Source organism: Humulus lupulus, chromosome 4 (genome assembly GCF_963169125.1).
Source record: "Humulus lupulus chromosome 4, drHumLupu1.1, whole genome shotgun sequence".
In the NCBI taxonomy this organism is placed as follows: Eukaryota; Viridiplantae; Streptophyta; class Magnoliopsida; order Rosales; family Cannabaceae; genus Humulus; species Humulus lupulus.
The window spans coordinates 137703098-137775186 of record NC_084796.1 but is presented as its reverse complement, the minus strand read 5'-3'; the positions used below and the strand labels follow the sequence as shown (position 1 = coordinate 137775186).

General features: G+C 36.8%; 1 protein-coding gene and 1 long non-coding RNA gene across 2 annotated transcripts; one reads left to right on the top strand and one right to left on the bottom strand.

Moving 5' to 3' along the window:
- Nucleotides 1-13147: 13147 nt before the first annotated feature.
- On the bottom strand, nt 13148-17595 carry LOC133829193 (uncharacterized). Its single transcript, XR_009891609.1, has 3 exons — nt 16009-17595; nt 14049-14089; nt 13148-13906 (listed from the first exon to the last, which is right to left on the bottom strand). It is a non-coding gene; the product is annotated as an uncharacterized LOC133829193 (long non-coding RNA).
- Nucleotides 17596-27206: 9611 nt separating this feature from the next.
- On the top strand, nt 27207-54961 carry LOC133832562 (7-dehydrocholesterol reductase-like). Its single transcript, XM_062262886.1, has 10 exons — nt 27207-27530; nt 51016-51165; nt 51721-51834; nt 52321-52447; nt 52965-53065; nt 53564-53689; nt 53793-53857; nt 54138-54219; nt 54301-54383; nt 54715-54961. The coding sequence occupies exons 1-10, from the start codon at nt 27207-27209 to the stop codon at nt 54779-54781; spliced, it is 1239 nt and encodes a 412-aa protein (XP_062118870.1). The 3' UTR covers nt 54782-54961.
- Nucleotides 54962-72089: the final 17128 nt, after the last annotated feature.

Here is a 72089-nt window from a genome sequence, read left to right as displayed (position 1 = left end):
CTTAATCAGAAAAGAGTTCCAACCAGGGCAGCAGGTACTTCTTTTCAATTCAAGACTGCGGCTGTTTCCTGGCAAACTGAAGTCAAGGTGGTCAGGGCCATTCACTGTAGTTCAAGTTTTTCCATATGGTTCTGTAGAAGTTCGGGGCAACTCAGGTGATTCCTTTAAAGTCAATGGTCAGAGATTGAAGCCCTACTTGGGTGGTAGTTTTGATCAAGCGAAGTCTATCCTCCTTCTGAAGCCTCTCTGAAGAGGGGTTCAGCGTCCGGCTAAATGACGTTAACGACAGCGCTTGTAGGAGGCACCCTATATTTTACTTGTTATTTATTTTACTTTTGTATTTGTAAACAATGGATATTTGGTTTATTTTTAGAATTTTAGAATCGTGAAAAACGTGAAAAATGAAAAAAAAACTTTAAAAAATAAAAAATTCCTTAAGGGCCGCGGCATAGCCATATGATGCCGCGGCATTGGGGGTTCTAGAGGCCCACGGATTTGGTAGTATAGGGGCGGGCCGCGGCATGGCTGAGGAGGGCCGCGGCATTAAGCCCCATTTTTCCCAGAAAGACAAGGCGGGCCGCGGCATATGTTTGAGAGGGCCGCGGCATATGTTCGAGAGGGCCGTGGCATTCCATCCTGGAAATTTTATGCGGGCCGCGACATAGTCAAGGTAATGCCGCAGCCCTAGTCCGAAAATTGGGATAAAAAGCCCTAAATCAGTCATTATCTCATTCATTCACTCTCACAATCTTACTCACACTCCAAACTTCTTTTCTCTCTAATTTTTTTGAGACTTCCATCAGTCAAGGAGACCAAAAGAAGAATTTTTGTGCCATTCAAGTAAGTGTATCTTCTCTATTCTAATGCTTTTGATTGGAGATTAGATTGCATTGTGGTGTTGTGGATTGTTCTTTGTTATTCTTGTGAGAGGATTAAGGGTTTTGCCAATTGTTGATTGTGGTCATTAGTGTTTGGGGCTGTTGATTGTGGTAATTAGTAAGTTTGGGGGGAGTGACACCAAAAAGGAAATTATACTCAAGTTCTTGAGAGCATATTTAGGGGTTTAGTTGGTTCTTTTTGAAAGATATTATGGGTCCTAAGCAAAATCCCCCTAGAGGCACCTCCTCCAAGAAAGCATCATCATCACGCACTCAACCACCACCAACACCACCTGCCCCAGCTGAGTATGACACTAATTTATTTGTCAATAAGGACGCTGCCGAGTTGTTTAAAAAAATTTATAAAAGATCGGTGGTAAGGGAAAGGGGGTTTGACCTTAATGAGGCCCCTGCTGTACAACACCCTGGTTATGAACTTATCAAAGCTGAAATAGTGCGGCGTAGATGGAATTTGTTTTGTGACTCGACCCATGTGGATTCAGCCAACTGCTCTATTATATATGAATTTTTCGCCAACTTCTCATATCAAGATGCAGAACAGAATAATTTTGTCAGGGGCAAATTGGTGCCTACAACATCCTACGCATTCAACCAATTAATGGATCTTCCCTCATTTTCTACACAAGAGGATGAACACTTGCAGTTGGCCCATTTCGAGGAGCCAGACTATGATGCGGTGGCTGCGGTCTTGAGTATGGAAGGCGCGCGTTTCAGTTATCATAATGGGAGGCCCAAAGAGTTGTTCAGGTGGAAGCTAAACCCAGTTGCGAAGGCGTGGGTTTATTTTGTGAGTGCACGTTTACTGCCGACGTCTCATCTGTCTTCTGTTGATCGAGAGCGTTGTTTGTTAGTGTATGCTATCATGACCCAAAAGAAGGTCGATGTGGGCCGCATTATTCGCTATAACATTCGCAACATCAGTAGATTCAACACTACAGCTGGTGTCCCCCATGGTACCTTCCTCTCGACTTTATGTAACACTTATGAGGTACCAACCTTTCCCACCGATCTAACCAGGAGGCCAATGGGGGCAATCAATCAGACCTTGTTTACGGCCTTCCCTCCAGCCTCTCTTACGCAGCCTGCCTCTACTCAGCCAAATAAGCGCAGCCGGGCTGATGAAACAGGGGACCCTGATCAAGCTGAGGAGGAGGAAGTAGAAGAAGCAGGTCCCAGCAACCCACCTGAAAATTTGGCAATTGGAGGACCGATTGATGAGCACACGCAGCGTACGCATGCTCGATTGGATTACATTATTCAACAAAATCAGTATTTAATCCAATCGCAGCAGGCGCAAAATCAGCACTATAATGAATATGGGCGGGCTCACATTGAGGAGTTGAATACTTTGGTCACGAGGTGGACTATGAGTTCAGCTGATGAGAATTATTTCACTCCACCGCCACAGTACACTCCATATCAGTGGCCACCTCCACCACCTCCACCGCCATACTGATGTGGCGTCAGGTAAGTTCTTTTCCCTTGTTCTTTTCTTTATCACATTGGGGACAATGTGCATCTTAATTTTGGGAGGGAGCTTATTTTGTTTTATTTTTTTGCGTTGTTTAGTTTAGTTTTCTTTAGTCTGTTGTGTTATTTTCTGTGGTTAGTGTAAATGTTAAACCATCATTCTTGTCTGTAGTTGCTTTGTCTTTGCTCATGAAAAGGAAATTGAATTCAACTGTGTGCTTGGTTCAATTGTTTTAGAGTTGAATTTAAAAAGTTTTGTGGGAAATTTTTAATATGTTTTGAAAAGACAACATTTTGGATTGTATTATATGTGTTTGACTAGGGTTGGTGGAATGACAATTTGAATCTAATAGAACTTGCATTATTTGGCTTTTGAGGCGAAATTCTTGATGACATGTGTTTAGAAAAGTGATTTAGGCAATTTTATTGGATCGATTGTGCCTTTCAAGCCGACCTTGAGTTAATTATCCTTAGTTACCCTTTTTGAGCCTTAAACTTGGTTTTTGTTCTTGATCATACTACTTGTGCCTAAATTTCTTAACTTCTTTATTTGTGTTTTCCTTTCCTTTTGTTATCATAAGCATATAATTTGTGGGAAAGAAGAAGGAAAAATAGTAAGGAATTGGTATGATTGGAATATAGTATGATTGTACAAAAAGAAGAGAGAGAGAGAAGTCTTTGAAAAAAATATATATATAATATCACTTTGTCACACTCCTTGATCATATATATATAGAAAATAATAAGTTTGGGGGAGTGTGATTTAAAAAAAAAAAGTGATAAGTCTAGAAAAAGAAAAAAAAAAAAAGAAGCAAAAATGATACAAAAAGAAAAGAAGAAAATAATGAAAAGTGTTGTAATCTCTCTCTCTAATTGTATAAAAGGGTGATTTTTGGTATGGTAAAGAGAAATTTGGTGGGTTTCAAGGTTTTTTTATGCTTATGGTAACGACTGAGCCTAAATGAGAATTTCATCTACCCTTACCTAATCCTAACACTATAACCTGTGAAAGTCCTTTTGATTTCAAAACATGTGTTGTTGACATTAGTGGAGAAGGTCAAGGAATGCAAGCATATTGCAGATGTTGGTTTGTGGAAATGTCTGGAATGAGTTGAGCATATATGATAGAATCCAAGTGTTGTAGTCATTTTCATGATATATTATTGATTTCCCTAATTGAACTGTATAAGTTGGACTTTAAGGCAATTGAGCTGAAATTCTGGTTATAAATATTGCAATTGAGATTTCATGAGTTTTGGCAAAGCAATGTAGATGGTAATGATGGTTTAGCTTGTTCGTTTGTGTTTGTTTCTTTTTGTTAGTTTAACTTGGTCTTTACTCGAGGGCGAGTAAAGGTTAAGTTTGGGGGAGTTTGTTGAGTCTAGTTTTTATTATGTTTTGGTGATGTTTTTAGTAGTCTTTTATTTTGTTTTTCCTTCATTTAGCGTGGGTTTATGCTTTGTTTGGTTGTTTTTGTGAATATCAGGAAGAATTGAGCATTGGAAGAAAATGCCAAAGAAAGGGAAGAAATAACCAAGTTTTCCATCATATTTCGATCAAGAATGGTTCTCAACACAATTTGGAAGTGTTGGTGAAATTTTGGGATGAAAACTTGAAGAATTGAGAATTCCCTTAAGAGCCACGGCATGAGCAAAGTGGAGCTGCGGCTAGGGGGGAAACAGAAGCATTGTTTTTCAGGAAGTCTTCAGGCCGCGGCATGGCTAGATAGAGCCGCGGCATAGATGGGCACCCTGCCCAAAAAGCGACGATGCGGGCCGCGGCATGGCTTCAGAGGGCCGCGGCATTCAGAGGATCTTCTGCCCAGAAATTGTGATACGGGCCGCGGCATAGTGTATGTAGAGTCGCGGCACGCCTCTTTAAAATCTGAAATCCTAGGTTTTAAATGACGAAAAAGGAGAAGAAAAGGGGACGTACGGACGAAGGGAGGAGTTCTGGTTTTGAAGGCTCAAGCTTAGAGTATTTTTACATGTTTTTCTTCCTGATGTTATCTTTAGTTTTTGTTGTGATTAGTACTATGACTATGAACTAATTTTCTGTTTAGGATGTTCAATTGAATCACTTGAATCTATGTTATGACCTAATGCAATTTTAATTTCTTTCTTCTTCAATCTTCTTCAATTCCTTATAACCTGTTCTTATAGATTGATTAATGATTGGCCATCTTTAGTCATATATATATATGTTTTTAAGTCAAAATCTGAGAAGTGAGATTTAATTCTGCTGTGGTTATATTGGACATAATTTTAATTTAGAACGAAAGTATCTGAATTAATTGTGTAACTGTTATTAAGTTGATTGAGATTAATGCTACCTTTGTGGTTCAATTTACCATAGAAATATAGGAAATTGTCACCTAAGTTGAGTTTATAATTCATAGTATGATTATAGGCTGCTGTATCAACTTGTTAATTGAATTAGGTAAAAATAAGAAGAATTCACACTTTGCATTAGGGAATAATAGGGAGGATAGTTGATGAGATTGAATATCCTAATTGTTTCTCAGTGATTAAATTAAAAGTTTTACTATTAGTTATTATTCTATTTAATTGTCGATTATTATTTCTGCACTTTACTGGTTCTTTTGCTGTATTTTACAAAAATCAAGAATTTCAATTAATCAAATAGAACAAGAAATTAATTGACTGGTAATTGATAACTCAGTCCTTGAGGACGATACTTGGTTTTACCATTTTATTACGAGTTTGCAACTGTGTGCACTTGCATAGCAAAATTAACGCAACAAACCTAGTTGGTGGGTATTGGTATTTCAAAATATAAATACTGCATATTGCAATTTATACACAAAAAAATGTGTTTTTGATCATTTTGGTGTTGGTGGGTCTGGCTTTAATGTGTTAATCGATCATTTTGCACCACCATCCATTGAGAAATAGGCAGCAACAACTTCTCTTCAACATCGAGAAAAAGGGGCAAAAATTGAAACTAGGGTTCTAAGTTTGCTGTAAATGTCAGTTTGCAAACAAATTATTCTTATTTATTTTTTGTTATTTTCTCTAAAATATCAAAATCACATTTTTAGAGTCCCATGTGTCATCCAAAATAATGTAAAAAAAGGCCACATCATCCTCCCATTACAAAGAATGAACGGAGTTGGACGGAAGTCCTAATTTACATGACTGTGAATAGATCGAGGGGATTTTTTAACGGCCTGAAAAAATCGGGGGGCATAATAATGCATGTGTAATAGTTCGGGGGGCAAAAATCCTAAATAGCTTATAGATAATTAAATATATTTTCTTGTAACTTTAGGGTACTGTAACTTCCGACTAACCCAGTTATATTATGCATTTCGAAAAATAGTATTTCTAGAAAGTTGTAGATAATTGAATTCGCTTTCTAATGGTATAAAGATGATCTAAATCAGATTCCTAAAGCTCCAGTTATGTTAATTTTACTACAGGTGAGTTTAGAGTTACGAGATTTAGAAAGTTAGAAGCTAGGATTCTTTTTTTTTTTTAATTTTTAAAACAAACTTTGACTCCTTAGACCTACCTTTGAACGATTTGACCGAGCCCTAAGCCTTTGACTGAAGAATATTCAAATATTTTCAATTAAATTAATTATTTTTATTCAAAGCCAAAGAGAAGATTTTTATTCCTAGAACTCTATAAATAGGACTTAGAACCCAGCCCTTCTCCTCACTCTTCAGCTGTGATCAGACTCCAAGGTACTAGTACTACCATAGAGTGATAAACACTTTGGTTGGGAAAAAGCTTTGCCATTCTTAAGCTTTATAAAATACTTGGGAAGTGTGGTTTAGTGTATTTTGGTATTGGAGTTAGACCAATCCATAAAGTCAACTAAGGTACTCCTATTCTTTAAGTCCAATTCTTTAAAACTCTTTAGTTTTCTTTAGTTCATTTTATTCAGATCCTAGTTTTCGTTATTGGTTCTTGATTAGGTTCTTGAAACTTAAGTTCTTTCTTGGTAAGTTTCTTCTTGATGGTTTAGTTTCCACATTCATTCTATATTCTTTAGAAATACTCACCATTTGTATTGTTGGTTTTAGGAGTATTCCAAATCCCGTCCTTGTTCTCATATCCCGGTGTTGGTAAAGGAAAATATGATAGATTTTATGTGTTTATATGTTATGTTATGTTATTATATGTTATAATATGTTATGTTATGTTTTAGGAGTGTTCCAAATCCCGTCCTTGTTCTCATATCCCGGTGTTGGTAAGGAAAATAGGATAGATTTTATGTGCTTATATGTAATGTTATGTTATGTTATAATATGTTATGTTATATCTTTATGCTATGATATGTATTTGTGTGATATGTTTTAGTTCTTGGGTATATGTTTTGTTTAGATAACAAGCATATAATTTGTTTAGATAACAAATAACTTGTTTAGATAACAAGTCCCAATAGTATATTCCTTGGGCATATGATTTGTTTAGACAACAAGCCCCATAAATTTATATGACTTGTTTAGATAACTAGCCCTGTAGAATTATGGGCATATGATTGCCTAGCTAGCAAGCCCCAAGATGTATGATGGCCATTGTAATAGATATTTTTGTAGCCATATGTTTTATAATGTATGCTTATGATATATGATATATGTTTTAGATAGTCTTTTGTTCTTTTATAGTATTTGATGTAGTCTTATGCTTATGTTTACGATGTATGTTTTGTTTTTAGTAGATTTTTCTTCTAGGCATTAGGCTCATTCCTTTATTTTAGTGTGATGCAGTAAAATGATTATGGAGGCGGAAGGATTCTTGGTAGCATGGCATGTGTGTTGAGGATGAATGGAATGGATAGGCTGCGTGTCGATCGAGGATGATGTTTATTTTAGTCTTTTGAAATATGTCTCTTTTGTAATTCCGCATTCAATTTTTTTTTAACTTGTTTTTAAAACTATGTTTTATGTTTTGTAAACAATGGGATCCCATACCATATCACATTTTATTTTACATTTTTAATAAAGACATGCTATTTCTTATATTTTGGGTTTTCAATAAAGGCATGTTATTTCTTATGTTTGTATCGAAATAGTAGCTATGTCTAGTAGTTTTAATGGTTCAAGGTCTTAGAAATAGTTGGGTCATTACACTATGTAATTTGGCTGGATGCACCGACAAAGACTATAAAGGGTGTGTAGTATGTGGTGACCATACCTATTCGAGATGGTTGTACAAATCTAAGAAAGCATGTTATATGGGGGCACAGACGATATCTCAAACTTAATCACCCTTGTCGCAAATACAAAATCTCTTTTGATGGTTGAGAAGTGCTTGACTTGCCTCTTGAACCATTGAGTGGAGAGCTCATATTTGAATAAGTTCAAGATATCAATATTCAATTTTGAAAACCAAATAGAGAAAAAAAAAAAAAAAAAGGAAATCACTAAAGCTGGCAAGGGTAGAGGACAACAGAATGACAAAGAGAAAGGAAAACGCAAGCGCAAAATGAAAGGGAAGAACACAGAGAAAGGCAAAGTGATAAACGATGACTTGAATTCATCTTCTTGGAAAAAAAAAAGCCCATCTTTTTTTACTTAGAGTATTGGAAGACTTTACTTGTCCGACATAATCTTGATATAATGCATATTGAGAAGAATGTTTGTGATAGTATAGTTGGGACACTTCTCTATATTCCAGGAAAAATAGAAGATACTCTCGCTCGTCGTTTAGACTTAAAAGAAATGGGAGTGAAATCGGAATTACATCCTAAAGTTGGTGATAATAAGCGTACTTATTTACCACCTTCATGTTTTACATTAAGTAAGGACGAGAAACGTCACTTTTGTGTAACATTGACCAATATCAAAGTTCCAGATGGGTATTCTTCGAACATATGTAATTTACATTCAATGAAAGACTTGAGATTGATTGGATTGAAATCCCATGATTGCCATGCTTTAATGCAGCAATTATTACCAATTTCCATAAGATCAGTTTTGATAAAGCATGTAAGATATGCAGTAACAAGGATGTATTTTTTCTTTAATGCTATTTGTGTTAAAATTGTTGATCCATCAAAGTTGGACAAATTGAAAGATGAAATAGGGAAAACATTATGCATGTTTGAGAGATATTTTCCTCCAACATTTTTTGATAACATGATCCATTTAACAGTGCAGCTTGTGCAAGAAGTGAAACTTTGTGGACCAGTTTACCTGCGTTAGATGTATCCTTTTGAAAGATATATGAAGATTTTCAAGGGATACGTTAGAAATCATTATCGTCCAGAGGCAAGCATTATGGAGAGCTATATAGCTGAAGAATCTGTTGAGTTTTGCTCATAATATATTGCATATGTAGAAACCATTGGAATTCCAAAACCTCGCCAAAATCCAAAAGATGAAAGTAAAGGTATATCTAGCGGTCGTCTTGAGAATGCTAATGAAAACGACATAGAACTAGCACATCGAAATGTACCAGAAAATACAACTGGGGAACAACCATATATCGAGTGAGTTATCTAATATTTTACTAATGTTATTTATTTATAATTTTTTATGTACTTAATTATATATGCTTATTTTTTTCATGTCTTCAATTAATTGAGAATTTAGCATGGTTGACTCAACAATATCCTTCAAGAAGAGATTGATGGATTCACAATGAACACCACAAAAAATTCAAGAGTTCGTTTCAAGAAAAAGTTCATCTAGACATAAAAGATCTTTCCAAAAATGTGTCAATGAACTTAATAAGGATTTCAGAGGGGGCTTCACACATTGTTTTTAAGCACGATGGGTATATAATCAATGGCCAACGCTTCAATACTAAAGCGCTTGATGATAAAAGAGTAACCCAAAATAGTGGTGTAAGTATCATATCTAGTATTGCACAATTTTCTAGTGCCAAGGATAAAAATCCGGTCTACTCAAACATGACATTTTATGGCATTATTGATGAAATATGGGAGCTAAATTATCATTCATTTGAAGTTCTTGTGTTTAAATGTAATTGGGTCAAATGTAACAAAGTTGATGAATTAAGTTTCACACTAGTTGATCTAAATAGATTGGGCTATAAGAGGGAACCATTTATTTTTGGAACACAAGCTGTAAAACGCCATAATCTAATGCTTTGTAAAACATTCACATATTCATATGTTTATAAGAGAAAATCCACTCATTATAAAAATTCCAGTGGGGTCTTGCTCAAATCATGCAAGTTGGGCCCAATAGTTTAAACAAAATAAAATAGTAGTTTCCATGCAAAGTTCTCAAAACAACCAAAAGTTCAAGTTCCACTGACAAGTTCAGAAAGCCCATGCACACATGGTGAAAGTTATTCACAACATCCAAACAAGGCATATTTACACATAAGGTCATAAAAGAATAATGCACATTCTATCTATATTACATGAATGGTCTTGCAATAAAAAACTATATGGTTGCATAATAGACATCTTTTTTAACGTAAAAGTGAAATTGTATGTGGCATGCATTCATGGGAACATTGTTTAAAAGCAGTGTTAAAAACGATAATTCCTACGCGCCTATTTCTATCGTTTTTTTTAAATAATAAAATTTTAACATGCTTGATTACCATTGTTTGTCCTCTTAAAATTACCAGGTTGATTAAATCTCTCAAGACATTATTTTATTTCATAAAATAATTTATTTAACCAATTTAAAATATAATAAGCCCATTATTTACTTTTAAATCCCATAAAATAACAAAGACTAAAAAAAAACTATGTGAAATACTTATAGTTTAACATGTTTGCTTAGAAAATAACATTATAATAAAATTATTAACTTTATAAATTTAATGTGAGAAAAATATAATTTTAGATGATTTTTACATGTATTATTTTTAAGACTTAATTTAAAAATAGAATAAATTCATAAGCGATAATTCAATAATTATTTTTAAAATATTTTATTAAAGTTTCAGCCATTATTTTATTTACTTAAATATTCACAAATAAACTAAATTTACCATTTTTCTTAACTAAAATAAAGGAAAATCATAACCATTAGAATAAACACTCATGTTATATAAAAAAATACCACTTTTAATATTTCCATAGTTTAAGGCATTAACTTATTTCAACACACACATCAAATTCATTTTATCAAAATATAACTTCACATTTTTTTACAAAAATCCCAGCAACCAATTATACCATTAAAATCACCATTTTTATTTTTTAAAAACTCATATCTTCATCAAAATATAAAAAAAAAAAAATTGTAGGTAATTATTTGCACAAAATACCATCTCAAGGCACTTTAAAATTCCCCCATTAACTTCTTAAATCATCAAAACAACTTGTAAAATTTACTTAAGCATTCAAGAACATTTTTCTCATCATTTCGACATCTTTCGTACACAAAAATCAGCAAGTACCATAATCATGAAATTCATTCTTTTCATCATATTTCACAAAATTTCATACATGTTTATTTAACAATTTTCAAACACAATCCCTAGCATGTTTCTACACCCTTTTTAATTATTTTAGATGTTACCCTTAGCATACAATGAATCATCAACCACCTTGAAACATATTCACAAGTCATGAACAAATAATCATCTTTGATCTTGTCTTAAATATACTCTTGATATATTATCATCATGCAAGTATTCAAAAGAAAAAAAACCACCATATATTCATTTAAGGTCTCACAACACCCTATCATGTTTCTAAAATTTAAATTGGCATAAGACATAAAAAAAAATAACCATCATGCTTTGAAACTTACCCTTAGGCCGAAAACCCCATAGCCCAAAATAATCAAATCCTTTCTTGTTATTTAGAAAAAAAAAATTCATCATCATTTTCCTAAAGATCAAAATTTAAAACCCTTGCATGTTTTCACATAAAAGTCTCTAAGCCAAAACATACCTATCATTAAACCATAGAACAACTTTGAACAACATATCATTAACACCACATTTCAATAATCATCTCATTTCACATATTGAATACACAACCATAAGAATCAAACCAAAACACCATAAACCCATGCCCATGCCTAGGTAAATTTTCCCATGCATCAATATATATAAAAAAATTATCCATCAATCCATGAACCAAAGAAAACGTCATAACATTAGGGTTACAGATTCAATACCTTTCTTGATTGTAAAATCAAGAACACAAATTTATCAACACCCAAATGATAATCACCCTTGAATACCTTAGGGTTTTTGAAACCATGAAGAAGAAGAACATAAAAAAAAAAACTTAAGATGATGGGGAAGAGAAACCTTAGACTTAAAATAAACAATGGATCAAAAATACTAGAAACCATACCTATGACCTTCCAAGACCTTCTTCTTCCTCTTCCTTTCTCTTCTTCCTTCTCTCTCGAAAATGGCATCCCCTTCTCTCCCTTTCTCTCTCTAGCTCGCCACTCTCTCTCTCTCTTCTCTCTGACTTTCGACAGCCACAAGAGCATAATGCTCTCTATTTTCTCTCTTCCCCTTTTTATTTTACTTCCCTCATAATACCCCAATAAAGAAAAATGGTAAGTTTCCCCTTATTATTTATTCTAATTAAGCCTAAAAATATTGTATAAATAAAAGACTTAACTAAAAGGGAATGTCAACAATCCCCTTACCCAAAATAACATTTATCATCTAATTTTAATTTATTTGATAAAAATATAAATGGAATAAATCCTCTTCCTTTCCCACTCTATGCCACACGTCCAAGTCTATCCTTCCCTTTTCTTTTATAATTTTTTTTGTAAGTAATTAAATCTAATAAAAGGAAACCACAAGTGTGTAGAAAATTCTACACATGTGCACCATGGAACCATGCACTTGCACACACTTAATAACTAAGGTGCATCACTACCTACCATGCACCTTAGTGCATTCAACCAAAACTCAAATAGTCACATTTTTAAATAAAATAAATAAATAACATTTAACAATTAAAATCACAAAATTCAACCAAACAATTCTAACAATTAATTTAAACAAACAAACAATTAAATAAAATAATTCACAACACTTTACAATTAACTAAAATAAAACACAAAAATTTAATAACTAAAAAAAAATCTGGTGCACTACACAAGGGTAACAACTATTTTATGTTGATGATTCGCTTGATTCTAGATGGTCTATAGTTTTATCAACCCAACCAAGAAACTTTAGTCAAGAAGATCAAAGTGACAATTGTGTACTAGAAGAACTTAATAATTTTACAAAAGAACTAGCAGACATCGTAAATTTTGATGATGCGGAAGTATCAGCAGGTTCATATGCACGTCAAGATGTTGGGTTGACCAAATAGTATGAGGTTTCACATCTTAACATATATACACTTCAATATTTTTTTAGTGTTTTATTTATTTTTTAATATTTCTTGAAAATTAACAAATAATTAATTTTGTCAATTTCAGGTTAAATGTCTAATCACGAAGAGGATCCCGAGCAAGCATACAATAATGATACTAAATAAAAAAAACATGAAAACGAGGGAGCACCCAAGGAAAATATACATTGAAAATGAAATCCAAAGGGGTTCAAGAAAAGGTGAAATACAATAGAAGATCACAACCTATAGGCAAAGAAGCCACACGATACTCTACTTATTTAGGAGCTTTAGCACGCAAAGAATAGATTCCAATTAATCTTCCAGATTGGCATCATGAAAATGAAGTTAAGCTGGACATTATATGGAAAGAAATTAAAGTAAGTAATTTTTTTTTAAAAAAAATTACTTTTGTTGCTTTTTTACTATATTAAAATAATAATTATTTCACAATTCTTTTTGAAGACTGCATTTGACTTGGATGATCATGTGCGGCCACAAACACTGTAAAACACCCTTAACTAGTACTTAATAAAACATTCACATTTTCAATGGTTTATAATAGAAAGCCACTTATTATAAAGGCTTCAGTGGGGTCTTGCTTAAAACATGCAAATTGGGCCCAAAAGTTTAAAAAGAAAATATCAGTTTTATGCAAAGTTCTAAAACAAACAAAAGTTTAAGTCCCATTGAAATTTTTTAAGAAAATCTCATTAAACATAATATTATTAAAAATGGCGTTTAAAGTTGATCGTTTCTCGTCCATAGGATGCCCCACGCCATACACACTAGGATGACAGAACTTCCCACATCACCATGCGTGCCACAGAGAAACCTATTTGCTACCTGAAGTGAAAGTCAGGGGGTGAGCTAAAAGTCCAGTAAGGAAGTACAAACAACAAGCAAGTAAGATACAAAAATTTACAAACACTATCATTCATCTTTATACATCATAGCATCATCATAAAATTGGCATCAATATCATAAACATAAACATAATGCCACCATCATATCATAAACATCATAACATCATAACAAAATCATAAACATCACCAAACATCATAACATAATCATGAACAATTCCTTGTGAACATGACCTGCTAACTTGTCCATGCCACCCTTTGAGGTAAACAAGAGTCTCTGGTCCTTGAATAACCTCGGCGCGTCTGCCCATGGAGTTACGTCTTCATATCCTTAGTAACTCGGGTTACGTCTTCTATATCCTTAGCAGTCCATTTTGATGTGTCGCGTTCATCGCGCTAACATCCATTCATATCATACAATATTCATATAAGCCAACATATCATTACATTATGGCATTCATAATTCATAATATTTCATTTACACAACAGTCTTACCATTCATAATATAACATTCATAAATTCTATCTAACTTCCTTACCTCAGGTCCAAGCTAAGTAAAACCACAACTTCTCAACGAGCCTATATCATAATCAAAACGGCATTCCTTAGCTTCATATAATTATTATTTTTCCCTCTCATATAACTCATGTGTGCATGGGCCATGCACACATGGTAGGAGTTACACACAACATACACATATGCTTAATTACACATAAGGTCATAAAAAGAATAATGATCATTCTACCTATATTGCATGCAAGATCTTTCTATAAAAACTACATGGTTGCATAATAGACATTATTTTGGACGTAAAAGTGAATTTGCATGTAACATTCATACGTGGGTATGCTGCGTAAATGTGGCGTTTAAAACGATAATTTCATGCGTCTTACTTCTATCGTTTTATAAATAATAGGCTTGTTGCATGTTTTGTTTACCATTGTTTATCTTCTTAAAATTACTAGGTTGATTAAATCTCCCAAGACGTTCTTTTTATCTCATAAAATAATTTTATTTAGCCATTAAAAATATATAAAAGACCCATTTATTATTTTTAAATTACAAAGAAAAGCAAAGGCATTGGAAATTATTTTAAAAAGAAAAATACCTATGATTATCATGTCTCCTTAGAAAATAACAATTTAATTTATGTTAATAGAATTACATAATTTGATGTGAGAAAAATAATAATTTTAAGTGTTGGAAAAATATATTTTGTGTGAATTATTTTTAATACTTAATTTTTATGTAACACAAATTCATATGTGAAAATTTAATAACTATTTAAAACTTTTTAAACGAAACTTTCAGCCATTATTTTAAAAATCACAAGTGAATTAAATCTAACATTTTTCTTAATCTAATTAAAGAAAATCATAACTTGTAAAATAACCACTCATATTATATTAAAAATACCACTTTTAAATTTTACCATAGTTTAGGATATTAATTTATTTCAAAATACCAATCAAATTCATTATATTGAAACACACTTTACATTTTTAAACAAAAATTCCAGCAATCAAATTTATCATTAAAATCACCATCCTTATTTTTAAAACTCATATTTCCTAAAAAAATATACAAAAAATCTGTAGGTAATTATTTGTGCAAAAACATCATTTTAATTGTGAATTAGAGCACCATTTTATTTTCACAAACACCACATATCATTAGAGTCATTCTTATGCATACATATTCTTATTTCATCAATCTTTTCACCTTTTAATCACAAAATCAGCAAGCATAAATCACCATGAATTTGATCTTTTACCTCATGCCTCATAAAATTCATACAAGATCATTCATGTTTCATTAACACAATAATTCACAAATCCTAACATGCTCTTATTATACAAATAATTCAAAGAACATGAGTAACACATATTCATATACAACCTTATAAAACCTTATTCTTTTTCTAATGAGTTCATGCATGCAACCCAACAAAATAATAATAAAACATGCATGAATAACATAACACAAATCCTCATATAGGCTTTTATATTAAACCTAACATGTTCCTATTATTTTTCATGCATACCATAATATATTAATACAAAATCTCATATACACCCTATCATATTTCTAGATTCACAATTGATTTAAAACTTATAAGAAAACAATTATGCTTGAACATCACCCCTAGGCCGAAACACCTAGGATACCCAACAATAATTTACACAAAAACCTCATCTATATACACATGAAACCTAGCATGTTTCTAACATGTAAATGTGACACAAAATAAAACAACTCAATATGCCCAAACCACATAGGCCGAAACATACATACATAAAATCATAGAATATCATCAACATCATATTTCAATAATCATCTCATTACACATATTATGAACATACAACAAAAAATCAAACCAACACCATAAACCCCTACCCATGCCTAGATCAATCTCCCATGCATCAACATATTGAAAAATATCCACAAATCTAATAACTCAAGAGAACACCATAGCATTAGGGGTAGAGATTCAATACCTCTCTTGATTGTAAAATCAAGAACACAACTTGATCGACACCCAAGTGATAATCACCCTTGAATACCCTAGGGTTTTTGAAACCCATGAAGAAGAAGAACATAAAAAAAAAAAAAAAGACTTAAGATGATGGGGAAGATAAAGCTTAATCTAAAGAAAAATAACAAGGAACCATAAGAAAACCATACCTAGGACCTCCTTCTTCTTCTTCCTTTCTCCTCCACTTTCTCTCTCTTTCATGCCTCTCTCTCTCTCTCCTTCTCTCTAATTTTGACAGCCACAAGGAAAAGAATACCAAGGCTTCCATACTCTCCTATTTATAGCCTCTAGTGACCTAACCTTAAGAAAAGGACTCAAGTGTGAAAAGCCAAATTCCTATCCCATTATTTAAGCTAAATCCCATCATTTCCTCTCCTTACACCTCACCTAAACCCTTATCCTAATGTGAACCAAATCAAAAATCAACCTTGTCATCTTTTCCTACAAAATGACAACTTATATTTCTTTTCTTTTCATAATTTAAAGGAAAAATGCTCAAGACTCACATTAGGTCTAGATTCATACTACCATTTCCTTTTCTATAATGGGAACAATAACTAAATAAATTAATAAAAGAAAAATAAAACACATTCACATACACACACACACACATTTCGGCACACACTTAAAATAAAAAAAAATAACCTATTTTAATCACATCAATTGTCACACTTATTTAAAATGTAACACTAATAGTAAAATAAACAAGTTACACAATTATTCACAAATTAAAAATAAATAATCAAACAAACAATTAACAAATTTAAATTTAAAAAGATTATACCAAACAATTCTAACAATTAAATAAAATAAAAAACAATTAAATAAAACAAACAACAACTAAATAAAATAAACAACATTTAAATAAAACAATTCACCACACTTAACACTTAAATAAAATAAAACACCAAAAAATTTAATAAACTAAAAAAAAAAAATTGGTGCACTACAATATACCCTCCTTAAAAGGAATTTCGTCCCAAAATTCTTTCTTACCAAATAATTCAGGGTATCTTGCTTTCATGTCCTCCTCCAACTCTCATGTTGCTTCTCGTTTCGTACTGTTCTTCCATAGGACCTTAACTAGTGGAATCCTTTTGGATCTCAATTTCGGATACCGTGCTAAGATGTCTTCCTCCAACTCCCACGTTGCCTCCCGTTCCGAACTATTACTCCATAGGACCTTGACTATTGGAATACTCTTAGACTGTAATTCCTTCATCCCCTTCTCTAGGTTGCAAACCAGTCGGTCCTCGTAACTCAAGTCTTTCTGGAGTGCTATCGTATCCTACTTGAGGACGTGAGATGGGCCTGACACATATCTACGCAACATCGAGATGTGAAACACATTGTGGTTTTCTGCTAGAGCTGACGATAGGGCTAATCTATATGTAACTGTTCCCACCTTGTCCAATATCGTAAAAGGACCTATAAACCGAGGAATAAGTTTTCCTTTCTTCCCAAACCGTTTCACTCCTTTCATAGGAGATATCTTTAAGAAGACTTGATCTCTGACTTTGAATTCCACTTCTCGTCGGTTGGCATCTGCATAACTCTTCTGTTAGCTCTGAGCAGCGAGCATATGCTTTCTAATTAGTGACACTACATCCTGAGCCTCTTTAACAGCTTCGGGTCCAAGAAGTTGTCTTTCTCCTACCTCATTCCAATGTAACGGCGATCGGCACTTCCTTCCATAAAGTAACTCATAGGGTGCCATACCAATCGTTGACTGGTAGCTATTGCTGTACGAGAACTCTATAAGTGGCAAATACTTACTCCACGATCCTTTGAAGTCTAGTACAGAAGCGTGCAACATATCTTCTAAAATCTGTATGGTACGCTCGAACTGACCGTCAGTCTGAGGATGAAATGTCGCACTAAGGCTTAACTTGGTACCTATGGCTTGCTGCAAGCTTTCCCAAAATCTCGATGTAAACACCGATCCTCTATCAGATATTATGGTCCTAGGGATTCCATGTAGTCGTACATTTTTCTCGAACATAAATGTCTGCGTACTGGTCAGCAGTGTACGTAGTCTCGACAGGCAGGAAGTGAGCTGACTTGGTTAGTCTTTCTACCACTACCCAAGTCGAGTCGGGCTGCTTATTTGTTCGTGGTAATCCTGTCACGAAGTCCATGGATATGTATTCCCACTTCCATTCTGGAATACTAAGAGGTTGCAATAAGCTTACGGGTCGCTGATGTTCTACTTTTACTTGTTGGCATACTAGGCATTTGGATACATATTCTGCTATGTCTTTCTTCATTCCCAGCCACCAATATAGTGCCTAAAGGTCGTGAGTCATCTTGGTCGACCCCGGGTGAACAGAGTATGGGTTTGTGTGTGCCTCTTCTAAAATCTTCATCTTAATTCCATGGTAATTCGGCACACATACCCGACCCTTATATCTCAAGAACCCATGTCCTGATATAGAGAAATTTGTGGCCTTGCCTTCTTTAACTGCAGCCATATGTGTTGCTAATGTGTCATCATGCCCTTGCTCGATCCGTATAATTTCTAATAGATTTGACTGGATGGACAAGTTAGCCAGTTGACCAATGACTAGTTCTATTTTGACATTAATTAGCTCTTGCTGAAGCGACTTTTCTACTTTGGATAATGTTTCTAGATTTCCGTAGCTCTTCTGACTTAGCGCATCTGCAACTACATTTGCCTTTCCTGGGTGGTATATGATTTCACATTCATAATCCTCTACTAGTTCTAACCACCTGTGCTGCCTCATATTGAGCCTATTCTGTGTGGAGAAATACTTTATGCTCTTGTGGTTCGTATAAATCTTACCCCGTACTCCATAAAGATAGTAGCGCCAAATTTTCAATGCGAAGACATTGCTGCCAACTCCATATCGTGCGTTGGATACCGTTGCTCATATTCTTTCAGCTGCCTTGAGGCATAGGCTATCAGTTTGTCATTTTTCATCAGCACACAACCTGAACCTTGCTTCGACGCATCACAGTATACTACAAACTTGTCGTTGGGTGTCTTTACACAAAGTACTGGTGTTGAGCATAGCTTATACTTGAGCAACTGGATGCTCTCTTAACATCTATTTGTCCAGTTGAACTTTATAGAAAAGCCTTCTACAAATCTCCGGTAATAGCCTGCTAGCCCGAGAAAAATTCTAACTTCTGACGCATTCTTAGGTCTTGGCCAATCCTTCACAGCCTCTACCTTAGCTGGGTCTACAGCAACACCATCCTTGGATTCTATATGGCCGAGGAACGCTACTTGTGATAGCCAAAATTTGCACTTCTTGACCTTGGCGTAAATTTGATGCTCCTTTAGTCGTAGCATAGTCAATCTTAAATGTTCCTCGTGCTCGACTTCATCCTTGGAGTACACCAAAATATCGTCAATGAACACTACCATGAATTTTTCCAAGTAATCCTTGAATACCGGATTCATTAAGTCCATAAATACGACTGGAGCATTGGTAAGACCAAAAGACATAACTAGAAACTTGTAATTTCCATATCGAGTTCTAAACGATGTCTTTGGTATATCCTATTCCCGTACCTTGAGCTGGTGATAGCCGGACCATAAATCAATCTTAGAAAACATAGTCGCTCCACAGAGTTGATCAAATAAGTCATCAATCCGGGGTCGTAGGTACTTATTCTTAATCGTCACCTTGTTCAGCTCACGATAATCTATACACATTTACATGCTTTCATCCTTCTTCTTCACCAATAGAACTGGTGCTCCCAATGGCGAATGGCTTGGTCTGATGAAACCCAAGTCTAAGAGTTCTTGCAACTGCATCTTCAACTACTTCAGTTCGGCTGGTTCCATCTAGTATGGTGACTTTGAGATAGGCTTGGTTCCCAATACTAGTTTGATTGTGAAGTCAATTTCCCGAGTTGGCAGCAGCCCTGGTAAGTCGTTAGGAAATATTTCTGAAAATTCCTTTATAATGCAGACGTCTCCAACCTTTAGTGGTGTTTCCTTTGCTACATATGTGACGCTTGCTAAGAATGTGTGACATCCTTTCTCTGTCATCCTTTGAGCTTTGAGAGATGAGATACGTGGTGTTCGTAGTCTTGAAATCTTCCCCATAAAACATAGTTTCTGACCGTCAGGAGTTTCGAATGTCACTTGCCTACCCTAGGCGATATATCGCCCCTACCTATGTCCTGAGCTTTTGTGCTTTCGTTCGTGCGAAGTCAACGTGTTTTCCGTATCTCCTGTAGGCGATATATCATCCCCTATAGCTACGATATATCAGCATACATTGATATATCAAACACGTTTTTGCACTCTTTCAGCATATATTGAATTTTTTTAAACAGCTTTCACTGAGTAAAATGTTATCCTAACAGCTGCTGAAAGGTTCTAGTGCTTCTAGATTTATCCTTTATTAAATTATTCATCCAAAATGCTTAAATCCTTAATAAACATGCTTGTGACAAGTGTCACATTCTTATTAATTCTATCTAAACCTTAGGTTATAATAAATAATATTTCTAGGACCAGCTATATTAATCAAATCGTATGTTATAATTAATATTTCTAAATAATAGGTTAGACTTATAAAATCTGTAACTGTTTCTGTGAGTTTCCAAATAAATCCCAGCTTGAACTAATAACCACGAAAACTAAAATACTACAAGATATTACTATACTACTACTACTACCACTATCTAGCTAAGTAAAATTTTGAGACACTACAAGAAATTATCAGATGTAAGGAATCGGCTGAGCATTCAGTTCCAGATGCAAGATTTGGGAGAAGCAAGTTATGTTCTAGGTATCCAGATCATTAGGGATAGAGAGAGCAAACTCTTAGCTCTATCTCAAGCAGCTTACATTGATAAAGTGCTTGAATGTTTCTCAATGTCAAATTCCAAGAAATGACATCTACCGTCCCGCCATGGAGTTCATCTTTCATAGAAGCAATCTCCCTAGAATCCTGAAGAGGAAGATGCAATGAGTAAATTTCCTTATGCATCTGCAGTTGGAAGTCTGATGTATACTATGTTGTGTACTACACCAGATATCGGCTATGCAGTGGGAGTAGTGAGCAGATATCAGTCAAACCCAAGAACAGGACATTCAATAGCAGTTAAGCATATTCTGAAGTACTTAAGGCGGACTAGGGATTATATATTAGTCTACAAGGGTGGTGTTCTGAACCCTGTAGGCTACATCGTTTCAGATTTTTTATACTGATGTCGATGACAGGAAGTCTACTTCTGGAATGGTGTTTACTCTTGGGGGTGGAGCTGTGATATGGAGAAGCGTAAAGCAGTCTGAGAACTTAGATTCCACCATGGAGGCTGAGTACATAGTTGCGTCTGAAGCAGCAAAGGATATAGTCTGGCTAAAGAAGTTTTATTCAAATTTTGGTGTTATTCCAGATATGGATAAATCGCTTGAATTATTTTGTGACAATACAGGAGCGATAGCCAACTCGAAAAAACCTCGAAGGCACAAGAGAAGTAAGCATATAGAAAGGAAGTATCACATAATTCGAGAATATGTGGACAGGGAGATGTGAAGGTTATGAAGATTGCATTTGGATACAATCTTCCGGATCCGTGTACAAAGACACTACCAGAAGCTACATTTGATAAGCATATCAAGGAAATGAGATTCGTAGAATTAAGGCATTAGTTTCAATTATTGCAAGTGGAAGTTTGTTGGGGTTTTATTCCCTAATTAAAACCCAATTTTTTTGTAATCTCATTTTATTACCAATAAAAGAATAGAAATCATGTTGTTGAATTGGTCAATCACTTTTTTCACATGTTTTATTTTCATGATTATTTGCTTAATTTAAACTTCTACTGAATCCCGAGCATATAGTTAATCATAGTTATAGTGACGTAATCACAGTGGCATATAAATATGATTATATGTTCAAAATAAGTTAGTCCTGAGATTATTCAGTGCACGGGATGTACATTGACTTGGCAATCTATGATATGATCTACTTACACATTGCAGTGTTATGTTTTTTCTAGAAAATTATCAAAGTAGATAAGATCAGATGTATTTGTTAATCGCACAGGACCGATATTGACAGTAGATAGGATAAGTAAACATACCATTATTATATATTCTAGTCATATCATATAGTTAACGATAGGACAATTCAATCTCAATTATGAGTGGTTAGTATTCTAACTGATTGTATTATTTGAGTTCTTTGACTTGTTCGTTACCGGCTTACCCTACGGACTAGCCCATACTTACATCTTGGGAACTCTGCAGTATAATTGAGTGAGAGTGTTAATCATAGATATGAACATCTATAGCTTCTGATGAAGAATTACAACGATGGTTTCCTTTTAGTTCAAGGTGCTAAATGATAGAGATCTCACTTCGGTAATTAATATTAGTTTATTGAAATATCATTTACAAGGAACTAAGTGTTCTAAGGATAAAATACAATGAGAGGTAAAATGGTATTTTAGTCCCATCTCATTGTAGACCGTCTATAGAGGATTGAGTGATAATTGTGGCTGTAACAATGGATAACTAATAATGTATCTATATTGGTTATAGAGTGTTCTATGAATTCAAGAGTGCAATTCCGAGTCTTTAGTGGAGTCACGAGGAATTAATAAGTTAATAAATTTATTTGTTAAATTTATGATAACTTATTGGAGCTTTATTTCATAGGCCCATGGTCCCCACTGTACCTTGGATAAAATCATCTAGATAGTCTCAATTAATTGATTTAATTATTAATTAGAATTATCAAAGTTGACTAGGTCAATTTTAGATAGTTTCACAGAGTTTTACAATTTAGAGAATAAAAGAGACTTTAGGGAAAATTTATTAATTAAGAAAAATTGGTGTCTAAATTAATAAATAAGTTTATATCAAGGTTCAAATTATAAATAATTAATTTGATACAGGATTTAAATAATTATTTAATTCATTAATCAATAGAAAATAATACATGCCTTGATTCTAAGTCCAATGGCCTTATAATTAAATGGTAAAGTTCACAGGCCTAAAGCCCATGATAATTTTGACATAATGGCTGATATTACCTAATATTTTATTGATTTTTTAATTAAAGTAAATGACCTAATTGAGCCTATAAAAGGAATGCTAAGTGAGAGTTGAAATAAGATTTTTAAATCACTTATTTTTTAGAAGATCTATTCTTGATGCTCTAGGTTTTAGATTCTCTCTACAGCATAAGTCGTTTTGTAAGCCTCAATATTCTCTTCTATTCATATTCTCTTTGTATCTATCTCATGTGTTAAGAACTTCCCACTCTAGTCTAGGTGATTCTAAGGATATTTTGGAAGACTGTGAAGAAATTTGAAGATCGGTTCAGTTTCTTGGTGATACCCTGCGCAGAAAGGATTCAAGGGTTAGAGAAATTGAAGGAATGACTAATACATTCCGATGTGTACAATGTAAATGTTCTTATCATTATCTCTGTTTAAATTCAATTGTAGAAACATGCTCTAGGTTGGCTTATATTAATGTGTTTAATATATGATTTACATGAAAATAAAGAAGATCATGTATATGCTTTCCCAACACTCCCTTGCGGCAATCTTTTCTCTCCATAAGCTAAGCACACTCATCCTCCATTGAAGAAGGGAGAAGCTCAAGAGAACATTTGTGTAGAGTAAGTTTCGAAACCCCATTCATCTTGCCTTCCATTTTCTTCTTTAAACCTGAAACTGTAAGGGTGTATTATGCATACATGTGATCTAATAGCCATGCATGGCATTGATCATATGTTCTAGGGTTAAAGAGAAGCTTGAACTAGTTTGATCTCAAAGATTGAGCACTTTGGTGATCATGTAAAAGCAACGTAAGAGATCTTGGTATTTTGCATATTTTTATCCCTCATCCAAGTCTTTCTACCCTAAATGTTTCTCAAAAATCTGCATGTGGGACTTTGGGGCTCGGTTTGAGAGTGTAGATCACAAGGGGGAGTTTTGAGAAGCTAAGGAAAACACATCTCCAAGCTAGAACTATCAAAAGGTAGAAATTTATGGTTGTTCTTGAGTTTTGTGATTTATGTATGTATATCTGGTTGTATAGGTTATTTAAATGGTTTTTGGAGTTCATTTTATGCTTAAGGTTAAGATTGTGTTAGAAATGCTTGTTGATGTTAAGTTTGTGTAAAAATGCATGCTGGACAAATTCGTGGTCTGGATTCCAACGGGTCATATCGCACTCTACTGCCTGTTTATGAAATAAATTGTGTAGTTTCATATTCTTTGTGAGTACTTGAGGTTAGGCTTTGGAAAATCGTAAAAATATATTTTTAAACCCAAGTTATGCACTTTTTGGCATTTTGATGTAAATCTAGAAAATATCTGGGCAGCATGCACTACCCAGACGTTTTTTACTTTTGAACGGTTTTTGCTAGTCTAAAAGCTATGAAATTTTGTAGGATCTTATTTTATACATGTATAAAGGTCACTGTAAAATTTTAGAGGAAAATTTATTATGGTTTAGGAGAAACAAATTTTCAAAGTTTTCCTTACAATCTGGAAAAAAAAAACTTCTAGGCAACAAGCACTGCCAAAATTGCTTCAAATATTTGAATGGATTTTATTACTCCAAAAATTATAAAACTTTAAGGAAGCTAACTTAGACATGTATAAAGATCCCTATAAGATTTCAGAAATAACTGGACTACGATGTAAGAGAAATAAATTTTCCAGTTACCTTAAAATCTAGGAAAAACTTCTAGGCAGCAAACATTGCCCAAATTGCTTTCAATATTTGAATGGGTTTTTCTATCCCAAAAATTATGAAATTTTGAAGGGAAATATTTAAGATGTGTATAAGGACCCTGTAAAATTTTAGAGAAAACTATGTCATGGTTTAAGAGAAATGATTTTTGTAAATTTGCCCTAAAAATTAAAAAGTGGCAATTTTGAACCTTAACGAAAAGTGATTTTTGGGAGGTTAGTTCTCATAACCTAAAACAAGTTTTGACGCGAGGCTTTCATCAAGTTCTCGTCCATATGACACAGAATACGTGAACGATAGTTAAAGGGTTTCTGCAAAAAACTCAATTTAGGGAAAAAAAATTAAAGATAAGACTTTACCACTTTAAATTTAAATAGTAGGAGTAAAGTTTTGGAAATGAAAAGAAATAGTTCCTTGCAAAGATAACCAAGGATTTTGTGATTTAACCAATTCCTAAACAGCTTATGTTAATTAAAGTTCATTTTTTTACCATTTTTTAAGCTAAGGGTCCAATTGCCCTTCTTTTAAAGAATAACATAAAAAAAGATCATAGGTTATGGATAAAAATGGTAAAAATGGGAGTTTGGGTTTTGTAGAACCTTTAAGAAAAAGGGGTAACGTTGTCAGATATTAATTGTAAAGGTTCAAAAAGTGGTATTTTGGTAAATGATAGAAAACGGTAAACTTTTGTAAGAGGACGACAAGTTGTTATTTTTCTATAGATAAGAGTTGTTTAAAACTCCTATTTTTCTAAATAACAAAATACGAGTTATCTATTAAGAGAGTTCTTTATTTAAAGAATATTAAAATGCACAGCGCGGAGAGCGTGTTGCGGTGAAGCCAATTTTCATATGATACTGTAAATACTGAAATGAAATCTGGCCTTATACACTGTGAAGTGTATAAGAGGCTATAGTATAAAGTCTCTAAGACTTTATTTCATGTAGCTATCGTAAAATATTAGCTATAAGAATATGCCACAGTTTAATCCGAGTACATTGTATTAATTACACTAACCGCAAAAGGGCAAAACGAATAGCGTTGTTAAAGATCAAGTTGGGAACTTTGCTAAAGATCAAGTTGGGAACTCTCTGACTTGTTTCGGCACCCCTGCTCTTGCTTTGGGTGCCCCTTCCCTATATCAATTTCAGCAAGCCACATTTTTAGAGCTTGGGGGCTCGGGGGAAGATTCCACCACCCCGTTGGTGGAATTGGAGGTCCTGAGGGCACGGGATTGGTCCCGGAGTTTGTTTATGGGATTGAATCGTAATGAGGATATTATTTATGGTTGTGACTAGGTTACCGCTAGGGCTCGGGACAAGATCATGCTCGAGGGTCATTTTTATTTATCCCCTGCTTGGACCAGAGGTAAGAAAATTGCACCCAGTGTGTGATTAGGGATTGGCCCGGTTATTAAACATGGTTATGACCATGTTTGGACTGTTTTATTAGACATGCTAATTGTGTTGTGCATACTCGTAATGTATAATGTATGCTTAACTATTTTACTTGATTTGATTGAAAGAGTTGACTTATATATCAAGGGCAGAATAGCGCGCTGAGCATAGGCCGATATAGTTAGGCCTATGTAGGAGCATGGTATATGCATGCCCGACCCTACGATCACATAGAAAATAAAGCGCCAGGTATGCTTGGCCAACTCTAAGGCTGGTTATACAGAGGATAGGGCAATGGACCACAGGGTAACGCTACAGTCACTTATCCTAGGGCAACGGGCCCCAGTGTGGCTATATAGTTACTTATTTGGATCGAATGCATGCATGAGTAGGGTTATTAGTGCTAGGTATGTGAATTATGATTTGGTAATATCTTATTAACTAATTATGAGCATGTTTAAGTTTTCTTGTTGAGCCTTGGCTCACAGGTGCTATGTGGTGATGGTAAGGAGAAAGGGAAGCTGGACCAGCCATGAGTTAGAGAGCTTCGGTGGCAGCGTGTACATATGCATCTTGCTCGACCACAACGATCAGGGATTCATGAAGGAAGTAGGGTTAAACCCTAATTTTGCCGCTTAGGCCAGCTTGTGTTGTAACCACCCTTTTGGATTGTAAATGACATTTTAAATGTTTATTTTGGGATACCATGTATGAACTTAAACTTTTAATGAAAGTAAATATTCCTTTGACCAAAAATTTTAACCCTAATCTGTTAATTACTTTTAGTTACACATTTATGTCCAAATGACTTGATTAGCAAGTCTAGCACTATTTAAAAGACACAGTGTAATGGTCTTAGCTATCGAGGGCATTACAACTTAGTATTAGAGCTGCCAAGGTCTAAGGGTTCCTAAAGACTGGTTGGGCATGTACACTCGCCACTAAAGACACGCTCGACTCAGAGTTTGGTAACTATTTATGTGATTATGCGTTTAATTGCTTAAATAGGATATAAATGCCTTATCTGTCTACCTTATTAGGTAGCATAAGATGTTATGATAGGGTATGGCCCTTGACTGCTGTGTGAATGATTGTTTGTTCGGTCTTGGACCACAGGGTGACAAGAGGTATTGTTATTACTACCTAATAGGTCGAGTTGTTAACTGCAAAGAGAGAGATAAATTTGGAAGTATTCTTCCAGGACAGTCAGATCCATTAGCTAGCCAAGAAATACAGACCAAGAATGATAATCAGGGTCAGACCCCTTCGCCAACTCCAAAGAACTGGCAGCAAGGGCTTGCTGATATGCAAGCTAGATTACAGAGACAGAAAGAAGAAATATGCCTACTTAGACAGCAACAAGTTCCAGTAGGGAATGTTCCGCCAATGGTACCACCTTAGTTTGTACCGGAAATAGTATAGCCGCCAGAGGCTGGGAACAGATGGGAATCTCTTTATGAAAGGTTCAGGAAACAGCACCCTCTAGTTTTTTAGGGTAATGCAGATCCAGAAAATACCGAGCTATGGATGAGCATGATTACCGCTATCCTGGACTTTATGAGGGTAGAGGGTAATGATAGAGAGGCTTGTCCCACTTATATGTTTTGGGAGGATTCCCGAATTCGGTGGGAAGTGATATATCAGACGAGGAACGTGAAAATAATGGATTAGGAAGAACTCAGAACTTTATCCAATGAAAAGTATTACAATGATGTCGTTAGCGCTGCAAAGGCAGAGGAATTCAGTAAGTCGCTACAGGGAAATATGTCAGTGATAGAGTATGCACTTAAGCTTGATAGACTAGCCAAGTTTGCTTCGGACTTGGTGCCCAATGATGGGACAAGGAAGGAAAGGTTCCTATAGGGGCTACAACCTATGATAGCCCAAGATGTTTGAATTACTACCGTGCCTGGGGTGACGACATATGCCCAGGTGGTAGAGAAAGCCCTTACTAAAAAGGGCGCATAGAACAAAATCTAGCGTGACAACGCAGCCAGGAGAGACACCAGGAGGATGGGACCTCAATTTGTGGGTTCTAGTAGGGGCGGAGGTCCTAGGGACCAAAAAAAGAAGGCTTCATACACATTTTTAGGTCCAAGCCCCGACAGGAGGCCACGTAGTATACAGATAGGCCGCCAGGGCAGTAATAAGGTCTGGAGGGCTTACCTTGAGTGCACTAGGTGCAGAAGGTGCCATGTGGGAGAGTGTAGGGAAAAGGCCTGCTCACTATGCAAGGTAGTGGGACATTTGACGGAAGGTTGCCTGAGAGTGAAGAAATATGAACCAAAGAAAGTAGACAGCTTGACTGCAACTCGAGTGTTCACGTTGACACAGGCAAAGGCTAAGGGTAGTCCCTCGGTAGTGGCAGGTCGGCTTTCTAGTCTTGAAACCTCTTATACTATATTGATTGATTATGGTTCTACACATTCCTTTGTTTCTAGTAAGATAATTTATAAACTGTGTAGACCATGTGATTATTATATTGTGGGGTTTGGAACCTTACTGCCCACTGGGGAGCTAGTAATTTACATGAGATATATTAGATCACTACCAGTGACAGTGGATGGCAAAGAGTTGTCAGTTGATTTGATTGGAGTAGTTATGAATAACTTCGACATAATTTTGGGCATGGATTGACTAGTAAAGTATGGAGCAACCATAGACTGCAAAAAGAAGATGGTAACCTTTGAGCCTGAGGGTGGGGATTCGTTTTTATTTTTTGGCACTGTGCATGGACCCCGTGTACCTATAATATCAGTGTTGAGAGCTAGAGACCTATTGTGAGGTGGTTGCATAGGATTCCTAGTCAGTGTCGTGGAAACCACTCAGGTCATGCCAGGGGATCAAAAGAGACCAGACTAGTCTTTGAGTTTTTGGATGTGTTTCCAGAGAATTTGTCAGGGCTGCCACCACACAGAGAGATATAGTTTGTTATTGAACTGGCACCAGGGGCAGAACTGGTGTCCAGGGCATCGTACAGAATGGCCCAGCAGAATTGAAATAACTAAAGGTGCAGTTACAAGAGATATTAGACTTGGTATTATCATACTCAGTTTCTCTCCATGGGGTGCACCAACCTTATTTGTAAAGAAGAAGGATGATTCTTGTAACGCCCTGGATAGCCAAGACCGTTACACTGTGTGTTTACAAAGGTGCAAGACTTGCTAATCAAGTCATTTAGTTAGAAATGTGTTAGTGAAACTGTAGTTGAACTATGGTTAAAAGATTTTGCTCACAAAAGCTACATTTTATATAAAATAAATATTCCTTTACATGGGATTCCAGAAGTAATAATGTTAAAAGATAGTTTACAAAATTTCAAGACAAAAGTACAGCCACTAGCCATTCTAAGGGCAAAATAGATATTTAAGCTTTTCCCGTCCTGTACCACTCCTCGGCCGTGGCGGCCGATTAGCTGACTATGTACATTAAGCCTCAAAGCTCTCCCACTAGGACTGGTCCGCTTTACCCTTGCCTTTACCTATACCATGTAGTACCCGTGAGCCAAGGCCCAGCAAGAAAACACAATAACAGAACATAATCATCCAACAACCAATCGGATAACTCATACAGTATAATCATATACTCAACAATCCAAATATTCACAATAATCAAGTATTCAGCATACCAAGTTCATCATTTCACATTACCAACCAATTCACATATGTTAACCAGGGTCAACGCCCTTAGTTCGCTCCCTCTATTTATTCCACTGATTCAAGCCCGCTTAAACCGAGCTCAATGAATATCAAGCTGTCCTCAGCTACCAGTGGCCGAGCCGTGCCCTGTGTGCCAATATTGATTACAACACTCTTAGGCCATTTATCACATGTCCCATGGAATAATACCATCTATGACATCATACAGATATAGGGAGATCTTAGTCCCAACACAATCACATAATCGGGTGCAGTTTTCTTTACTTTGGATTCTGGTAGCTTTGATCAATGATGACACCCCTCAAGTACGATCCCTTCCGAGCCTTAGCGTACACCTAATCATAGCCATAGATCAGAATCTTCACCAAACTTCAATCCCAAAACCTAACCTCTGGACCAATCCCGAGCCCTCGGGAAGCCTTAATTCCACTAAATGGGGTAGTGGAATCAAACCCCGAGCCCCCGGACAAAAACCCTAGGAAATAACCCAAAAATCCCCTTCTGGGAACAGGGTAGCACTACAGCACCCTAAAGTGGGCACTACAGCGCTACAAACAAAGCCAAAAAGCCCTCTGACCACAAGGCCTAGCGTTGTAGCGCCCAAAGGCTAGCGCTACAGCGTTAGTCACAGCATAGCCAACCCTGTTTTCCTCTTCCTTCGATTTTCCCTGAGCCAAACCTCTACAAAATCCTTCCAAACCTCAACCATATCCCAAAGCAAGCCTGCCAACATCTATAACACATCCCATAATACCCAACCATATGAAAATCAATCGAATTCACCACAAGACAAAGAATTCACCATGATTGAGCTTGAAGCTCAAAAACTCAACAGAAAACAACAGAAACTTCAGCACTTTAGAGCTAGAATTTCATACCTTCAATGGAGACTCTCAACCTAGATTACCTTTAGTATCCTTTCAGCCTCAAGCCCTTCACTTCCTCAAGCTTATCCCCCTTGATTCCATCCAAAACTCAAGTTTAGAAAACCATCTCAGCCAAAACCAGAAACTCAAGAGAAGAACCTTGAAACTTACCTCAGTTGGATGCCTAATCCCTGCTGAACTCTCAAACTTGATCAAGGTCCCAAGTGCAAAGCCTTAGCCTAAAGCTCCTCTGAATTTTAACTCCAAAAGGCCCCAAGAATTGAAGAAGAAATCCCAAACCGTGAGAGAGAAGAGACTTCTATTTATTTTTCCTTCTATCCTTTCTTTTCCTTTCTTAGCTTCCTCTAAATTCTAGACATTCCACTAAGTGCAAAAAGGCTGAGTAATACTTATCTCTTATTTAATACCAAATGACCAATTTGCCCTCCCATAAATCCTAAGCCTTTAAGTCATTCTAAGGGAATTTTGGTCATTACTCCCAATTCCCACTAATTCCTCGAATGTCTCTAATATTTACCGCTTACATTCCGACACCTAACTAATCACCAATTATATTCCTGAATATCAAATAATCTCCAATATATTTTCTAAATTCCCAAAAATACCCCCAAACTCACCCTGAGCCGGGTATAAATCCCCGCCATGACTTTTTTGCTAAACCGCTCACTAGGATCGCCTCGTGTCACAAGCTACAAATATATCCACATAATAATGTGGTCTCAACAATTTATCACAGATATTTACATTGATACCCTCAACGGGCCAAAATTACGAATATGCTCTTATAACCTAATCTGGGCCTATATGCATACTAATAAACATAGCCATGCATCACAGATATCAAAATAATCATATAAACATGCTTTTAATCATTTAAATCACATAAAATCCAATTATGCCTTCCCGACACACTAATCAAGGCCCTTAAGCCCTATTAGTAATTTTGGGTCGTTACAACTATCCCCTCATAATGAGAATTTCGTCCTCGAAATCTACTTGAATAATTCGGGATACTGATCCTGCCTCGCTGACTCAAGCTCCCAGGTCACTTCTCCGACCTTACTATGCCTCCACAATACTTTAACTAAAGGAATCATCTTATTCCGTAGTACTTTATTCTTCCAATCCAAAATCTGAACCAGTTGCTCCTCATAAGCTAAATCTATCTGCAATTCCAAGTCTTCATACCTAAATACACGTGTCGCATCTGAGACGTACTTCTGAAGAATAGAAACATGGAATATGCCATGGACTCCTGACAACGATAGTGGCAAGGCTAACCTGTAAGCCACCTGACCGATCCTTTCCAGGATCTCAAAAGGGTTTGATAAACCTAGGGCTTAGCTTGCCTTTCTTTCCAAATCTCCTCACCCCTCGCAATGGTGAAACTCGGAGAAACACATGGTCCCCAATTTGGAACTCCACATCCCTACGCTTGGGATCAGTGTAGCACTTCTATCTACTCTGTGAGGCGAGCATCCTAGCTCACATTTTCTCAATAGCTTCATTTGTCTTCTGAACCATATCCGGCCCCAAATACTTCCTCTCACCCATTTCATCCCAATGAATGGGTGATCTACATTTCCTCCCATATAACATCTCGTAGGGAGCCACTCCAATCGTTGATTGGTAACTATTGTTGTATGAAAACTCAATCAACGGAAGATAATTACTCCAAGATCCCTCGAAGTCAATCACACGCGCTTTGAGCATATCCTTTAATACCTGAATCGTCCTCTCAGACTGTCCATCAGTCTGAGGATGGAAGGCTGTGCTGAACTTCAATTGAGTTCCCATATCCTTCTGCAAACTACCCCAAAACTTGGAGGTAAAGATAGGATCCTGGTCTGACACTATAGACTTAGGAACCCCATGGAGACGTACGATCTCCCTCACATACAACTCTGCATACTGATCCACAGTATATGTCGACCTTACTGGAATAAAATGGGTTGACTTGGTGTATCTGTCCACTATCACCCACACTTAGCCATGAAGCCCTACCGTTCTGGGTAAACCTCCCACAAAATCCATCGTAATATCCTCCCATTTCCACTCAGGAATACCCAAAGGCTGAAGCAACCCTGCTGGTTGCTGATGCTCAACCTTCACCTGTTGACAGGTTAAACATCTGGCTACGTACTCCACCACATCCTTCTTCATCCCTGGCCACCAATATAACATCCGTAGATCCTGGTACATCTTCGTGGTACCCGGATAAAGTGAGTACAGCGTCGTATGTGACTCATCCAATATCTTTCGTCTGATCCCCTCATCACCTGGAACACAAATCCGTCCTTGATACCGAAGCAAACCAGCCTCAGAAATAGAATAGTCCTTAGCTACTCCCGCTAAGACATTCTCCGTAACCTCCTGTAACTAAGCGTCTACCAATTGACCTTATTTAATCCGCTCTAGCAGGGTCGACTGCAGAGTAATATTGGTTAATCGGCCCACCACCAATTCTATCCCCGCTTTGACCATCTCATCAGCTAACTCTCTTGAGATCTGGGTAGAACTATATAACTGACCTGGGCCTCTCCGGCTCAATGCATTCGCCACTACATTGGCTTTCCCCGGATGGTAAAGAATATCATAGTCATAGTCTTTCACAAACTTTAGCCAACGTCTCTGTCTCATGTTCAGGTCCTTCTGTGTGAACAAGTACTTCAAGCTCTTGTGATTGGTGTATATCTTGCACTTCTCCCCATATAGGTAATGCCACCAAACTTTCAGTGCGTATACCACCGCTTCCAACTCCAAATCATGGGTAGGATACCACTGTTCATACTCCTTCAGCTGCCGTGTCGCATAAGAATTCACTTTCACGTTCTGCATCAACACACAGCCTAAACCCAACCTCAATGCATCGCAGTAGACAACAAACTTCCCTTCCCCCGAAGGAAGACTCAACATATGCGCGGTAATAAGTCATCGCTTCAATTCTTGGAAAATGTTCTCACACTTGTCTGACCAGATAAACTTCAAATTCTTTCGTGTGAATTCTGTCATCGGTGTCGTTAACTTCGAGATGCCTTTCACAAACCGTCTGTAGTAACCCCCTAGAATAAGAAAACTTTGCACCTCCGAGGCATTCCTTGGCCTTGACCAATCCCTAACTGCCTCCACCTTATATGGATCCACCTTAATCCCATCTACACCAACAATATGTCCAAGGAATGTCACTTCTGATAGCCAAAATTCACATTTCTTAAACTTGGCATACAACTGGTGCTCCCTCAACCTCTGTAGAACCTGTCGAAGATGAAACTCATGCTCTTTCTCTGAACTGGAGTACACTAAGATATCGTCGATGAAGACAATAACGAACTGATCCAGAAAATCCTTGAACACGTTGTTCATTAGATCCATAAAGGCTGCTGGGGCATTGGTCAAACCAAACGACGTGACCAGGAACTCATAATGCCCATACCTCGTTTGAAAGGCCATCTTCGATATGTCCTCGTCCTTGATCCTCATCTGGTGATAACTAGATCGAAGATCAATCTTTGAGAACACCGTCTTACCCTGCATCTGATCGAACAAGTCGTCAATCCTTGGTAGGGGATACTTATTCTTGATAGTTAACTTGTTCAATTCCCTGTAGTTTATACACATTCTCAGAGTCCCATCCTTTTTCTTCATGAACAAAACTGGAGCACCCCATGGCGAGTAGCTAGGTCTGATGAACCCCAAATCCAGAAGCTCTTGCAACTGTATCTTCAATTCCTTCAATTCTGTCGACGCCATTCTATATGGTGCCCTCGACACTGGTTCTATCCCTGGCGCCAACTCAATGGAAAACTGAATCTCTCTGTGCGATGGTAGTCCAGGTAAGTCCTCAGGAAACACAGCCAAGAACTCGCAAACCAATCTGGTCTCCTCCGGTCTTGTTGGCGAAACCCTAGTGGTATCTACCACACTAGCCAAAAAACCTATACATCCTCCCTGTAACAGATCTCTGGCTCTCAGCGCTGATATCATGGGTATGCGGGGTCCATGCACCGCTCCCACAAAGACAAAGGGATCCTCGCCCTCCAGCTCAAAGGTCACCATCTTCTTTCTGCAGTCAATAGTAACTCCATATCTAACCAGCCAATCCATGCCTAATATCATATCAAAGTCCTCCATACCCAACTCAATCAAGTCTACTGACAATTCCCTACCATCAACCATCACTGACAGTGCTCTAATCCACCTCCTAGAAACTACCAGTTCTCCTGTAGGCAAAATAGTCCCAAATTCCTAAGAATAACACTCACTAAGTCTACACAGTCTATCAATTACCTCACTAGAAATAAATGAATGTGTAGCACCAGAGTCAATCAATACATTAAAAGGAGAGCCAGCACTAGAAAGCTGACCTGTCACTACCGAGAGACTAGCCTCGGCCTCCGCCTGCGTCAGGGTGAACACTTGAGCTGGAGTCAAGATGTCCACCTTCCCTGCATCTCCTTTCTTCACTGCTGGGCAGTCCTTCTTAAGGTGTCCCACCACCTTGCACACATAATAGGCCTTAGCCCGACATTTTCCCAGATGGCATCTTCTGCACCTCGTGCACTCAGGATAGCTCCTCCATGAGTCACCGCCTCCCTGATGGCCACCTTGAGTACCCCAACCTCTCCTATCAGGACCAGGAGCAGTCGAAGCATCAGGGATCTTCCTTTTCAGATCAGTGGGGCCTCCGCCCCTACCAGAACCAGAATATGGAGGCACCGCCTTGCGGCCCTCCCGCCTTCCTGCACTCTCCCTCCATATCTTATTCTCCGCTTCCTCAGCGGTAAGAACCTTCTCAATAGCTTGGGCATAAGTTCTCCCCCCAAGAATTGTTGTAATCCTCACATCTCGGGCTATCATAGCATTAAGCCCTCTGATAAATCTATCCTGCCTAGGTGCATCAGTAGGCACAAGTTTTGGTGCGAACTTTGCAAGTCTGTCAAACTTCAGGGAATATTTTGTAACTATCATGCTACCCTGAACCAACCCCACAAACTCATTTACCTTCGCTATCCTGATGGCAACATTATATTACTTCTGACTGAATAGATCCTTGAATCCTTCCCAACTCAGTGTAGTAACATCTTTGGTCTGTGATGCCACTTCCCACCAGGTACGGGCATCCTCTCTCAGCATGTATGTGGCACAGGCCACTCTATCATGTCCTTTTACCCTCATGAAATCCAAGATAGTAGTAATCATGGTCATCCACTGTTCGGCCTTTAGTGGGTCAGGTCCTCCCTAAAAATCGGGGGCTGTTGTTTCCTGAACCACTCATACAATGGCTCCCATCTGTTCCCAACCTCTACTGGTTGTACAACTGGTACCACTACAGGTGGCACCATAGGGGTAGCACTCCCTGATGGAGCCTGCTGTCGTAGAATTTGGATCTGCTCATCCTGGCTCTCTAGTCATCCTTGCATGTCTGCCATAAGTTGCTACCAGTTCTCAGGGACTGGCGGAAGGGTCTGGCCCTGGTCATCATCTCTAGATTTCCTTGGATGCATAGTTATCCAAGTTAATCTGCAATCAACAACTTGGCAGTCAGACTATGATGACAGGGTAATAATCCTTCCCTGATCCACCATTAGAACTCAAATATTCACAAACAATCAAGATATAATAGTTCATCCAAGTATTCATCCATATATTCATTCACATGCATAGCAATGCTAATAAGCACGCCTCAATATCATCACACAATAATCAAGGGCCACGCCCTATCAGTATCTCACGCTTCCTATTATCATACAGATATCAGCATTCATAATCCTACCTAATCATTTAAGCATATAATCATGTATACACAATAACCAAACCCTGAGTCGAGCTTGTCTTTAACGTCGAATGTACACGTCCAGCCAGTCTTCAGGAACCCTTAAACCTAGGTCGCTCTGATACCAAGTTGTAACGCCCTGGATAGCCAAGACTGTTACACTGTGTATTTATAAAGGTGCAAGACTTGCTAATCAAGTCATTTAGTTAGAAATGTGTTACTGAAACTGTCGTTGAACTAGGGTTAAAAGATTTTGGCCATAAAAGCTACATTTTATATCAAATAAATATTCCTTTACATAAGATCCCATAAGTAATAATATTAAAAGACAGTTTACAAAATTTCAAGACAAAAGTACAGCCACAAGCCACTCTAAGGGAAAAATAGACATTTAGGCTTTTCCTGTCCTGTACCACTCCTCGGTCGTGGCGGCCGATTAGCTGACTATGTACATTAAGCCTCAAAGCTCTCCCACTCAGGACTGGTCTGCTTTACCCTTGCCATTACCTGCACCACGTAGCACCCGTGAGCCAAGGCCCAGCAAGAAAACACAATAACATAACATAATCATCAAACAAACAATCGGATAACTCATATAGTATAATCATATACTCAACAATCCAAATATTCACAATAATCAAGTATTCAGCATACCAAGTTCATCATTTCACATTAACAACCAATTCACATATGTTAACCAGGGTCAACGCCCTTAGGTCGCACCCTCTATTTATTCCACTAACTCCGGTCCGCTTAAACCGAGCTCAGTGAATATCAAGTTGTCCTCAGCTACAAGTAGCCGAGCCGCGCCCTGTGCGCAAATATTGATTACAACACTCTTAGGTCGTTTATCACATGTCCCATGGCATAATACCATCTATGACATCATACAGATGTAGGAAGCTCTTAGTCCCAACACAATCACATAACCGGGTGCAGTTTTCTTACCTTTGGATTCCGGTAGCTTTGATCAATGATGACACCCCTCAAGCATGATCCCTTCTAAGCGCTAGCGTACACCTAGTCACAACCATAGATCAGAATTGTCACCAAACTTCAATCCCAAAACCTAACCTTAGAACCAATTCCGAACCCTCGGGAAGCCCTAATTCCACTAAACGGGGTGGTGGAATGAAACCCCTAGTCCCCGGGCAAAAACCCTAGGAAATAACCCAAAAATCCCCTTATGGGAATAGGGTAGCGCTACAACGCCCTAAAGTGGGTGCTACAACGCTACAAACAGAGCAAAAAAGCCCTCTGACCACAAGGCCTAGCGTTGTAGCGCCCAAAGGCTAGCGCTACAGCGCTAGTCACAGCACAGCCAACCCTGTTTTCCTCTTCCTTCGATTTTCCCCGAGCCAAACCTCTACAAAATCCTTCCAAACCTCAACCATATCCCAAAGAAATCCTACCAACATATATAACACACCCGATAAGACCCAACCATATGAAAATCAATCACATGCACCCCAAGTCAAAGAATTCACCATGATTGAGCTTGAAGCTCAAAAACTCAACAGAAAACAACAGAAACTTCAGCACTTTAGAGCTAGAATTTCATACCTTCAATGGAGACTCTCAACCTATATTATCTCCAGTGTCCTTTTAGCCTCAAGCCCTTCACTTCCTCAAGCTTATCCCCCATGATTCCATCCAAACTCATGTTTAGAAAACCATCTCAGCCAAAACTAGAAACTCAAGAGAAGAACCTTGAAACTTACCTCAGTTGGATGCCTAATCCCTGCTGAACTCTCAAACTTGATCAAGGTCCCAAGTGCAAAGCCTTAGCCTAAAGCTCCTCTGAATTGTAGCTCTAAAAGGCCCCAAGAATTGAAGAAGAAATCCCAAACCGTGAGAGAAAAGAGACTTCTACTTCTTTTTCCTTATTTCCTTTCTTTTGCTTTCTTAGCTTCCTCTAAATTCTAAACATTCCACTAAGTGCAAAAAGGCTGAGTAATACTTATCTCTTATTTAATACCAAATGACCAATTTGCCCTCCCATAAATCTTAAGCCTTTAAGTCATTCGAAGGGCATTTTGGTCATTACTCCCAATTCCCGCTAATTCCTCGAATGTCTCTAATATTTACCGCTTACATTCCGACACCTAACTAATCACCAATTATATTCCTGAATATCAAATAATCTCCAATATATTTTCTAAATTCCCAAAAATACCCCCAGACTCACCCTGAGCCGGGTATAGATCCCCGCCGTGACTTTTTCGCTAAACAGCTCACTAGGATCGCCTCGAGTCACAAGCTACAAATATATCCACATAATAATGTGGTCTCAACAATTTATCACAGATATTTACATTTATGCCCTCAACAGTCCAAAATTACGTATATGCCCATATAACCTAATCAGGGCCTACATGCATACTAATACACATAGTCATGCATTACAGATATCCAAATAATCATATAAACATGCTTTTAATCATTTAAATCACATAAAATCTAGGTATGCCCTCTCGGCACACTAATCAAGGCCCTTAAGCCCTATTAGTAATTTTGGGTCGTTACAATTCTCAAAGGGTGTTTATTGATTACATAGAACGGAATAGGCTAACCATTAAGAATAAGTATCCTCTACTAAGGATAAATGACATGTTTGATTAGTTTCATGGCAAGACTGTATTCTCAAAGATTGATCTTTGATTTGGTTATCACTAGCTGAGGATCAAGGAGGAATATATACCGAAGACAGTCTTTCGCACTATATATGGGCATTATGAGTTCCCGGTCATGTCATTTGGTATGACTAATGCCCTAGCAACTTGTATGGACCTGATGAACAGGGTGTTCAGAGATTATTTGGATCAGTTTGTGATCGTCTTCATCGACAATAGTCTAGTAGATTCTCAATCGGAGGAAAAGCATGAGCAGCATCTCATGTTGATTTTATAGAGGCTAAGGGAACACAGGTTGTATTTGAAGTTCAAGAAGTGTGAGTTCTAGTTACCACAAATGGCTGTCCTTGGTCACATTATCAGTAGAGATGAGATCAAGGTGGAACCAGCTAAGATTGAGGCAGTCAATGATTGGGCAAGGCCAAGGAATGCTTCAGAGATAAGAAGTTTCCTTGGATTGGCAGGTTATTACAGGTGCTTTGTGGAAGGGTTCTCAAGGATGGCTACCTCATTGATGGAGCTGACACGCAAGAACTTAAAGTTTGCGTGGTTAGATAGATGTGAGAATAGCTTCCAGGAGTTGAAGCATCGATTGATTACAACTCCAGTACTGAGTCTTCCAATAGATCAGGAGAAGTTTGTGATTTACTGTGATGCCTCAAGACAGGGTTTGGACTGTGTTCTTATGCAGGCAGGGAAGGTGATTGCCTATGCATCACGTCAGTTGAAAGAATATGAACACGGATACCCTACGCATGATCTGGAGTTAGCAGCAGTGGTCTTTGCACTTAAGGTATGGAAGCATTACCTATATGGGGAGAAGTGTGAGATATACACTGACCACAAAAACCTAAAGTATTTCTTCACACAAAATGATTCGAACATGAGATAAAGGTGTTGGTTAGAGCTGGTGAAGGATTATGACTGTGAAATCCTATATCATCCAGGGAAAGCCAACGTGGTGGCAGATGCCTTAAGTCGGAATGGTTTGGGAAAATTATGCAGTTCAAGGCAAATATCCAAGGAATTGGCAGAGGATATGACCAGAGCAGGGATAGAGTTAGTGGTGGGTGGCTAGTTTGCCAACATCACCCTACAGCCTACTCTTTTAGAGAGAATAAAGGAATGTCAGTTGAATAATCCACAGTTGATGAAGATTAGATGGGATATTCTAGTTGGAGTGGCTAAGTACTATATAGTGACAGATCTTGGTTTACTGAGGTACAAGGGTCGGATATGTGTTCCCACGGATGTTGTTATCAAACGGGAGATTCTGGACAAATCTCATACTACCCCCTTACTCTTTGCATCCAGGCACCACGAAGATGTATTAGGATCTGAAGACATTATATTGGTTGCCTGGGATGAAGACAGATGTAACTGAATATATGGCTAAGTGTCTCACATGTTAGCAGGTCAAGACTGAGCATCAGAGACCAGTGGGGCTATTACAGCCTTTGAATATCCCAGAGTGGAAATGAGAGGACATCACTATGGAGTTTGTGATTGGCTTGCCTACGACAGTTGGTAAACATGATTATATGTAGGTTATTGTGGATCGATACACCAAATAAACTCACTATCTAGCAGTGAGGACAAATTATACAATTGACCAGTATGAATATCTCTATGTGACAGAGATAGTGCATCTTCATGGGGATCCAAAGTCGATTGTGTCAGATCAGGACTCCACATTTACTTCCAAGTTCTGGGGAAGTTTGCAGAATGCTATGGGTAAATAGTTAAAATTGTAACATCATGTGTTTTGAACACACGTTAGTAGCCGGTTTAGGCCAATGAAAGATTTTGTGAAACATTATTTTTATATAATATTATATGAATTTGAGACAATTCTTGATTTGTTATAATGTGGTTAATGATCTAGTCTTTTTGCAAAGAAAAACATGTTCTTGGACCAAGGCGTAAACCCTAATGGGAGAAAAGTCTCAAATAAAATAAAATAGGAAAAATATTATGGGATAATAATATTTTTAGGCAATTGGGGAATTTATTGTTAAGCCAATATATTTTAAGAAATTGGTTGATGATTGAATTCTAATTAATTATGCTTAAGGATGAAAAAATGTTTGCTTTGGCCTTGAAGTGCATTTTGGTCAATATGAGATAAATTGACAATTATTTTTAATAGTGTGACAAATATTATTTTTTTTCACAAAATATTTAAATTAATTCGTGTGTGAAAATTTAAAAACTATAGGTGAAAAATAAGGAAAATGAAAGGTATAAAAGAACCATAGGGTTCTTGAGCTATTTTCTTTAGGAGGCAATTAGGGAAAGGCAAAACGGTAAAATCAAGAGGGAAAAGAGAGAGAGAGAGAGGGGAGACGACATAGCCTAGGGAAAAGGGTCCCTAGGGATTTTTTGTTCTAGCATACAAATTCCTTTATCCAAAGTCCAAGTATAGGAAAGGCATTTTGCTTTCCATACAAGCAACTCTCTTCTAATCATCAGTCTCTCTCTCTCTCTCTCTCTCTTACTCACTCAACCGAACCCCCCCCCCCCCACCTCTATATTCACTTCATTTGTGAATTTTTTTTCATTTTCTAAGAAACTAGAAACTCTCCATAGAGCTACTCTCCTTTCTTTGAGAAGAAGAACTTCAAGAGGAAAATACCAAGCTTCAAAGTAAGTTTAATCATTCTTTGTGATTCTTTTTCTTTCTCCTTCTTCTCCAACCCGAAATGATAGGGTTCTTGTGCATGCATGGGATCTAAAAACCATGCATGACCATGTTCTTGTGTTCTAGGGTCCAAAGGAGTACATACAAGCTAGATCTCAAAGCTTGAACATCTTTTATGATCAAAGCAAGACAAGGTAAGGAACTTTGTAAAGCTTGCATATTCTTATCCATCACCTATTTTTTTCTACTCTAACCTCTTTTTAAAATTTTTACGATGGGCTTGGGGCTCGATTTCGGGGGTTTAGAACACCAAGGGAAAAGTTTGAAGTGCTAAGTAAATCATATCCAAGCTGGGGCTTCAAGAGGTAAAACCTTATGTTTACTTCCATAAGTTCTTTATCTATTCTTATAGATCTCGTTGTATAGGGTATTTTAATAGTTTTTTAGCATATTTTTATGTTTAGGTTTTAATTTCTGTGGTATGATGATTTGCATGCATGCTTGTGGCTTAGGTTTATGCTAGAAATGTTGGTAATATTGTTGCGAGTAAAATTGCATGCTGCCAAAAATCGTAGTCTGATTTCCAACGAGTCTGACCATACTTTGTTGCCTCTTTTTGTAAAATTTTATTGTGTATTTGTGTAGGACTTTGAGATTACTTAATCTCAGGCTTTGGAAAATCCCAAAAAGGTATTTTTCAGATCAAGTTATGCACTTTTTGGCATTGTGATGCAAATTTGGAAAAAAAATACTAGGCAACATGCACTGCCCAGATTTCTTTAACTATTTGAGTGGGTTATACTATCCTAAAAATTATGAAATTTTATATGATCGTGTTTTATATATGTATAAAGGTTCCTGTAAAATTTTAGAGAAAAATAAGATACGGTTGAAGAGAAATAAAGTTTTTAAAGTTTGCCCTAAAATCTGGAAAATGTAAAATACTAACCATAACAAAATGAGGTTTTGGGGAGGTTGGTTCTCCCAACCTAAAATAAGTTTTAATGTGAGGTTTTCGCATAGTTCCTGTCCTTATAGCAGTGAATAAGTGAAAAAAAATTCCGGCACTTTGGCCAAAAACTCAAGGTATGGTAAAGGTTTGAAAATTGACTTTTATCACTTAATTAAAAGTTAAAAGTTAAAAATGTGAAATATAGAAATTGTCCTTTTTATGAAATTAATTAAGGACATGGGATATTAAATCAAGCTAAATAAGTTTGAGATAAATAAAGTATGATTTTTACCATTTTAATAAATTGAGGGTCCAATTTCCCTTCTTTTCAAAAATACCATAAAAGAGGTTTTATGCTATCTTTTAAACTTGGTAGAAATAGAAGGTTATGCTAACAAGAATCTTTATAAACAAAGGGTAACTCTTTAAAAAATAAAATTAAATTAAGAGGCGAAAAGGAGTATTTTTGTATTGTAAAAGAAAATGGTGAATTTCCTGAAAGAGGGAAAAATTATGGAATTTTTCTAAAAAGAGATTTTTGTTAACTCTTTTGATTCTGAACAAGAGTACATAATTATCAAATAAAATAGTTTCTTCATGAAGAAATATTAAATCACATGGTATGGAGAGCATGTTACTTTGAGGCTGGTTCCTATGATATTTTAAAGGCCAAAACGAAAATCCGACCTTTATACATTATGAAGTGTGTAGGAGACTACTGTATAGAGTCTATGAGTATTGATTGAGTGCAACTATTATAGAATATTAGCTATAAGTATATGCCATAGTTTAATCCAAATACACTGTATTAATTACAGTAACTGCGAATGGGAAAACAATTAGCGATATTAAGGATTCAACTAGAAGCTAAGGAATCAAGGTAAGTTAGCCTTTCCCTTTCTTGGCTATAACATGAATATACTAGTGTGCTTGTAGTAGTAGATTACACTAGTTTTGTTTGGGTCATCAAGACCAGGGTATGCTTGATACCCACCTTTGCAATGATTATGCATTCTACAGCGTAATGGTAAGTGGGCTCGGGTTGGAGCCAGAACCTTAGTTTAATACCATCCGGGTTGGAGCTAGGACATGGTAAAATATCGTCTGGGTTGGAGCCAAGACATAGTCCAGGGTGGAGCCAGGACGAAGGTAAGACATAGTCTGGGTTGGAGCCAGTACAAAAAAAATGATCAGTCTGGGATGGAGCCTGGGCAGCGAGAATATAGTCCGGGTTGGAGCCAGAATATTAAGAGTGAATCTGGGTTGGAGCCAGGATCCTTTGTGTTTGTTTGAATTTATTAAATTTTATATATATATTTATATATCTTGAATATTCTGGGATTTTCTAAGTGCAGGTTTTATGATATGTGTGAAATTGGTTGTTAGATACAACAAAAGTATTAGTTTCTGATATGGCTATTATTTGAGAAAATTGTGTGATAGGATTGGAACTTATCCAATGCCCTAGGGAGCGGTAGTGGTAACTACCTTAGGTCAACCCATTATCGGAGTTTAGTATACTTCTGTTGTAAGGCTATTCTTACTAAGCTTTGTTGCATACCTAGTTATTCATGTTGTGGGTAAGAGCAAGATGGAACGGTGAGCATCGGAGTCTACTTAAAGATATGTACATGTGGCCCGACCTGGGGATGGTTTTGATGGATCACCATTTTGAAAAGATAAAGTTGAAAACTCGATATGACTTTTGGGATTATTACTATATTATAATTCTTTAGATAATTACTTGTATTTTAGTTTGCTAAACTAAAAGTGTGCACACATGATCTTTTAAAAAAAAAAATTTATATGAATTTTCGATAAGATTAACTAAAGTAAAAGTATTTAATTTTTCGCATAATTTTGGTCTTGTATGTTATCGGGTTGTTACATAAATTTAGTACAGCTTATCATCCTCAAATAGATGGTCAGTCTGAGAGGATGATTCAGTTACTAGAAGACATGCTTCGAGCATGCGTTTTGGACTTTGAAGGGTCCTGGAGTAAGTATTTTCCTTTGATAGAGTTTTCCTACAATAACTGCTATCATTCAACCATTGGAGTGGCTTCTTATGAGATGTCATATGGTAGGAAATGTAGATTGCTCATTCACTGGGATGATATGGGTGAAAGGAAATACTTGGGTCCGAAAGCAATTCAGAGAACCAATGAGGCTATCTAAAAGATTAGAGCTTGGATGCTCGCATCACAGAATAGACAAAAAAGCTATTCAGTTCCAAAGCGTAGGAACGTGGAGCTCCAAGTGAGAGACTATGTCTTCCTTAGAGTTTCACCATTGAAAGGGGTGAAGAGGTTTGGGAAGACGGGAAAGTTGAGCCATAGATTGTAGGACTTTTTGAGATCTTGGAGAGGATTGGTCAGGTGGCCTATAGGCTAGCCTTACCTCCGACATTTTCAATAATGCGCAATGTGTTTCATATTTCGATGCTTCAAGAAGTATGTATCAGATGAGGCTCACGTGTTGAGTTACGAAGATTTGGAGCTACAAGCAGATATATCCTATGAGGAACAACCAGTCCATATGTTAGATAGGAAGGACATGGTCTTGAGGAATAAAAAAATACCTTTGTTTAAGGTATTATGGAGAAACAACAAGGTCGAGGAGGCGATCTGGGAATTGGAGTCAAATATGCGGGATCAGTATCTCAAGCAGTTTAGGTAAAATTTCGAGGATGAAATTCCTATAAGGATGGGATAATTGTAACATCCCGAATTTGCTAATCAGGCTTAGTGCCTTGATTAGTGTGCCGGGAGGGCATAAATGGATATATTGTGCACGTTTATGATTATATGCATGATTACATGAGTTATATTATGATATAATTGTTTATGCATGTTTAAGTGTATTAAATATGCATGTTGGCCCATTTCTTATTAGAAGGGTATTTTTGTAATTTTGACCCGTTGAGGATACATTTGTAAATGTATATCATTTGTGATTTAGACCACATTCATATGTGGATTTATTTAGGTTACTCGGCACGAGACGATCCTAGTGAGCAAGTTAGCGAAAATGTCACAACAGGATTAAATACCTGGCTCAGGGTGAGCCTAGGGGAATTTTAGTTATTTAGCACATTACCGGGATTTATAGAGTAATGGGAATCGTTTCGTGATCATTTGGGAATATTGGAATTAATTGGGAAATTAGAGTGATATTTGAGATTGGTTGGAATCTTGGGAAAAGACCAAAATACCCTTGGTTTAAACAAAGGAACATTGGCTTGGGTGAGGGTAAACTGGTCATTTTGACCTTTGGGTTGAGTCATGTTAGCCAAGTCTGAGCCCTCTAGCTTATTCATGTGTCTCTCCCTCTCTTTGCCTCTCTTGGTTACCTATTTGGAGGGGTTTTGGGAGTTAAAACAACATGTGAAGAGTAGGAGCTAGCAAGGAAAATCATTGTGGAATTTGGGCTCTCTTGGGAAGATTGGGAGATAGCAAGGATCAGTAGAGGCGGTGGATATTTTGAAATTCCATAGACAAGGTAAATTTCTGAAGTTTTTCTTGAGTTTCTTGTGTTCTTGAGGAGTTCTTAAGCTTTGAAGCTCAAGAATTGGGTTTTGAGTTTTAGTGAGAGTTTGGGTGAGATTTTGGTGTTACTATGTTGCTTAAGTTGTATTATGTTGATTTTAGGACTCATTTTTGTGGCACTTGGGGTGAGTTTTGATGAGTTGAGCTCGGAAAAAACGCAGGTGGAAACCCATAAATTCTGGGTTTTTGATGTGGCGCCCCTGCCCTGGGTTTGGGCGCCCCTGCGCTATGTAGGGGAGGGCTTTGGGGCTGTCTGACTTGCTTGGGCGCTCTTCCCTTGTTCTGGGTGCCCATGCGCTCTGCATGAGAGTTCCTAGGAACTCTCTAACTTGTTTTAGCGCCCCTGCCCTATATCAATTTTGGAAAGCCACATTTTTAGAGCTTGGGAAGAACTTGGGGGCTCGTGGGATGATTCCACCACCCCGTTTGTTGAATTGGAGGTCCTGAGAGCATGCGATGCTCGAGGGTCATTTTTATTTATCTAGTGCTTAGACTAGAGGTAAGAAAACTTCATCCAGTATATGATTAGGGCATGGCCCAATTATTAAACATTGTTATGACCGTATTTGGACTGTTTTATTAGACATCTTAATTGTGTTGTGCACACTTGTAATGTATAATGCATGCTTAACTATTTTACTAGATTGAAAGGCTTGACTTATAAGTCAAGGGAGGCAATAGCGTGTTGAGCGCATGACAAAAGGCTTGACTCATAAGTCAAGGGCGGCAATAGGGCATTGAGCGTAGGCCGATAAGGTTAGGCATATCTAGGAGCGTGGTATACGCTTGACCGACCCTATGGTCGCGTAGAAAGTAAAGCACCAAGTACTCTTAGCCAGCTTTAAGGCTAGTTATACAGAGGATAGGGCAATGGACCCCAGGGTGACTCTACAGTCACTTATCCTAGGGAAATGGGCCCCAGTGTGACTCTATAGTCATTTATCTGGATTGAATGCATGCATAAGTAGGGTTATTACTGGTAGGCATGTTAATTATGATTCTATAATATCTTATTAATTGCTTATGAACATGTTTAAGTTTTCTTGTTGAGTCTTGGCTCACGGGTGCTATGTGGTGCAGGTAAGGGGAAAGGGAAGTTGGACCAGCCATGAGTTGGAGAGATTTTGTGGCGGCGTGTACATATGCAGCTTGCTCGACCACCATGGTCGAGGATTCATAGAGGAACTAGGGTTAAACCTTAATTTTTCTACTTAGGCCGGCTTGTGTTGTAACCACCCTTTTGAATTGTAAATGACTTTTAAAATGTTTATTTTGTGATCCCATGTATGAACTTTATCTTTTAATGAAAGTAAATATTCCTTTGACCAACAATTTTAACCCTAATCCGTTAATTACTTTTAGTTACACGTTTATGTCCAAATTACTTTATTAGCAAGTCCAGCACAATTTAAAATACACACTATAATGGTCTTGGCTATCTAGGACATTACAGGTTGCATGAATGGTGGCACAAGTATCACACCACCATCCTTGTACCTCTCCTTGTCTTGCATTAATTTCACTAAAGGTTGCAATGATCTCAACATCAAATACATTAGCCTTGGTCTCCTTATTTAGATTTGCAATGATCTCATCATCAAATGCATTGACATTATTATCTTCACTTATTTGCAATGATCTCTAATGGTTGCAATAGTCTCATCACTACATGCATAAACGATGTCAATTTCCTTTAGAGTTATCATGCATTCCTAATTTAACGCATTATTCTCAATTAGGGTTACAATGTATTCTTCTTTGATTGCATTAAATTAAATTAAAGTCACAAAAATCTCATCATCAATGAAAGTAACCTAATTAAATTAATTTAAGAGTGCAATGATCTCAATATCAATTGTTCATTAACACTCACTATTGTACTCTTAATATAAACAATAAATTCAAACTCATAAAAATATGACGCAAACATATTTTTATTCAAATTCTTGAAATCTACACATTTAGAAACAAGGAATTTGATGGTACCATTTGTAGAGTCCAAGAACTTTACTTAGCTAGTTAGATAGTAGTATTATAGTATTTATAGTATTATCTTTATAACTGTGGATTTTTGGTTCAGACCGGGAATTATTTGGACACTCATAGTAGTACTTGTAGATTTTCTAAGTTTAACCTATAGTTTAAGAATATTAATGTTAACCTAAGGTTTGATTAATATGGCTGATATTAAGGATAATATTTATTATACTATAAGGTTTAGATAAGAACCAATAGGATTTTAAGCACATGCTATGAATGGGTGATTAAGGATTAAGTATTTTGAAGATTAAATTTAATAAGGGTAAAGTTTGAATGCTCTAAGGTTAGTCAGCAGCTTTGAATACATTTAAGGGCTTAGTCAAGGCTGTTTACTCAATTTGAATTAAGCTAAAAATGTGTAATTTCATGTTTAAATAATCAGCGAATGCCGATATATCGCAGCTATAGGGGGCGATATATCGCAGCACGTAGATACGGAAAACACGAAATGATGCACGACTGCCTCGGGCATACTGGCCCAGGCGATATATCGCCTACAGGGGGCAATATATCGCCTCCTTCAGCTTATTTTGAAAGTATTTGAATTTGTTTTCCATTCAGCCATTCAACCTCTTGATAAGTCCAGCAACTTTTTGAACGAGTCTTCAGCCTTTGCTGAACGATTATTCAAATTATTTTCACCTAAAAAGCCATTATTTTTATTCAAGTTAAATCAAGATCCTTTCATTCCTAAACTCTATAAATAGGACCTAGTACCCATCCATTATTCATCTTTTGCTCTAAGTTCAGAGGCTGCAAGTTGCTAGGTGAGTGTGAGAGTGTAAACACTTGGGTGGGGAAATCATAAGCTTATCAAACACTTGGGGAAGTAAGGTTTTATAGTATTTCAGTTTGAGGTGTAGATTGGTCTTACAAGTCTTCAAGGTAACCCAAAACTCTAGTTCAATTCTGTACTTTTCTTTCAAGTTCTCATAGTCTTCTACTCAGCCTCTAACCTTAATTTTTATTTTGGTTAGGAAATCTAAGTTCTTGAGCAAAAAGGTTTTGGTAAGTATGTTTCTCAAAGGTTTAGTCCTTCCATTCCTTTCATTTCTTTTTCTTCAAATCTACTCACCCTGTTATATATGGTTTTAGGAGTGTTCCAAAAGTCCCAACTCTGTCCTCACATCCCGGTAACTTTGGTAAGGAAAATAGGATAGAAATTCATATGTTATATGTGTTACATGTTATCTTATGTTTCTTATGTTATGATAAGTGTTATGATATGTATGTTTGTAGGCTTGGGCATATGACCCATATGACTAACAAGACCCCAAATAGATTATGGGCATATGACCTACTTAGCTAGTAGGACCCCACTAATCTCATGGGCATATGACTTGTTTAGTCTATGGGACCCCAAGTAACACTACAACAATATTGAGTATATATTACATTAAAGAATAGCATATTTTTAAAAATGCTATTATTAATGGGGGATTAAAATTAACACGGAACTGATGAATAGTGGGGATTAAAATTTTTGGCGCCATATGACTAAAATCCCAGGCGGCAAAATGAATTTATGCCAAAATTCCCTTTCTCTCAGATTTTCTCAAGCCTTTCTCTCAGCCTCAATCTCTCACTCACGAAGTCTCTCCGCCCTCACCGCCCTCAACTCATCTCTGCCTCCGCCCTCACGAAGTCTCTCCGCCCTCACCGAAGTCTCTCCGCCCTCACCGCCCTCAACTCATCTCTGCCTCCGCCCTCACGAAGTCTCTCCGCCCTCACCGAAGTCTCTCCGCCCTCACCGAAGTCTCTGCCTCACGAAGACAACTTTCCAGAGTCGCGTCTCTCTGCCTCTCCGTCTGGACAGTTGTTGTGTTCACCGATCGCCTCAGCGACGAGGAGTCTCTTTCACTCTCTTCCGATCGTGGCTGGTATTGCTCTACTATTAGTCAATCGACGAGGATTTCTCCGACCTCGAACTTTTGCAGTTCTTTCGTATCCAAGGTCTCGACAAGTCCGGCAATCGGATTTTTCGCATCGTCGGAAAGTACTTTCCCGGTAAAATCCGAATCTCTCTACTCAAAGTTTTTTTTTTTTGGTTCATAACTTGATTTTGAGACGAGGGTTATGTTTGTTTTATTGGTAGTGTTATTTTTAAACCCTCTATTTAGTTAATATCGGTATTTTTGTTGATTTTGCTCGTATTGTTTTGAAATTGGAGGAAAAATTTGTAGCAGATATTTGATGTTAGTTCTCTTTCACATGCTAATTCCTAGTTTTGTATTTTGGTAGGGTTCTGTGTGTGATTACGCAAACCTTTTCGTACGACATTGAAGCCTCTAGTTAAGGAAAATTTACATATATGCTATATATATTTTGTATATAGACAAATGATATTTATAATGGATAAAATTATTTACAAAGGTACGACACTAAAATTAATAATTACAAAATTTACAGTTTCGATTTAGCATAAAATATAACACTCATTGATTTTTTTTGCTAAATTTAGCATAAAATTTACAGATTGCACTGAAGATAGTATAAGTCTCTCCATGTATATACAACCTTTGACTTTCTTTTTTTGCTATACATTTTGTTATAGTTTTATGTAATTTATTTTTTTTATTATTATTTTTTAACGATTGCAATTGATGTATTTGTTTATTAGATGAATTATTGTTTTCTAGATTATTGTATAAACTACAAACCTCATAATTATAATATACGTGTGCTTAACAAGTTTAACTTATGAATACTAAACATGTAACTCTAAAACATAATATAATTAGAAATGTGTTTTAAGGGCCATAGCCTCCAACTCTAGCTCGTACCACAAGCTGGATATTTTTGAGACTCTTTCTTTCTGTTTTAAGGGCCATGTGGCACCGTCTTCCACTGATTCTGGCTCGTCTGGGAACATCATAATTGATTTCTATTGGGTAAGTGTGATTCTTCTGGGATTTCTGCTTTTCTTGTTTATTAAATTTGGGATGTGGTAAATTAGAAAAAAACTGTAATGAGATAAGGTTGTGAAGGTACATGTAAATTTAGGATTGTCGACTAGGTTTTTGGAGTGTGACATTCTTTGTAAGGATAATTCACCTATCAGTTGTTCTTAAGTCTTATTCAAGGGCTTTGTGCTATCACATGTAAATACTATTAGAAATCACAATAGTTCTCTGCTTGATTTCTTCTTCTTTTTTATTTATCTAGTTTTTTAACTTAAATAATCATAATAATAAAATTAGCACAAGTCTTGGCACCACTTGTCAACTGTCAAAAGGACTTTGAGTGGATTTTTGGTGGTGGTGGTTGTTACTTGTTTCTGTTAGTTTTTTGTTGTTGTCATTTTTACTATTTCAATTTTGCTAGAGAGTATGTGCTTTGTAGCACCTTAAACTCTGCTGGGTTACTAAGTGTATGCGGTCATTATTGAAATTTTCCCAAACCATAACTTTTGAATATCCTTTCGAATTTCGATTGTCTTTTTGCAGGGTATGGAACTCTATCCTCGCATTGGTAAAAACTTCGACATTAAAGTTTTTACAAATTGCAGATTTGGAATGATGTCTTGGGCAGTTCTAGCTGTAACCTATTGCATAAAGCAGGTAGCGTCTATGGGATAGTTGTGAATTATGCCTAATTATGTCAGTAATTCAGCATCACTTTGTTTATGTCCATGGTGTTGGTTGATGTGCCAGTTGCAATATGAATTGCATTTTAGGTTTGAAACTTGGCTCGCTTACAATTTGAAATATGTGGCAGCAGTGTAGCCATTTGATTGTGTGAACTTAGACTGTTAAAATTTTATTAACGAATCTGAGTTGCTTTGCCACAAAATCTGTACAATCCATTTCCAGCGGCCAATCATTTTCCCTCTTGTTCAAGGATTGTTTCTCTGTATAATTCATTTGAACAAAAAGAACACTTAATCTTACTTTACTGTGTGCCCGTGCAGCTGGCCTGGTGGTTATTTCTTACCTCTAAATCAGACCCGACCTTCCTGTTTTACACTTCTACAACAGATTGCTTTGTGGACACACTCTTTAGCTCTTTTGCTAGTATTTAACGTCTATCTTTTTTCTTTTTACCAGTATGAAGTGAACGGCAAAGTGGCTGATTCAATGCTTGTTAATACCATATTGATGCTGGTGTATGTTACTAAGTTTTTTTGGTGGGAAGCTGGATACTGGAGCACAATGGATATTGCACATGATCGAGGTTCTACATCCTTTTATTTTAACTTTCCATCCTTGTTGTCCATTATTTTATTAAACATCATTTTGGCAATAATCTTCTGGATGGTTTGATATTTTGGAACATGTACAAATTTAGATGTCTTATTATTTTTTTGAATGCATACTAAGCATAACTTATATTTATGAATTAAGTGAGATAGAAATAAGATAACTCGTCTTCTATGAAGTCATCATCATTAAAGTCTCTTACTTTCGTTACCATTCGAAGATTATAGTTACTTCCCCTTTAACCTTTTCCATCTATTGCTGTATTTGATCCCAATTACTTGGATTGGCTACCATGACGTTGCAAATTCTTGGCCTTAATTTTAGCAGATAAATTGTTTCTACTACCTAATTTTTCACTGTGATTAGAAGAGACCAAATAATTATTAAACAAATGTTCTTGTAGTGCTGAATTTATCTATTGCTTCTTTCCCGTTCTTTTGGTTTGTTCATACTTTCTCTCATTTGGATCATTGTACCTATCATTTTGACAGCTGGTTTTTATATTTGCTGGGGATGCCTTGTATGGGTGCCTTCTATATATACTTCTCCTGGCATGTACCTGGTTAATCATCCTGTACACCTTGGAACTCAGGTATAAAGTTTTCTATTCTAAGTTTATTTGGTCAATAAAATGTAATATTACTGCTTTCGTTCAGGAACAGTTCCAAAATGTTTTTCAACCTTTTCAAAATGTGAACACTTTTCTGCATTACTAGAGAGTAGGAAACTATAGCAATGGCTATGTAGATACCTTGGTGGGATTCAAACTTTAGACCTTATGGAAGCAAACCACATGTCTTCCCATTTGAGCTAACTCCCCTTGGTATACACCAGTAATATTATTATTAGCTTGTAAAAGCTGTATATTGGCAATTTGATTCTAGATTTGAGTTAGAAGCTGCAAATCTATTCTACCAGCCAAATGCAAAAGTTGAATGCTTGTAACTTTGTTTGTAAGCTGCCAAGCCCATGAGATGAGCGTAGACTTGATTTTTTTTGCAACCAACCATACTTTCTTTTCTGTCCTATTTCCCCATTGTCCCTGTTAAATTAATTCTTAATTTTAGTTGTCTACTTTGCTTTGTCACAGTTGGCACTCTACGTCCTAGTAGCAGGCATTGTTTTCATATACATCAACTACGACTGTGATAGGCAAAGGCATGAGTTTCGCAGAACAAATGGCAAAGCTTTGGTTTGGGGTAAAGCTCCATCAAAGGTATATGGTTCTCTGAAACTCATTATTTGGTTCTCATTATACATACAATTTTCTGTATATCTGCTGCTAAATCCTGCATAATTCTTCCCTTTCTGTTTCACAGATAACTGCCACTTACACTACCACAACTGGGGAAACAAAAAGCAGCATTCTTTTAACTTCGGGATGGTACGTTTTCAGGCTCTGCCATGTAAATATGAACTAACTGGATTTTTTTTTCTTCTTGGTTATGAATGCGGGGGGTGAGCATGCTGTTGTTGGCCTACTTGCTCCAACAGGATGTTGGAAACCTTGAAATGGGTACACTATGTATATAAAATGAGCATTCTAACCATGTGGATGGTTTGGTTTTCTGATAGAGGGTGCTTTCTTCTTCTATTTCTATGAGCCATTGTCCTAATTTGTCAAATGCTAAAATTCTAAAAACAAAGTTCTCTGGTTCACGCAGGTGGGGATTAGCTCGACATTTCCACTATGTCCCAGAAATATTAGCTGCATTTTTCTGGACTGTTCCAGCTCTTTTTAACCACGTAAGTAATTTTCCTTCTGGGGTTTAGATTTGTTTATGTTGTTAGAAGTTGTGTTTGAATTGAATCACTTTTGTCCTGCAGGCTTTACCCTACTTTTATGTGGTGTTTCTTACAATCCTTCTCCTCGACCGGGCGAAAAGGGATGATGATCGGTGCCGATCCAAGTAAGCAAACACAATCTCATCATTTGTTTATGAAAAATTATGTCCCTTAAAAATTGCAAAGGTAAACCTTCCAAATTTAATTTTTCAAATAGATCCCAAAGTTGAGGTAATTCATTAGTTAAAACTTACCTTACGAGTGCTACTAGTTTATTTGCTTGTATGGGAGAGACAAACTCTGATCATGTTAGTGGTTTCTGGTCCAACAGGTGTAGACAATTTACAAACCGATGCCAGTGTAGAGAAAAATAAATAAGTAGACGAAATGAATAATGGTTTGCGTGTTTTCATACAGATAAAGGCATAAAATCTTGACATGTGATTGTTATTGTAGGTATGGAAAATACTGGAAATCGTACTGCGAGAAGGTTCGGTACAGGGTCATCCCCGGAATTTACTGAGAAAATGTTGCACAAGTGTTTGTTCTATGTTGAGAATGGCATGTATATTCAGCCTTTCCAAATTAAATGATGGCAGGCTGGTATCATGTTGTTGTTATTGTTGTTTTTGTAATGGTCAACTTTATGGATGTTGTATTTCTCTCATCTTCAATGACCAAAAACTTTTCTTGTTTAGGAAAATTACTATAAAGTTTTGTTTCTATTTTTCATTTTTGAAGTAAAAATTGTTCAAGATTATAAAACTTTATTATGTTATGCTTTCAAACTTAAGTTAGAACTAAGATCTCATGAAGTAGACACATTTATGGTTTGAATTAGTTATTGTTTAATGTAACACTTATGGTTTATCAATCTATTGAGAATTACATTTTATGATTAATTTTGAATTTTTTTATCAAAATACAATAATGAAAATCTTTTAATTAAAAAAAAACCATATAAGTATACTTATCAAAATAAAATTTAAAATTTTATTACTATATGTTATGATTTAAAAGCATATTATAAGCGTAAAAAATCGTTATGGTTTATATAATATAACAAACTAAAAATGTTATCAAAATAATCAAATGTAACAGTTGAAAAGTGTTATGAAAAAAATACAAGATTAAACTTCAAATTTATAATAAAAAACTCTATCTAAATGTTATTATTTGAATATTATAGCACCTAAAAATGTGTTATTGAATAGTTTAAGATAACACCGAACATAACATTCAAAAAATGTTATAGAAAAGACTGGACTTTTAATAACATGGGCTACGTTAGCATTTTCAGAAGTGCTATCAATAGTCCCAGATAGCACTTTTTAAGTGTTATGAATACTGTTTTTTCTTGTAGTGTAATAATGGCCATTATAGTATGTGTATGATATAAGTATAATGTTATGTTATGTTTTTATGTTTCTTATGAAATTTATGTATATGAACTATGTGTTAGATTTTTCCTTGCTGGGCATTAGGCTCATTCCTTTTTGTTTATATGTGCAGGAAAATAGCTATAGTGGCGGTAAGGTTCGTGGATGCTTGGGGAATGTGTATCGGTGGTGAATGGAATCAAGGAGTCGAGAGTTCGATTTTCGAGGATGTAGTCTTGTTTTCTTATGGTCTTTATATGTATTTTCCGCACTTATTATGTAATCCCTTTTTATTAGAAATCATGTTATATTTTGTTTTTCAAACAATGGGATCCCATATCCTACTTGATATTTTATGAAAGTAACTCTTATTTCTACAAGTTTCTAATAAAGTTATGGTATTTTCGCAAATGTAAGTTTTATTAAGGATTTGTATGTATAGTTTCGTTAATGGTCCAAAAGTCTAGAGTAGTGGGTCATTACACCATTTGTCTTATGTATGTAACACCATATAGTAGTCTCATCATTTGTTGATGAAGACTTTGAATTCATAATCGCATTCATGTATCACATATCCATGTAGAATTTTCTTTGGTCTACCATTCATAATTGAGAATGGTAGAAGATAAACAAATTTCCATCATCGTTGATTATGCAAAAACACAAAAAAGTAATTAGAAATAGAGATTTCGATTGTTGGGAATTTATGGCTTACAGACTATTTATTAACAATGAATATTAGGAATAAACCCAATAATACAAACCCTAAAGATTAATCAAGAATCTCATGCATAGTCTGAAAGAAAATCTTGAAAATTCAAATATTAAAGCAAGATCTAGAAAATGATATAAAGAGAGTGAAATTACTCCTTCTGCATAAATGGAATCCTTGCATAAATTATAATATAATTATTAAAGGTGAAAATACAAAATATAATGGGAAGTTCAAAAATGAAATTAAAATAGTCTATCTCAGATAGTTAGGGTTTTAAAGAGATACAACCTTTGAATTTAACAATTGAATATTCAAACTTGGGGAACATCAAAAGGCTTATACACGAAGAGTATCGCTTCACCAAGATGGAATGAGATGTGGGATTTGACAAGATTTTGAAACTCACACATGTCAAGAAATTCTTGGTGAGTTTCTTGGAGAAAACTTATAATCTTTGAGAGCTAGAGAGAAAGGGGGGTTAGAGAGAGAAAGAGTTGAAAAGTGTGATCAAAACTTTACAACTCTAATAACCCTTATTTATACTGTAGGCACCATCATTAGGCCAACCCAATAGTATTACGCCACTTAAGCACTTTAATTTGAGTATTTTTAACCTTTCCCTAAAGTCTCTAGGCAACATGTCGCCAGTCATAGGCGACATATCGCCTATTGTGTTTTTCAACATAAGGCTTTTAAGCCTTCTAGCGACATGTCTCCACATAGCTTGCGACATGTCACCTCTCCACTGGCTAGGGTACCCAAAATCACCCTTAAACACCTCCAAATGACTCCAAACTAATAAGTTTGTATCACTTTAGACCAATCAAAGCCAATTATTAATTCCTACAATAAAAACACATATTTTCACTTCAACTTAAGCAAAAACCATTAAGTGTTTTACAACACATTGTGCAAACAACTTAACCATTATATTTAACCAATCTCAATACTAAAAACCATTTATTAAAGATTCCTTACTTTAATATGTTGTTGACTATTTTATTTATTATATATTATCTTAATATTCTCGTACCCATACAAGACCATACTCTCATTAATGAATATTGAATTTTATGATATTTATAATAATTAGTCATGCAATAATTCAAACATTCAATTACAAAAAAAAATGTAATTTTATTTAACTTCCATCATAAAATGTCTTTACATATGCTTTTAGGGTATAAACCCTAACTGATTAATGGCACATCAATGCTAAATCAACAATCTATTTAAAAAAAATGAACTGAATGCAAATGAAAGAGCACATTTGCAATTGTTGCTGTAGTTCGAGGGGAATTTTTCACGAAAAAAGTTTTTTTTGCTATAATAATTGGTCGTGGTTTTTGCGAGCAGCTCACTTGGGGCTGCTCGAGGATCGATTACTGCTACTTGACATTTCATTTTTCTGTATGCAAAGATACGTTCAGGTCTATTCCCCAAATTGCAAATGGTCATGGGCTTTGCATCTGTTTAAGCTCATTTGGGGCTGCTCGAGGTATCTTGGAGAATCTTTGACATTTATCACACTTTTTAACCAACTCCATAGAATCCTCAATCATAGTAGGCTAGAAATACCCTGGTCGTATAATATTTTTTGATAAACTTTGCCCCCAACATGATCTCCACAGAACCCTTCATGTACTTCTCGCATCATTTCCTTAGATTTTTCGTTGGAAATATATCTCAGCAAGGGCATTGAATATCCTCATCAATACAGAATGCCATCGAGCAAGACGAATCGATCTGATTGCCTTTGTTGTGCTCTCGACTTATTTTTTTCTGTTGGTAACAATCCCTATTTGAAATATTGAATGATGGGGATCATCCAAGTGTCGGTTGCTTGTATCACTAGGGAGGATTCTTCTACTTGGATGTTGGGAGCTAATAAATGTTCGACCGACACTATGCTCAGCGTGTCGGCATCTTTGGCGCCTGATAATTTGGCTAAGGCGTCGGCATTGGAGTTCTGGTCGCGAGGTACTTGTTGTAATGTATACTTTTCAAATTGAGCTAGCAAGTCTTTTGCTTTGTTCAGATACGCAACCATCTTAAGTCCCATGGCCTGATATTCTCCAATTATTTGATTGACAACTAGTTGAGAGTCACTGTATATATCAAGTGCCTTTACATTCACATCCTTCGCTAGTCTCAATCCTGGGAGCAGTGCTTCGTACTCAGCTTCATTATTTGAAGCATTAAAATTGAATCTAACTGCACAGTGAAACCTATGCCCTTCAGGGGTCATTAGAATCAACCATGTCCCCGAGTTATGTTCATTTGATGATCCGTCCACGAACAGCCTCCAGGTGGGAGCATTATCTTGGGCTTCGGGCTCTATAGTCTGCTTGATGGCTGGGAGTCCAGTGAATTCAGGTACAAAGTTTGCTAAGGCCTGTCCCTTTATGGCTGCTCATGGTAAATAAGAGATTTCGAACTGTCCTAGCTCAACTGCCCATTTTAATAGTCAACCAGCGGCTTCTGGTTTTTGCAAGACTTGCCGTAGTGGCTGGTCAATAAAACCTACTATGGGGTGAGCTTAAAAGTAGGGTCGCAGTTTTCTGGATGCCAGTATCAAGTAGTAAGCCAATTTCTCTATAGCTAGATAATGTAATTTTGCACCCACTAGCCTTTTACTTATATATTACATTGCCTTTTGAATGTTGTCTTCTTCCCTTATCAAAACAGCACTGCTAGCATACTCTGTTATTGCTAGGTAGATGTATAAAGTTTCTCCTTCTACCAGGTTGGACAAAATGGGCGGTCATGACATATGGCCCTTGAGTGCCTGAAGAGCCTATTCGCATTCTTATGTCCATTCAAAAAATTTGTTTCCTCTGAAAAGTTTAAAAAATGGGACGCATTTGTCCGTTGATTTAGATATAAATCTACTCAGACCCGAAATTCTCCCTATTAGGCTTTCTACATCTTTAATTTTGGTTGGTGACTGCATATCGATCAATGCTCGAATTTTTTTAAGAATTGCCTCGATTCCTCGTGAGTTTACTATGAACCCAAAAAATTTCCTGATCCGACCCCAAAAGAACACTTAAGGGGATTAAGCTTCATTTGATATTTATTCAACATAATGAAGCTGTTTGGGAAAAGTGAGATAACGCCACCACAAGAAATAGAATCTGCACAAAATTTGGATTGACAGAGACATAAAAAAGATTGAGAACATGCAAACCCAAGTAGAACAATGGTGTTCTCAACTTTGATGAAGCTTCAAAACCCTAGGCAAGATCACCACTTTGAGCAAACCCTTGAGAAAACCAAACACAAACCAAGTCTTATACACGTTACAAAATGTTGTCCTAATACTCCCTTTTCCAGCAACAATTGATGCTTGAGGTCTTCTCTTTAGGAAATGAGGATTGAGATTGAACAAGCATTCAACTCTCAAAGTCAAGCACTTTCTTAGAGAGTTCTTGGAGAAAACTTAGAGATTCTTGGAGCTAGAAAAAGAGAGAGGATAGAGAGATATTGGAGAGAGTGATCAAGTCTCCCAAAACACTATTTTTTACCCTTATATAGAGTAGGCACCCTCATTATGTCTAACCAATAGAAACAGACTTGAAAAACATGTCATTTAGAGCATTTACGATATTTCACATAATACAGCAGGTGACGCGTTGCCTGCATGCAGGCGATGCATCTCCTATTAGGGTTTCTGGAAACCCTAGCTTTCAGGCAATGTCTTGCCTCTTGGGTGGCAACGTATCGCCACCCTCTCTAACTTTGGACACTTCCAAAGGTCCCAAAATTGCTCTAAATGCCACCAAACTTTTTGGGAACCCTTAGATACTCTCATGTATCACTTTGGACCCAAATTTATATTTTATGAGTGCCTACAATTTGTAATGACCCTCTAATCTAGACTATTTGGACCATTAACGAAACTATACATAAATCTTACATTTTTACGAAAATACCATAATTTATTGAGTAACTTGCAAAATAAGAGTTATTTACAAATAAACAGAATGCTAAGAAGGATTTGGGATCCCATTGTCTTTAAAAACAAAACATGATTTAAATGAAAAGAATTACATAAGAAAATGCGGAAAATACATATAAAACCATAAAAATTAAAAGGAGACAACATCCTCGAATCGAATAACGCTCGGCCCCTTGACTCCATTCATCATCGATACACATCCTCTAAGCGTCACGAATCTTACCGCCTCTAAAGCTTATTTTCCTGCACATAAAACAGAAAGGAATGAGCCTAATGCCCAGCAAGGAAAAATCTAACACATAGTCATAAACATAAACATAATTTCATAATAACGTAAAGACATATCATAACACATAATTCACTTATTATAATGGCCATTATTACTTGGGGTCCCATAGACTAAACAAGCTTATGCCCATGAGATTAGTGGGGTCCTACCAGCTAAATAGGCATATGCCCACAATCTTTTTGGGGTCTTGTTAGTCAAATAGGGCATAAGCCCAAGCCTACAACAAACACATGCATAACAAATTCATAACACATTCATAACATATCATAACATAACACATACGATAACATAAACATAAACATATAGATTCTAGCCTATTTTCCTTACCAAAGTTACCGGGATAAAATGGACTGAGTTGGGACTTTTTGGAACACTCCTAAAACCATAATGAACAAGAGTGAGTCTAAAGAAAGGAGATGAAATGAAAGAGAATAGGAAGACTAAACCATTAAAAGAAAATATGCTTACCACAACTTAAGTGCTTAAGAACTTGGATTCCCTAACCAAAATAAGAATGAGGTTAGGAAATTGAGTAGAAGACTAAGAGAAAGGAAACATAATACAGAAAGGAACTAGAGTTTTGGTTACCTCAAAGATTTGCAAGATCAATCTAACCTCCACCGAAATACTATAGAACTCACTTCCCAAAGTGTTTGATAAGCTTATGATGTTTAAGCTTATAGTTTTTCCCCAAACCAAGTGTTTACACTCTCACACTCACTTAACACTAGCAGCTTCTGAACTTAGAGCAAATGGTGAATAATGGCTGGGTACTAGGTCCTATTTATAGAGTTTGGGAATGAAAATATCTTGATTTTACTTGAATAAAAATAATGGCTTTTTAGGTGAAAATCATTTGAATAATCGTTCAGCAGAGGCTGAAGACTCGTTCAAAAGATGTTGGACTGTTGAAGGAGTTTGAATGGCTGAAAGGAAATGAATTCAAAAACATTTGAAAACATACTGGAGGAGGCGATATATCGCCCCCTGTAGGCGATATATCGCCTGGGCCAGTATGCCCGAGGCGACCGTGCATCGTTTCGTGTTTTCCGTATTTACGTGCTGCGATATATCGCCCCCTATAGCTGCGATATATCGGCACATGCTGAATAATTAAACACGAAATTACACATTTTTAGCTAAGTTTGAATGGAGTAAACAGCCTTGACTAAGCCTTTAACGTATTCAAAGCTGCTGACTGACCCTATACCATTCAAACTTTACCCTTATTTAATTTAATCCTCCAAACTACTTAATCCTTAATTACCATTCATAACATGTGCTTAAAATCCTATTGGTTGATGTCTAAACCTTATAATATAATAAATATAATCCTTAATATCAGTCACATTAATCAAACCTTAGGTTATACTTAATATTCTTAAACTATAGGTTAAACTTAGAAAATCTATAAGTACTACTACGAGTGTCCAAATAATTCCCGGTCTGAACCAAAAATCCATGGTAACAAAGATAACACTAAACATACTATAATACTACTAACAATTAGCTAAGTAAAGTTCTTGGACTCTACACAATTGAAGCTCAAATTAACATCTTCATTATGTGAATTCTATTAAGTGTTTATACCTTGCTTGTATTTTAACACTTATCATTTATATTTAACAAATCATAACGGAAACATTTCTGGAAGTCCTTGACGTGCTCACCAGCTTTTTTCAACTTGACCAGCATGTCATCAACGTAAACCTCTATGTTATTACTGATCTAGTCTTTGAACATGTGGTTTACTAGTCATTGGTAAGTCGCACCATTTTTTTCGAACTGAAGGGCATGACTTTGTAATAGTAAAGCCATGTATCTGTTCGAAAGTTGGTATGTTCCTCATTAGGTGGATGCATACTATTTTGATTATAGTCGGAGTATGCATCCATGAATGATAAAATTTCATGCCCCAATGTAGCATCGACCAGCTGATCGATCCTTGGAAGTGGGAAACAACCTTTCGGGCAAGTTTTATTAAGGTTTGTGAAATCCACACAAGTCCTCCATTTACCATTTGGATTAGGAACAAGTATGGGATTAGAGACCCAAGACAAATAAAACGCTACCCTAATGAATCCATTTTCCTTTAGCTTCTCGACTTCTTCTTTTAAGGCTTTAGACCAGTCTTTGTCGAGCAGCCTTCTTTTTTGTTGAACTGGTGAGTGGTTCTTCTCTACGTTCAGGACATGGATAATAACTGTTGGGTCGATTCCCACCATGTCTTTATGCGACCAGGAAAAAACCTTCTAGTTCTTCTTCAAAAACTCAACCATCTTTTCTTTGATTATTGTCTCTAAGTTTTTACCGACATTCACAACTCTGGTCAAATCTTTTCTTCTAGTTGGACCTCCTTGAGGTCATCCATGGGTTCAATACCTTCCTAAAATACCCAAAGCGAGGATCTAAGTCTCTATCCTCACTTTGGGCAACACCCTATTTGGTGACTTGTTCACTTGATTGGGCATGTGATTCATTTACCACTAGCAACCTTTTTTCTGCTCCTCTCTCCGATCCACACCTTTTTGCTTTTGTGATCAAAGAGTTATAATACTCTCTGGCTCTTTGTTGGTTTCCCAACACGCACCCAACTCCTACATCTGTTGGAAACTTCATGGCTAGATGTCAGATTGAAGTTACCGTTCGTAGCTTTACCAAGATGGGTCTTCCAATCATGACATTATATGCAGACGGATAAAAGTAGTGAGTAATGTCCTGTATGCAGGTGTTGTTCCTAAAGTGACCGGGAGTCTGATCGACCCTATTGGTACTAATCCCTCACTAGAGAAACCGTAGATGGTTTGGTTGCATGGTTCTAAATCTAACTCTGATAGTTTCATTCTTTCCAGTGAAGATTTATATAGAATGTTCACCGAGCTTCCAGTATCTACCAACACTCGTTTCACCATCATGTTGGTGATTTGTGTTAGGAAAACTTATACAGGATCTTTATTTATTTTCATGTAGATCTAATATTAAACAAGTTAATATGAGATAACCTAGAACATATTTCTAAAATTGAATTCAAAGAGAAATAATGATAAAAAATACTTACATTATACGCAGCGGAATGAATGAGTCATTCCTTCAGTTTCTCTAACCTTTGTATCCTTTCTGTCACTGAGTATTACCAAGAAACTGAACCGATGTTCAATTTTCTTCACGACCTTCCAAAGTATCCTTAGGATCACCTAGACTAGAGTGGTAAATTCTCAACACATGAGATAGATACATAGAGAAGAAGAGAAAAGAACAATACGACTTAGAAAATGACTGATGTTTAGAGAGAATCTAAAACCTATCAGAAAACCAATGTCTGTCATCTAATTTCAACTCTCACTTAGCATTCCTTTTATAGACTCATTTAGGTGATTTATTTAATTAAAAAATCAATAAAATAATAGCCAATTAACAGCCCTAGGTCGAAATTATCATGGGCATTAGGCTCGTGAAATTTCCCATTTGATTATAAGCCCGTTGGACTTAAAATCAAGGCTTGTATTCTTTTCTATTGATTTAATTAATTAAATAATTATTTAAATCCTTTATCAAAATAATTATTTATAATTTGAACATTGATTTAAACTTATTTATTAATTTAGATACCAATTTATCTTAATTAATAAATATGTCCATATTTCTCTTTTCTTCTCTAAATAATATAACTCTGTGAAATTATCCAAAATTGACCTGGTCAACTTTAATAATTCTAATTGATAATTAAATCAATTAATTGAGACTATCTAGATGATTTTATCCAAGGTACAATGGGGACCATGGGCCTATGAAATCAAGCTCCAATAAGTTATCATAAATCTAACAAATAAATTGACTAAGTTATTAATTCCTCGTGACTCCACTAAAGACTCGAAATTGCACTCTTGAATTCATAGAACGCTCTATAAGCATTATAGATACGTTATTAATTATCCATTGTTACAACCATAATTGTCACTCAATCCTCTACAGACAGTCTACAATGAGATGGGACTAAAATACCGTTTTACCCATCATTGTATTTTATCCTTAAAACACTTAGTTCCTTGTAAATGATATTTCAATAAACTAATATTAATTACTAAAATGAGATCTCTATCATTTTGCACCTTGAACCAAACTAAAAGGAAACCATTGTTTCACTTCTACATCAGAAGCTATAGATGTTCACATCTATGATTAACACTCCCACTCAATTATAATACCGAGTTCCCAAGATGTAAGTATGGGCTAGTACGTAGGGTAAGCTGGTAACGAACAAGTTAAAGAACTCAAATAAAACAATCAGTTAGAATACTAACCACTCAGAATTGAGATTGAATTGACCTGTGGTCAACTATATGATATGACTAGAATAGATAATAACGGTATGTTTACTTATCCTATCAACTGTTAATATCGATCTTATCCGATGTAACAAATTAATCCAATCTTATCTACTTTGCTAATGTTCTGGAAAGAACATAACACTACAATGTGTAAGTAGATCATATCGTAGATTGGCAAGTCAGTGTAAATCTTGTGCACTGACTAATCTTAGGACTAACTTATTTTGAACATATAATCATATTTATATTCCACTGTGATTACGTCACTATAAATATGACTAGCTATATGCTCGGGATTTAATAGAAGTTTATATTAAACAAATAATCATGAAAATAAAACATGTGAGCAAAGTGATTGACCAAGTCAAAAAATGATTTCTATTCTTTTATTGATAATAAATGAGATTACAAAGAAATTGGGTTTTAATTAGGACATAAAACCCCAACAATTTGAACATCCATAACCAAGGGATCTAAGTGGGGAATCAAACATGTTGTGAGTCCAGCTCGGAGAAATTTATACTCTCTTCCTCTGTTCGAGCTTTTTTGGGAGTTTACTCCTCGACAGTTAGCATTTCTATATCTTACTTGTGACATAGGGTCATGGCATATCTTTCTCTTGCCTTACCACTGTCGCCAGATAAATATGGTCCCCCACAGATAGTTTGCAAAGTACCAGTGACCGGAGCTAGCTGTAGCGAAGGAGAGTGTTGTAGTAATGTGCTTGCTTGTTGCCTCCGTTAGCCCCTTGCTAGGGGTTTCCCCCTATTCGCACATATCTTCTCAGATATCCCTGTCATATAAGGAACTCGATCTTGTCTTTCAGCTAGTTACATTCGTTTGTATCATGGTCATAGTTGTTTTGGAAACGACAAAACTTGGTTGTGTCCCGCTTGGATATGTCCTTTCTGATCGAGGCTGGTTACTTGAAAGGGACTCTGGTGTAAGTGGCCTGATACACGCATGCTCTGCTATAGGCCAGGGCCATGTAGTTAGTGAACCTCGACTCTATTTGTTCTGCTTAAGGTGCTTGTTATCAGACGTCGTCTGCTCAGAATTTTCCCTTTTTCCTCCATTCTTATTATTATTTTTGTCATTATTATTGTTGGATTTGCTAAACCCACTAGCAGCCTTGGTCGACTCTTCTTTTTTGCCCTAGTCGGCCTTTGGAGACTTTTTTTCATTGGCAATAGCCTCCTTCAACTTGATGTATTTGTCTGCTCTAAAAATTCTTGAGTACTTTTGCCTCCATTTTTCCTTAGGTTGCTCCAAATGGGAGATTGGCGTTGCACCCCAGCGGTGATGGCCATCATCTTTCCCTCGTCTCCAACCGATTTGGCCTGAGCCACTGCTCACATAAACCTCTAGATGTACTCCTTTAGAGGTTCTCCTTCCTTTTTTCTTATATTGACCAGCTGATTGGCCTTTGTTGGATGTATCTGACCAGCATAAAATTGTTCGTAGAATTCCTTGATGAACATCTCCCATGAAACTATGCTGGCTGGAGGAAATTTGAAGTACCATTCCTGGGCAGCATCAGATAAAGTAGCAGGAAAGATCCTACATCAAGCATCTTCGGACACCTTTTGGATGTCCATTTGTATCTCAAACTTATTCACGTGAGATACTGGGTCTTCTCATTCAGTGAAGTTGGGTAGTACTGGCATTTTGAATTTGCTTGGGATCTCTGCCATAGCAATTCTGTTGATGAACAGGGTGCCATTTCTCCAGTCATAATAAATATGGGAAGTTTTATTCCTGACCAGCTGTTGTGCATCCTGATTCAGAGCATCTATTTGAGCCTGAACAACAACTAGTATAGCAGGGGCAGGAGCGACCGCAACAGGTGGGACATGCTCATCGTTCTTTTCCCTTCGGTCATTGAGTATGTCCCTTAAGTCCTTATCCCTCCGTCTCTTCTCGCTTGCACCTAGTCGGTCAAAGACGTTGGCTTCTTTGGGCTTCCAACATTCTGGCTTGCTTGTCGGTTTTCCATTGGATGAGGGTTTTGCTACCCGTACCTTTACTTCGATTGTCGACCAGTGGTTCTCCTATTATAACTGAAGTCCCCTTCGTTGTAATTATGGACGTCTCTGTACTGCGATTTGTGAGTACGCGACATGTTGTATGCATTATCCCCCTCTCTTCTCCCTAGGCCGTCTCGATAAACAAGAGGAGGCATGCACTGGTCGTTGGGTCCCTAGACATTGCTCTATCGTGGGGGATCCCGGACCACAGAACCTAAGTCTGTCTGCCTCCTGCTTTCTGAGGGACCCTGTCCCCTTCCCGGAAGGTTTTTCTCGTCTATTGCGAGACATCTTCTAGGACATTGTTCGTCCCTATTTTTTCTGTGCTACTGTATACTACCTCGACCAGCATGAGAGGGTTGACACTACTCATTATCTCTAGCAGGATTATGAGGTTGTCTTTCCTACTGGGCAGCTGGATGTTGTTCCGACTACTGTGGACTTCTCGGGTCTTGTTGGTTTGGAGGACATTGGTGATGCTCTGATCATATGTTTTGAGGAGGATGAGGATTTGGCGTTAGGTCTGGCTGGGAGTTTTGTGCAGGTGGCAGTCCTCAAGCCAACTGAATGGCCACCTCTAAAGCCACTGTCTCGTCTCTTTGTCGACGATCCATGTCTGCCTGTATTTCGCTCAATTCTTGACGTTTTCGGTCGAGCTCCCTCTGTTGTATCACCCTCATTTCAGCCACGTTCTCTTGGTTAGCTCTTAAGGTGGCTAACTCATCTTGCAACACTCCCAAGGTCGTTCTCAAGGTTCCAACGTCCATCTCCTCCTCTTCCAACTCCACTTGTGGCTTATCCTCTGTCACGCCTGGTAGAGGAGGTGGAATTTGTGGATTTTCCAATGTTTTTCCAGCATGACCCGTCCTCCTAGTGTTCTTAGCCATCGTGTTAGATCTTAGTTTCCTTGAGTTTAACTCTCAATGAAAGCACCAAAATGTTGACCCTGAATTTGATCAACGACATGGAGTCACAAAAATGATATCAATAAGAGAATTGAATTCAAGAATGTAAACGAAACCAAGATTTTATAATGGTTCAGCCCCAGAGATTGGTAATAGCCTACGTCCACTTAGTGTGTTTATTAATGTAGAAGAACTCCAAAACTTGCAATCAACAAATAAGGGTTCACCGAGTTTCACAAGTCTTGGAGATAGATAGAAATGTTGTGTATAAAATCATTGTTTCTCTCTGAATACAAATTCTTGTGTGTATCTCAAATGAATCCTATGAGTCCTATTTATAGGCTTATGGATGTATATATGGGCCTATGGGTCGTCCTCTCCTTGCATTACAAGCATAGTAAAACATAAATGACATCAATTACATTTGAATTAATAAATATCCCTGAAATATCTAACTTATAACCGTTTCTGAGCATTTGTCTCGGTCCCACGAGCAGATCTGGTCGCATGCTTCGGTCTATCTTCTCTTCCGCTTTTCAACATATTCATTTCTTCTAGCGAGCAACTCAATTTCTTCTGATACTCTAGTCGTAGGTCGACCAATCCTTTATTAATAATCAATCGTGTGATGTTCATGTGCCTCTTTAACATGCCACGTCATCATGCAAATATTTAGGAAAGCATAATCTTAAATAAATCTCCTTTTAGAAATATTAACTAATACTATCAATATAAACTAATGGATCAAGATCCAACGGCTAATAATAAAGTAACCATCTATGGGTAAAAAAAAAAAACCATTGAGAAATAGTCCACATGTTAAATATATATTTTACTAGATAGTTAAGAGTTAAATAAATTATATAAGGACCCTAGAGCGAGTTTATTAAATCATTGGGTCACAAGTGAATTTATTTAAGAGGCCTGCAACATGATTTAATGTGTTTGGACTCCCATAAAATCAAGAATTATCTTTAGACTATGTTTGATTTTTAATCATTTTTATTATATAGATTGTTATTTAATAGAAATTACTAGCATATAGTTTGGTCATGGGAAGTTTAGCATTGAATTATATTCCCTAGAGTTGTGTAAGATGTGGCGTAAAATTATTTCAGCACATTTTAGTGCTTGTGCTCCATAGTTTCGACCAAGACTAAGTGAGAGGGAACCAAGGCTATTTCAAATTTCAAAAGTTAATGGGTGGTTATGGGAGGTTAAGGGTTGATGAGAGGGAGTTTCCTACTCATTTTTTACAGCCATTTTTGAAATCCACGAATAGCACGTTTACTAAACTATAATCATAATTGGAATAAATCAATAGAGAAATGAATGGGAATATAATATGGAACAATCAGAATTAGTAATTGTACTATGTTGCTTACTAAAATTAACTGGAAAGGGAATCATAATCATTTTATCTCGTTTACCTAATCAGGAAACGTAATCGGAATGCTTAAATTGACTAAATTGTCATTTTTTTTTTTAAAAATATTTAAGGGGTAAACATGTCTTTTTATTTTTAAATATAACAAAATAAATCAATGTTTTAAAGGTAATTCCATTCCTTGAGAAAATGAAAGGGGAAGGAATCCATTTCTTTTCTCCATAATTTATATGGGTCCCACTAACTTCTTCCATTACTAAGTTTAGTAAAGAAATAAATGGGAATCATTACCGCACAAATGATTCCCATTACCTTTAAGTAAACATGCCATAAGAGAGGAAGATACAAAAGTTGAGAGAAAGGAAAGGAGAAAAGGAAGAAAGCCTTGGCTCTCTAAGGTTTCGGCCAAGTAGTGATCAATGCAAGGTGAGTGTTGAATCCAAATCTTTGTCTTCTCTTTGATGATTTTGGTCATGATGATAATTCTAGAGACCTTTGTGTTGTTGTATAATTTAGTTCAAGCAAGAAGATGAGAACACACCAAGTTTCAGCCTAGGCTACTATAGAATCAACGGTGAATTTTGTTTGTCCTCTTTGATTTTCAAGTTTTGGTATGTTCTTAGAGGTTTTGTGCCTGTTTTTAGAGCCTTAGAAACTCTAGGAAATGAGTGGAAAGCTCTCTATCTCTTGGTCATTTTCGAAATTTATGAATGTTTTGTTTTGTATAAAATTCTGGGCTGTTTTGGTTAGGTTCAGATCTGAGTTTGAGGTTTAATATGATGGAATATTGATGGTTAATTTGTTTATTAAGGTCCTAGAGGTGTAGATCTAAGTTTGGGAGAGATCTAAGGGGGTGCTTACCATTTTTTTTTTTTTGGTGGTTACCACTTAATTTCAGCACCACCACTGCCAACATTGGTGGTTGGCTAGCGATGTGGTGCAAGGGCACATAGCATTGGGTGGTTAGGACCCCAAAATACTTGAGGATATGATAGTGAGGCCGACTAGCAATGGAAGCACCAGCCCTTGGGCTTTTGTGTTATGGCCGAGAGGTGGCAATTATGGAAGATAACCAACACCAAGGGTGGTTGTGATGATAATGTTGATGATATGATGATGTTTTGGGACATTAATGATGATGTTGGTGATGTGAGAAGGACTTGTGTGAGTCTAATGGGTGTAGGCCGAAAATCACTTAAGCCAACTAGGTGCTTGGGACACGTTGCATGCACCATGCATGGCTATGTATGTATTCCCAAGGGACCAAAATGATAATTTGGACCAAAGGCCTTGTAAGTTTGACTTAGGGCTCGGGTTTAGTAACCCCAAGGCCCCGAGAATTATTTTGGGAATTTAAATAATTTTAAGAAGTAAAGTTTAATAATTTAACTAGCATAGGGCCCAGGAAATTATTACTTGAAATTCGAGTTATGGTTTAGGCTCGGGATTTTATTTTTAAGTTCAAGTTTGTCAAGTTAAGGTTCCGAAAAATATTTTCATGGTGTAGAAAATATTTTAAGTTTACAAAATTACCATTTTGAGCTTAGGGCTTGGGACTCATGATTTGGGCTCGAGGCTCGGGAAATTGAATTTTGAGAAATACTTGGAGTTAGAACTCGAAATTTCAAACATAGTTCAAGATTAAATTATTATTTAGAATAATCATTTTCTAAGTTGAGTTCAGGTTTCCGAGAGGGGTATTTTGGTCATTCTACCCCGAGGGCTTGGGTTTGGGCTAGGAGTCGAAAGTCAAAAGTTTAGGATTTTGTTTCTTAAATCCCTATGCTTAATTTAAGATTTTAGTAAGTCATAAGCTAGGTTATATTGTCCCAATATGTTTATAGGATATAAAAGCGATCAGAAACACTCACCATGGCACTTTTCACAAAAAGCTAAGTGTTATCCCAAAAATTTGAAAAGAATGACGTGGCGGTGAAATGGACACGTGGCATGAGTTAGTAGGTTGATCTAGCTTAGTAATGGCCTAATACATTAGTTAAGGAATGGGACAGAGGGTCAAGCCAAATACGCCCAATCGAAGAGAGTATTTAGACTGGGGGTTGCTTGGCTCAGACCTCAGTTTAAAGACCCATATAATTAAATTGGTGCCAAGACCAAGAAAGTGAAGGGGAGGTATGAATTTTAGTTCAAGATATAAAAACAGTAGGTCCGATCGGACCTAGGCTTAGGAGACCTCTTGTTAAGCTTGGTTCGAATAAGTTCAAAAAGAATAAGGCTCAAGTTTTACTCAAGGGGAAAGCCACATAGTGGTCGATCGGGTATGATATGGAAGAAGTGAACTTGGGCTTGAATGAAGTGAGGAGTAGAAATGGTGGTGTCCGATCGGACATGATGCGTGTGGATACTTTGGACCATTTTGGTCCAAAGGGATGACTATGACCGATCGAACATACACATAGGAGGTACCTTGGACCATTCAGGTCAAGGAGAAGTAGATGGTGGCTCGGACCACCTTGGTTCGAGGAGAAAAGCCTAATGCCAGATCGAGCGTTTGGTTGAGCGAAGAGGTTCGAACCTTGTTGGCCCAAGGAGAAGGATGTGTGCCCGATCGGACGTGGTACTTATGAGTACCTTGGACCATTTTGATCCAAGGAGAGGTGGTGGCTCAGACCACCTAGGTCCGAAGAGAGAGAACCAAGGTCCGATCGGACCTTGGTTAAGCAAAGGAAGCTTGGACCATTTAGGTCCAAGGGGCATTATGCCCGATCGCACAAGACCTCCCCCGATCGCACATGACCTCCCCCGATCGCGCAAGACGCCTGCAGGAGCGCTTGGACCATGTTGGTCCGAGGATAAGCTAGGAAGAAGATGGCTCAGAC

Bases quoted from the DNA above. Each gene is read 5' to 3' on its own strand.
- LOC133832562 (XM_062262886.1), top strand. From the start codon at position 27,207: ATGGCCCTTGACTGCTGTGTGAATGATTGTTTGTTCGGTCTTGGACCA. The intron at 53,690-53,792 runs GTATATGGTTCT...TCTGTTTCACAG, and splicing joins GGGGTAAAGCTCCATCAAAG to ATAACTGCCACTTACACTAC. The intron at 54,384-54,714 runs GTAAGCAAACAC...TTGTTATTGTAG, and splicing joins GATGATCGGTGCCGATCCAA to GTATGGAAAATACTGGAAAT.